This window comes from Euphorbia lathyris, chromosome 4 (genome assembly GCF_963576675.1).
Source record: "Euphorbia lathyris chromosome 4, ddEupLath1.1, whole genome shotgun sequence".
Taxonomy (NCBI): domain Eukaryota; kingdom Viridiplantae; phylum Streptophyta; class Magnoliopsida; order Malpighiales; family Euphorbiaceae; genus Euphorbia; species Euphorbia lathyris.
Window position 1 is genome coordinate 52,838,135 of NC_088913.1, and position 72,089 is coordinate 52,910,223.

General features: G+C 38.0%; 2 protein-coding genes across 3 annotated transcripts; one reads left to right on the top strand and one right to left on the bottom strand.

Annotated features, from left to right (window-relative positions):
* Positions 1–12,637: 12,637 nt before the first annotated feature.
* On the top strand, positions 12,638–22,608 carry LOC136225501 (ribonuclease H2 subunit A). 2 transcript variants are annotated; one of them, XM_066013549.1, is made up of 8 exons: positions 12,638–12,860; positions 12,934–13,005; positions 13,546–13,669; positions 13,751–13,838; positions 14,490–14,627; positions 14,702–14,789; positions 14,875–14,995; positions 15,740–15,854. In XM_066013549.1, the coding sequence occupies exons 1-8, from the start codon at positions 12,770–12,772 to the stop codon at positions 15,765–15,767; spliced, it is 750 nt and encodes a 249-aa protein (XP_065869621.1). In that variant the 5' UTR covers positions 12,638–12,769; the 3' UTR covers positions 15,768–15,854. The 2 variants fall into 2 exon arrangements, with proteins under 2 accessions (XP_065869621.1, XP_065869620.1); XM_066013548.1 differs by lacking the exon at positions 15,740–15,854 and adding an exon at positions 22,186–22,608 and having other exon boundaries at positions 12,641–12,860.
* A 3,876-nt stretch (positions 22,609–26,484) lies between these two features.
* On the bottom strand, positions 26,485–37,648 carry LOC136226276 (DNA-directed RNA polymerase IV subunit 1). Its single transcript, XM_066014660.1, has 19 exons — positions 37,382–37,648; positions 36,865–36,994; positions 35,803–35,923; positions 35,606–35,724; positions 34,573–34,623; positions 34,267–34,488; positions 32,973–33,128; positions 32,725–32,820; positions 30,707–32,620; positions 30,259–30,428; positions 30,050–30,116; positions 29,870–29,973; positions 28,670–28,818; positions 28,123–28,382; positions 27,870–28,043; positions 27,636–27,770; positions 27,178–27,422; positions 26,951–27,062; positions 26,485–26,846 (listed from the first exon to the last, which is right to left on the bottom strand). The coding sequence occupies exons 2-19, from the start codon at positions 36,949–36,951 to the stop codon at positions 26,697–26,699; spliced, it is 4,332 nt and encodes a 1,443-aa protein (XP_065870732.1). The 5' UTR covers positions 36,952–36,994; positions 37,382–37,648; the 3' UTR covers positions 26,485–26,696.
* Positions 37,649–72,089: the final 34,441 nt, after the last annotated feature.

Sequence of the window (72,089 nt, forward strand, 5' to 3'; positions counted from 1 at the left end):
CTAAACATATTACTTGACTTGGGGTGGTTTTAAGTTTGTTAGTTTATTATAAAGTTTCGTCTCACTTCATGCTTGTATGAACACTTTATAATCACTTTAAACAAACTTAAGGATTTCCTTTTATTAGACTTTATTTAGTTCTTAAAAGAGGTTGCCTTTATATAGTTATGAAACCATATCTCATTAAAACAAATGATATAAAGAACACTTCATTTACATTAAGTTTATATCCTAGAACAATTGTCTATAGGACACTAAACCCCAATATACTCCCACTTGGACTAAAGCCAATTGTTTCTACAACTTATCCCAGTAGAACTAAGATGACGATCATGTACTTTCTGGGTTAAGGGTTTTATCAACGGATCTGCAACGTTGTCCTCAGTAGGTACTCTTTCTATTCTCACATCTCCTCTTGCCACAATCTCTCTTACAATGTGGTATCGCTTCAGGTAATGCTTGGATGCATTATGAGACCGTGGTTCCTTTGCTTGTGCAATGTCTCCATTGTTATCACAGTACAGTGTAATGGGATTTACAATGTCAGGCACCACACCAAGTTCAGTAATGAACTTCTTAATCCAAACCGCTTCATTTGCTGCTTCCGCAGCAGCGATGTACTCTAACTCGGTCATAGAGAAAGCTACGCTTCCCTGCTTGGAACTCTTCCAACTGACCGCGCCCCCATTCAAGATAAACAGGTATCCTGATTGGGATCTAAAATCGTTCTCATCTGTGAGATGACTGGCATCTGAAAATCCTTCTATTTTCAGATCCCCTTCTCCGTACACTAGGAACATGTCTTTAGTCCTTCTCAAGTACTTAAGAATGTTCTTGACGGTATTCCAGTGCTCGTCTCCCGGATTACCTTGATAACGACTCGTTATACTTAACTCGAACGCTACGTCAGGTCTAGTGCAAAGCATAACATACATAATCGATCTGATTGAGCTGGCGTACGGGATTACAACCATGCGCTTCTTATCATCTTCAGTTTTAGGATATTGATGATTGCTTAACTTTACTCCATGTACCATGGGTAAGTTACCTCGTTTCGATTCAAGCATGCTAAACCGCTTTAGCACATTTTCAATGTATATAGCCTGTGAAAGACCAAGCAGTCTTCTTGATATATCTCTGTAGATCTTTATACCAAGTATATAAGCTGCTTCACTAAGGTCTTTCACGGAGAAGTTACCTAATAACCATACTTTCACCGACTGTAGTAGAGCTATGTCATTTCCCATTAATAATATATCGTCCACATATAATATTAAAAATGCAACTGAGCTCCCACTTGCTTTCTTGTAAATGCAAGCTTCCTCGCAATTTTGTTCGAAACCAAATTGTTTTATGGTTTCGTCAAAACGCTTGTTCCAGCTTCTCGATGCTTGCTTGAGTCCATAAATGGATCTCTGAAGTTTGCAAACCTTGTTTGCATCCTTTGATATGAAACCTTCAGGTTGCATCATATATACATCCTCAAGCAAGTTTCTGTTTAGGAAAGCTGTTTTCACATGCATTTGCCAAATCTCGTAATTGTAGTGAGCGGCAATAACGAGCATTATTCTGATTGATTTGGACATAGCCACAGGAGAGAAAGTTTCATCATAATCAATTCCTTGTTTCTGACGATATCCTTTCGCTACTTACCTAGCTTTATAGGTGCTAGCCTTTCCATCCATGTCAGTCTTCTTCTTGAAGATCCACCTGCACCCAATGGGTTTTATCCCTTCGGGTGGATCAACCAAAGTCCACACTTGGTTGGTGTACATGGAATCCATCTCAGAATCCATGGCCTCGAGCCATGCTTTAGAATCTGGACTGATAAGAGCCTCTTCGTAGTTTTCGGGTTCATCGTCTAACACGGAAACCTCGTCATCATCTCCCACTAGAAAACCATATCTAACTGGGAGTTCACGAACTCTTTGTGATCTACGAGTAGGTGGCACTTGAGTCTCATCCAATGGGACTGCTTCGGGTTCCTCAACCGCCTCTGTTGTTTCAGTCGGTGTTTCTTCTTCTTGAACTTCATCAAGTTCAATCATGCTTCCCTTTTCTGTTTCTTCGAGAAACTCTTTCTCCAAGAAGGTTGCGTGCTTGGATACTATTACTTTCTGATCATCTGGATGATAGAAGTAATACCCTACAGTTTCCCTAGGATACCCAATGAAGAAACATTTATCAGATTTAGAATCTAGTTTGTCTGACGCTACGTGTTTGACAAATGTTGAACAACCCCATATTCTCATGAATGAGAATGTGGGTTTCCTACCAACGAACAATTCATATGGTGTGGAACTAGCGGATTTAGTTGGTACTCGATTTAGGGTGAAGAGGGCAGTTTCTAAGGCATAGCCCTAGAATGTCTTTGGAAGTAATTCTATGCTCATCTTGGATCGTACCATATCTAGTAAGGTACGATTCCTCCTCTCGGATACACCATTGTGTTGTGGTGTATAGGGAGGTGTCCATTGTGAGCATATCCCACATTCAGTTAGATAATTCAGAAAATCATCTGAAAGATATTCGCCACCTCGATCGGATCGAAGTATCTTTATTTTCTTTCCTAATTGATTTTCTACTTCATTCTTGAAGCATTTGAATTTCTCAAAAGCTTCTGACTTGTGCTTCATCAAGTAGATATAACCATATCGGGTATGGTCGTCTATGAAGCTTATGAAGTATCTGAATCCTCCTCTTGCTTGGACCGACATAGGACCGCATACATCTGAATGTATTAATCCTAGAGTGTCTGACACACACTCACCTTTATTGCTAAATGGTGTCTTTGTCATTTTACCTTTTAAACATGCTTCGCATGTTTCCAATGATTCAGAATCAATTAAATCTATAAGCCCATCTTGATGTAGCTTAAGCATGCGTCTTTTGTTTATATGGCCTAAACGACAATGCCACAAGTAAGTCGAATTATCTAGCTTATGTCTTTTGGTATCAATTGCGAAAACAGAAATTTTGTCATCTAACACATAAATCCCATTTTGTGATATTCCTGAGAAATAGAAAATCCCATCTCTATAAAACTCGCAATGTTTGTCTTTTATTGAAATATGAAAACCGTCGTCAACAAGACGGCTAATAGAAATAATGTTTCTGGACATTTCTGGAACATACAAACAGTTCCCTAATTCTATTACAAGCCCAGAGGGCAAACTTAAAGCATAATCTCCAACAGCGAGGGTGGCAACTCTTGCTCCATTTCCTACTCGCAAGTTCATGCTTCCTTTCTTCAATTCCTTAGTCCGATTTAGTTCCTGCATATTTGTACAAATATAAGATCTGTTGGGGTTTAGTGTCCTATAGACAATTGTTCTAGGATATAAACTTAATGTAAATGAAGTGTTCTTTATATCATTTGTTTTAATGAGATATGGTTTCATAACTATATAAAGGCAACCTCTTTTAAGAACTAAATAAAGTCTAATAAAAGGAAATCCTTAAGTTTGTTTAAAGTGATTATAAAGTGTTCATACAAGCATGAAGTGAGACGAAACTTTATAATAAACTAACAAACTTAAAACCACCCCAAGTCAAGTAATATGTTTAGGATTGACATATCACTGCTGAGACTTGCATGTAACAATGTCTTCTGTCGAGACAGAAAGTTGATCTTACAAGCTTCAGATATGCAGATATTTGGACAGTTACGTGGATCCAATGAAAAGGAGTTCATTAGGATTGGGGACCCGACTTGAGATAACAGGATTGGTAGATTCATCCTTGTCACCTGTTCATCTCATTGGTATTAATAGGTATAAGTAATCCTCAGACTCAAAGGAATGTTAGTTGGTGATTCTGGATTATGGAATGTGATGCTTTGATCCTGTTGTAACACGATCCATAACAGAGATGACTCTGGGGTGTGAACGGCATACGTTGGGTATCACAGGAAGTAATTCCAGGATAATTATACATTGGATTGAGCATTTGTCACTCCCGATAAATGGGAGATACGTCCAAGGATCGCTTGTGGAAGACTTGACTCTAAATCCTTGCAAGGTGATAGCTTAAGACTTGAAATGCAGATTTCACTTAACCTATCTAATTGGAGTTAACTCGGCCTGTACAAGTAAAACGAACGTCTCGCTATATGTGACTTGACATTATCCATAGTCATAAGATTCAGTTCAAGGATGTAGTTGATAAAGGATCGAATTATACTGTAACTAATATGGAAAGGTCAACGACAGAATCAACCTGTCTTCTTATAGCTCTGGGGGAATGTTTCGGATTTGCTAATCACATTTCGTGTACTCATTCCGTTATGCAAAGATTAAATATAATTCTGAGAAAATTAATTTAATAGTTGCATACGGCTAGAAGCAATAAGAACCTAATGGGTCACACATAAGACTTGGAGCCCAAAAGAGAAACAGATGTTAATTAATTGATGGAAGCCCAACTGAGTCCACCAAGGCCCAGTAAATAGAGGGGGCGATTTTTATGTATTAAATGCATAAAGAAATTAATTTGATTTTAAGCAATCCTAATTAGATTATGATTGTGAATTAAATTAATTAAAAGATAAATAAGTTAGGAGGTTTAATGAGATTAAATTGCTCCTATTATTATCCTAAAAGGTTATTATTATTATCTTTATATTTAGATATAATTATAGATAATAAATAAGAATTATATTCCGAATTAAATTCTTATTCAGTAACCTAATTCTATCTAACTAGGGTTTAGATACAAGAGAGTATATATACCCCCTCTATATGTAAATTTCGGCCAACCCTAGTCTGCCGTAGAAAGAGAATTTCGACCCCCATAGTTGAGGACGAGATCATTCATCGCTTCCTCCCGATTCAATTGATTTTCATCTCTTTCTCTTATTCCTTGATCTTGTGTTGATTTATTAGAGGCAATCTATTCTTGATTGCTTTTACATGGTTGATATCTAACTTGATTTTGGATTGTGTTTTTGTCTTGTGCTCGGGAACTCGGAGTAAGAGTTGTGGGCACTTCGATTGCAACGGTAGATAGAACTTCAAAAGGTATTTCCTTCTATCCCTCTTTATATGAAATAACGATTAATAGATCTTGGGTTAATGGAAAACGGTTAAAATTTTTATATTTCTGCTGCCATAAGTTAGCCTATTTTCCATCAAGATCCACATCCGGTATCAAGTACCCAAGATTCAGACTGTGAAATTGTATTTATTTCAATATAAAACATACCAGACGTTGAAGCACCGTCTTTTCCCTTCTTGAGGGAGGCTAGGTACTCCTTGCAGTTCCTTCTCTAATGCCCGTCTTTACCACAGAAGTGGCACTCTCCTTTGGGCTTCTTCACTTCCTTTCCCTTAGCTCTAGTGGGCATGGCCCTCTTGCCTTTCTTGGGATGTTTAGGATTGGGAAAATTCCCCTTCCTCTTCTTTGATCCCTCTATGACAAGAGCTGGTATTGCCTTGTCTTTCTTCATATTGGGCTCAACTGACTTGAGCATATTTGCAAGCTCTTCAAGAGAGGTTTGCAAGTCATTCATCTGGTAGTTCATGATGAACTGTGAATAACTCTCTGGGAGGGATTGAAGAATTAAGTCTATGCTTAGTTCGTTATCCATCGTGAATCCAATACTAGAAAGCTTGGTAATATAGCCAATCATCTTGAGACAATGTGTCATTACGGATGTGCCCTCTTGCATCCTGCAACGATATAGCAATTTTGATATCTCGTAGCGTTCGTCTTAGTTTGTTTCCTAAACAAATCCTTTAGGTGCATGATGATGGAATAGGCATCCATTTCCTTATGTTGCCTTTGCAATTCCGGTGTCATCGATGCAAGTATGATGCATCCCGCATGATTGTCATCAGCTTTGTGCTTCTGGTAAGCATCAATCTCTTCGATGGGAGCATCATCAGCTGGGATAGGGGGTATCGATGTATCAAGTACATACCCTATCTTATCGAACTTCAAACCGATTTTGAGGTTACGAAACCAGTCTGTGAAGTTTGAACCGTTCAACTTGTTATCGGTAAGAATATTTTGCAGATTGGTTTTAGTCATGATTTTAGGAGTGTTTTAATTTAACCTGAGAGTGAGAAAGAGTAAACGTATGTTATTTATTTGCTTTAAAATTTATCAATCTAAAATTATAGGTCTTTTAATTCATTTTAAATTGCTCCCACTATTTTGCCAAATTAATAGCCCTCCATATTAATTCGAAGAATTTCACAAATCCTTTAGTGAGCTAGGATCCTAACTCCTGAGATTTCACCTTGAGTCTGCTCAACAAGCTAGTCTCATTTGTTAGGTAGATTCATGTAATAAATCACATCTTTAATGTGATTCCTAAGTTATTGGGTTACTAACCACATTAGTAACTAATATGTTATTTATATTAATCCCAACCATATTGCCCATTAGTTTATGATAACATGAGTTTGCTCATCCAATTATCATAATCTAATTTAAGTATTACCCCATATTCATGAAAGAACGATTTTCGATAATTCAGGTGTTACCATAAGATCCAGAGCTTAAACTCAACAACCCAAAGGCCCCCAGTACTGCCGGCTGGATTATAATATTAGGGAGGGGCAACCGATTTTAATAACTTGCTTATTTACTAGTGAGTGATTTTTATTTCAAGTCTTATCATCTAACTTAGTCTTGATTTGCTTTAGCATACATCAGACACATACATTGGTGTTATGGACATATTATCTAAATTATTCCGTCGAGCCAGAGACGGAATAAAAGGCCAAACCTAGGAAAATACTAACTATTACATATTTCTCTTTAGGTCCTCCGCCTTCTCCACGTCGCCTCGAAATTACATATTAATTTCTATACTACTAAAGAAAACTTCAATTAACTTGAAGGGAATTAGATGAGAGGAGAAATTACAATAGATAGTAGAAAGGCAGGACTCGCAGGCCCTATTCAAAAATACCAAAAGACTAAAGAGATGGTCCAAATACGTCCATAACTCCAAACATGCATAGACTCAATTAAATAAATTTAATTGGTTGATTACATAAAATACTTATGTAATATTTAGGTTAATCACATTAACTCATCAAATTAACTTTCATCCAATTTTAATTCTAACAGTTTCGTATCTTCTATATTAACCTTTTAGATTAATACAACTATACAAAATTTTATTTATGCATGTCCCAATTATTTTGATTTCAATTCATTTAATACTTTTGATTTACAAATAGGTAAAACAAACTTTTAAATAAATTCATTCATTCGATTATCAAAACAGAAAACTATTAATTTCTGAAACACATATATATATATATATATATATATATATATATATATAAATATAAATATATTTAAAACTATTTTAAAACGATTTTAAAATACGTGGGTTTCGGGACGGGCCCGAGGACGCGGCTGCTACCGTTTGGCAGCAGCCCTTTTGCGCCTGGCCCGCCGCTGTGCGGTTGCTGCCGCGAGGCAGCAACCGCAGGACAGCGGCCGGGTTGCGCCTGTCCATTTATTATTATTATTTTTTTTTTAAATAATTATATATATATATCTGTTTTAGAACGGTTTTAAAACGATTTTCAGAAAATAAGAAAACCTATTATAGATTTTCCGTTTTATCTTTAGAATCAATAAAACTAACTTTTATCAATCTAACTATAAAACTAATAGATTTTGTTATAATGATTATCAACCAAAATAATTAGGAACATACCAATAATCTATTTTAATTAACAATTAATTAAAACTTATTTATCTTTAGAACTAATTAATCAAAACAGTTTTGTTAATTAACTTAACTATAAATATTTATTCAATCTGATTGAAAAACCTTTTAATTTTCATATATGAAATAATGGATTTAACGCACGCTCTGATACCACTGATGGAAAATAGGCTAACGTATGGCAGCGGAAATATAAAAATTTTAACCTTTTTCCATTAACCCAAGATCCGTTAATCGTTATTTCATATAAAAAGAGATAGAAGGAAATACCTTTTGAAGTTCTATCTACCGTTGCAATCGAAGTGCCCACAACTCTTACTCCGAGTTCCCGAGCACAAGACAAAAACACAATCAAAAATAAAGTTAGATATCAACCGTGTAAAAGCAATCAAGAATAGATTGCCTCTAATAAATCAACACAATATCAAGGAATAAGAGAAAGAGATGAAAATAAATTGAATCGGGAGGAAGCGGTGAATGATCTCGCCCTCAACTATGGGGGTCGAAATTCTCTTTCTACGGCAGACTAGGGTTGGCCGAAATTTACATATAGAGGGGGTATATATACTCTCTTGTATCTAAACCCTAGTTAGATAGAATTAGGTTACTGAATAAGAATTTAATACGGAATATAATTCTTATTTATTATCTATAATTATATCTAAATATAAAGATAATAATAATAACCTTTTAAGGATAATAATAGGAGCAATTTAATCTTATTAAACCTCCTAACTTATTTATCTTTTAATTTATTTAATTCACAATCATAATCTAATTAGGATTGCTTAAAATCAAATTAATTTCTTTATGCATTTAATACATAAAAATCGCCCCCTCTATTTACTGGGCCTTGGTGGACTCAGTTGGGCTTCCATCAATTAATTAACATCTGTTTCTCTTTTGGGCTCCAAGTATTATGTGTGACCCATTAGGTTCTTATTGCTTCTAGCCGTATGCAACTATTAAATTAATTTTCTCAGAATTATATTTAATCTTTGCATAACGGAATGAGTACGCGAAATGTGATTAGCAAATCCGAAACATTCCCCCAGGGCTATAAGAAGACAGGTTGATTCTGTCGTTGACCTTTCCGTATTAGTTATAGTATAATTCGATCCTTTATCAACTACATCCTTGAACTGAATCTTATGAATATGGATAATGTCAAGTCACATATAGCGAGACGTTCGTTTTACTTGTACAGGCCGAGTTAACTCCAATTAGATAGGTTAAGTGAAATCTGCATTTCAAGTCTTAAGCTATCACCTTGCAAGGATTTAGAGTCAAGTCTTCCACAAGCGATCCTTGGACGTATCTCCCATTTATCGGGAGTGACAAATGCTCAATCCAATGTATAATTATCCTACAATTACTTCATGTGATACCCAACGTCTGCCGTTTACACCCCAGAGTCATCTCTGTTATGGATCGTGTTACAACAAGATCAAAGCATCACATTCCATAATCCAGAATCACCAATTAACATTCCTTTGAGTCTGAGGATTACTTATACCTATTAATACCAATGAGATGAACAGGTGGCAAGGATGAATCTACCCATCCTGTTATCTCAAGTCGGGTCCCCAATCCTAATGAACTCCCTTTCATTGGATCCACGTAACTGTCCAAATATCTGCATATCTGAAGCTTGTGAGATCAGCTTTCTGTCTCGACAGAAGACATTATTACATGCAAGTCTCAACAGTGATATGTCAATCCTAAACATATTACTTGACTTGGGGTGGTTTTAAGTTTGTTAGTTTATTATAAAGTTTCGTCTCACTTCATGCTTGTATGAACACTTTATAATCACTTTAAACAAACTTAGGGATTTCCTTTTATTAGACTTTATTTAGTTCTTAAAAGAGGTTGCCTTTATATAGTTATGAAACCATATCTCATTAAAACAAATGATGTAAAGAACACTTCATTTAAATTAAGTTTATATCCTAGAACAATTGTCTATAGGACACTAAACCCCAATAAACAAGGTGTTCTACAAGATGGCGGTGCGCCCGATGACTGATGTACATGCCACTCGAATGACCAAAGTGAATTTTCAACCTATATATCCTCATATGTCATGTGACCGTATTCGAAAGATGTTCATGCAGGCTTTGGCTTCGACATAGAAGGTTAACTAGCAGTACAACTTCCTGGACGAGGAGTATGCACGGCTTGAGGTCAGCTAGATAAGGCGCATCATAACCAATGAGCTACTATTCTTTAGGTTGTGAAGTTGGAGGAGGAGGAGCTGGACTAAGCTAGGGTAGGTGTTAATCTTGTAGAAGAGTTACAAAGGGTTGAAGCTCATGTAGCTGAGGTCGAGGCTAGAGTAACCGAGTATAAGGTTCAAGTGAGAGAGACGTATAGAGAGCTGAGGAGAAGGCTCTAAAACAGGAGCAAAAGGCTCTAGACCATGTTGGACGAGTTGTAAATCTGGAGGAAAAGCTGCAGGGAGCAGATAAGTCTGTGGCCTCATTTGAATGATGTGCTCTTACCTCATGACAATTAAGACTTCGTAGATAGAATCAAGGTTTTTCTGTGAGACGTCAGGAGATTGCACTTAAGAGCCTTTGTTGTTGGGGCTTTAGGACTTCGTCTTTTTCACCATTTTCAGAATTGGATCATGATTGACCCGATGAATTCGGCATGCCTCTTCTTTCCATTGGTTTTTAGGTCTTCGTTGTGGGGCGTGCACTAGTGGAAGGAATTTCAATGGAACTGTTCAAACAAGTCATCTCTGTGTTAGTCCACATGTCAACCTGCAACTGCACAAAAGTAAGGTCAAAGGAGGACCGTTGTCCAGCAAACCCGTTTTGATGTCTAAGTAAGTTTATAAAATGACTATAGGATGGACACAATCAGTAAACAAAAAATGTAAGCTTAATAGAATGAATGAATAAGTATACCTTGAGCTGAACTTACTCTATTTATACTGATATCAGACTATGGAAGATGATTATGAGTTGTGGAGCGGAGTGGGGCACATGTTTCTTGCTGATAGGAGGAAGTGTGTCCAAATATCAAGGCCGAATATCCCTTAAGCCCACTAGGCCCACGATTCTTGTGATCCAGCGTGATTATGGTACTGGATCATTGATTGGGTCTAGTGAGACTTTCCGAGCCAAACTTCTCGATACACAGCTTGATTTCGCTGAAGAGATGCAATTGGGTCTCTCATGCGTTATGTGACAGAGTTATATTCACCTAACAGTAAGTAAAGGAATGTGATATTTTTTCTTACAAAAATGCAATGTGCTTAAAGTTAGAAAAAAAGGTCTGGCCCTTCAACTTGTCCAACAACTACAACTGACCTCATGAACTTCAAAATATTATAACTAATCCCCAATTTGCTTATTTAAAACAAATAACCCATCAAATGCTACGTGGCAGCGTGTGATTGGAACTTCAAAATCTTGCAACTATCACGCATTGCCAATCATGCGCTGCTACGTGATATTTGAAGGGTTATTTGTTCTAAATAAGCAAATTGAAGGCGTTAATTACAATGTTTTAAAGTTTAGAGGATCAGTTACGGTTTGTGGACAATTAAAAAAGGCTAGGGATACCTTAAGTAAATTAAATGTGTGTTTTGCAAGAAAAAGTAAACAGGATTCTATTTGTAAATCAATGAAGCCAAGGTTTTTTTTTAACCTTTTCAAACAAAAAAACAAAATACAGAGATTAAGTAAATTAATTATTTATGGGCATGTCCATCACCCTTCCGCAATATTCTTTCTTTTGATTTAAGTGAATAAAGTTTTCGTTTTATTCAAAAAAAAAAAGTAAATTAATTATTTGTCCTAATTTTTTTTATAAATAAGAATATATATATTATATATATATACCAGGCTTTAAGGTATACATTTGTTCATTTTCATCATTTTGCTGTCCACATTTATTAGATAACTTATTAGCTACTTCAATTTTTAAAAAGTGATATAAAGGTGTCTTTTATTTTATTTTGGGATAAAGTATCAAAACATGTTTAAGGTTTTTGGGTAAGTAACAATTTAGGTTCAACGTTCAAAATAGTATTAATATAGACTTAACATTACAATCTAATATCAATTTAGGCTTAACGTTTATAATATAGCATCAATTTAGGCATCACGTACAAAATAGTACCAATATAGGCTTAACGTTTACAAAATAATACGAATTTAAGCTTAACGTTTACAAAATATATCCAATTTAAGCTAAACGTCACAATTAAATTAACCATATTATATTCTTTTCCTATTAACTTTATATGTTATCTTTTTATTTAGTTCTATATTCTTATTTATTACAATACAATTAATTAGTATTCTTGCCCATTAAGATCTTATATTTGTTTTTCATCAATGATTCAATGACTCCTAAATTTCATTGCTCATGTAATATATGCAAACTAAAAGTAATTGAATATCCACAATATTTCGAACACTAGTGTTCGAAATATTGTGGATAGTCAATGACATATATCAATAGTATTTTAACTAGTGTTCGAAATATTCATTTACTTTTAGTTTGCATATATCCATGAAATTTAGGAGTCATGGAATGATTGATGAAAAACAAATATAAGGTTTTAATGAGCAAAAATACTAATTAATTGTATTATAATAAATAAGAAAATAGAACTAAAAAGGTAACATATAAAATTAATAGGAAAAGAATATAATATGGTTAATTTAATTGTGACGTTTAACTTAAATTGGATATATTTTATAAACGTTAAATTTAAATTCGTATTATTTTATAAACCTTAAACCTATATTGGTGTTATTTTATACGTGAGGCCTAAATTGATACTATATTGTAAACGTTAAACCTAAATTGATATTAGATTGTAACCTAAATTAGGTAGGCTATTATAACATTTTCTGAAAATTAAAATGACTAATTGATTGTTATTTGAATTCGGGCAAAGTGATCAAAACGAGAAGAGCTAGTTTAAGCATATACTAACAATGTACAAAACGCAAGGGCTTGAAGTTGAAAAGGCAAGCTGGGTCTCAGTTGGGTGGCACTCATTTCTGGCGGGAACCAAGTAACGAGGTAGAGAGCGACTGAAAGTGGTGAAGAATGGAATCTGAATCCCTACCAATTCTTCCTATATGGGCGTCCAAGCCCTGCATTATGGGAATCGATGAAGCTGGCCGTGGCCCTGTTCTTGGTATAACATCTTTTCGCTTTACATCCCAAATATTTCAATCCATCAAATTTCTCGAATTAATGTTTTGTTTCAGGACCTATGGTGTACGGATGCTTGTACTGTGCACGTTCATATGAGAAAACTCTTTCTACCCTTCACTTTGCAGGTTTTGATTTTTTTCTTCTTCTTTTGAATACTATTTAGGCATGGATGTTGCTATATTTGCAGTAATATCTTGTATTTTTTTAAGTTCATTATTCTGTCGTTTATCTGTTTGAGATTCAATTTGAAAGATTAGAATGGTGAAAGGGTGTGACTACATATGGACAAATTGAATAGCCTTTTAACTAAGATATATTTAAAAAACTTAAGCTAAGCTTAATGGTTTGATTTATCTTAATGTTCTTAGGATTTTGTGGTACCATTATCCATGACATTTGATTTGACAGAAACATGTCTGTATAGTTGCTTGTTTGTATAGTAACTAATTTGGTTTTTTACTGAATGCAAAAGAAGAAAAAAAATCTCAAATTGATAGAATGTGGTATCAATATTCTATTATCCCGAAAAAATGGCTCTAAAGCTTTGACCTTTTACTAGTAATTCTATGAATTTTATTAACACTGATACCTATGATCTACTAGTTGCCTTTGGTATATGTTCTTTTTAAATTTGATGTTACTGCTCTCTGTTTGGTTCACTGCAGATTCAAAGACTCTAAAAGAAGATAAGAGAGAAGAACTATTTGAAATGTTAAAGGCTAATGAATCAATTGGATGGGCTGTTGATGTTATTGATCCAAGAGAGCTCTCTACTAAAATGCTACAAAAGTTAGTAATCTATAAATAAGCAATTATATATTTTCTACGTAACGGTATCTGCGCTTACATGATTTCTCATTTTGTTGAAAGGAATAAGATCAACTTAAATGAGATATCACATGATTCTGCAATGGGCCTTGTCGCTAAGGTGCTAAATTTAGGAGTTCTTTTGACAGAGGTAAGTCCATTTCTGACTGAATGTTCAGAATGGGAATATAACATTTGATTGTGTAGTAATGAAACACAGTAGCTGTTATGTTGTTGATAGGCAAATGCATGGATTTGTAGATGAAACATGATCTAGAAATAGTTACTGGTACTGCTTGTGTTCAAATCTTTTATGCCTTTTTCTTGAGAAATAAAATCTACATCTGGCAAAATAGGAAAGAAAAAATCCTGGCAAGTTAACAAGGTTCATATTTTTGTTTTATTTGTTGTGTTAGTTACATTCTTTCAATTGATGCATCTTTTGAGTTAAGCAATGAAAACAAGAAAGTTTCCTTGTCCATAACTTACTAAATCAATGTAAAGAATCATCAACTTCTTAAATCGTTTCAAATTTTATGGATAACTGTATACAACTTCACTTACTATGAATGTAGTGTTACATGTATGGAAAATGATAGATGCTCATCAAGTCAAGGATTGAACTATTTCCTTAACTTGGAATTTAATGTTGTTCACGTGCATCTTTTCAACATTTTGTTTTTATTTTCCTTGCCTTTTTGCAATAGTTGATCTGTTCTTAGATGTATCCTATGGAGATCCTACATAATTAAATTAGGTAAAGAATTTATATGAAAATATTTTCGACTTGAATATGTTTTAGGTTTATGTGGATACAGTCGGAGATGCAGAGAAATATAGGATAAAACTATCTGAAAAATTTCCTTCCGTCAAGTTTGTTGTTGCAAAGAAGGCTGATAGTCTTTATCCAGTTGTCAGTGGGGCAAGCATAGTTGCAAAGGTATTAAGCTATCCTGTGTTCTTATCATTCCTTTTCTATTCTTGCCCTTTTATGACAATCTTCTGTCAAAGTAGGTTACAAGAGATCGAGCTTTGCAAGAATGGGTACTTGATGAAACAGCTGAATGCATAAATAGGAACTTCGGCTCTGGATACCCTGGAGGTTAGAAGTGCTTAATTCTTTGTAATTCATGATTTTCAGCTGTAAATTTGAGGTGGTTACAGTGTACAATGTAATCTGGTCTTAGATCCTGAAACCAAGGCCTGGTTAGAACAACACAAACATCAAGTATTTGGATTTCCAACATTGGTTCGCTTCAGTTGGGGGACATGCACATCTCATTTCAAAGACGTTGTTGAAGTTTTGTGGTAAGTCCTTACCTCACTTTCAGTGAGAAATCTCCATCACATTTCACAAGAAGTTAACTTGGTTCTTTATGGCCTTCAGTTGTCCATTTTATTATTGGCCTATAAGCAATTTCCATGCAGTTACTTGTCTCTAAAAAGGATCGTCATTGTTTTGGGGGTAATTAATTTATTAGTCCCTATATTTTGACAAAACACACTGTTTAGTCCCTATATTTTCAAAAACACACGGTAAAGTCCCTAACGTTTTTCTCGGTGAATTGTTTAGTCTCTAACATTTTTCTTGATGAATTGTTTAGTCCCAGCCATTAGTCAATTTGGATTTACGTTCTTCTTTTCCTTTATTTTCCTTTCCTTTAAACTCTAATGCATCTGAAATTAACTTTGAATGTTCTTTTTTATTTTCTTCTTAATCGTTCAAATTCGTAAGCATTGGGTCTGTTATTTTTCTTGTTCTCCATACAAATAGCTTCTCTTCTAAATTGGATTTCCTCTTCTGAAGTTTGAAGGTAAATAGTAAAGAGTAATTTAGTCATTTCTGAAGTCATAAACGGTAAAAAAAACTAATAAACAGACGGAAGGACTAAACAGTTCACTGAGAAAAAGGTTAGGGATCTTACCATGTGTTTTTGAAAATACAGCAGTGTGTTTTGTCAAAATATAAGGACTAATAAATTAATTACCCTTGTTTTGGTCCTATATGTTCACACCTTAGCATTCAGTAATTATTTTGTCTTTTATTTCTAGGTCCAAGGTAACCCTGGGAAATAGATGATTAGTATAGGCTTTCAAAGCTTTCACTGATTGCTTGGGATAAGATTGTTATTGTCGATCATACGAACTTGGCACAATCTTTTTGTCCTCAGAGTAATAGGTAGAACTATTTTTTTTATGAAACTAATTTCTAGAAGTTGAAAAGCAATTAAAGTGCATATGATCTTCAATAACTGTTCTGCATATAATTGATACCCCATTACTCTGAAATTTAATACAACTTTCTTGTGCTAATGTCATTCCTTTTTATACTAAAGGTTTGCAACTCTGCTGTAACTTCAGCTTTTTACAAACATTTAGAACTGATATTTTGAAGTAATTGAAGAAATTCTACTTTTGGCTTAGAGTACTCCTTTCAGTACAAGCAAGGAATCGAAAATAAGGTTGCAGATGCCTTTTCCTGGAAGAATGAAGAAGGATCAGGTTCTCACTCTCAAGTTCTAGCCCTTTCCATGAGCATTCATACTCGTTTGGAAGAAGTACGTGCTACCTATGCAGGAGATGAGGCTGCCACTCGACTCATTCAACAGATTTTTGTCCAACCTAATTCAGATCCACGTTATTCTTACAAGAATGGGTTTCTTAGGTTTAAACACCAGATTTACATTGGCACCTCTACTGATCTCAGTCAGAAAATCATCGAGGTTTGCCATTACTCTCCCATTGGAGGTCATTCAGGCATCAAGGGTATTCTCACCCGATTGTAGCAGTGATTCTATTGGCTTAAAATGACCTAAACTGTCACTTGGTGGGTTGCTACTTGTGATACTTGTCAATGCTCAAATCTGACCATGCAACCTACCCTAGCTTACGTCAACCTCTACCTATTCCTACAGGTTCTTGGGAAGACATTGCAATGGACTTCATTGAAACACTTCCCAAGTCAGCTGGCTATGACAATATTTTGGTCGTAGTTGATTGTTTCTCTAAAGGCAGACATTTCATCCCTCTCCCATCCTTTTTCTGCTGCCACAGTTGTCCAAGCCTTCCTAGATAACATCTTTAAACTCCATCGCATGCCTCACGTCTTTGTCAGAGATCGTATCACAGGAATTGTTTGGAAGGAACTTATCAAGCTTTTGGGCACCAAGTTGCTTTACAGCAGTTCTTATCACTCACAAACTGATGGCCAATCTGAAAGGCTTAATCAGTGCCTTGAAAACTGGAGTATGTATTGCCAATCTGAAAGGCTTAATCAGTACCTTGAAAACTGGAGTATGTGTTTTCTGACTCCTAAGAAATGGGCTACTTGGTTGAGTTTACAAGAACACTGGTATAAGCCTCGTCCTTCCTCAGTTCCATTGTCTGCCACCCATCACCATTTACGTGGCAGCTGTAGAGGATATGTTACAGACTAGGCAACATATGAACTTCTTCCTCAAAGAGTGTTTAGCCTCATCCCAGAATAGAATTAAGCAACAAGCTGACAAGAAACATCCAGAATGTGACTTGCAAGTGGGTGACTGGGTTTTTCTCAAACTATAGACTTACAGGTAGAGTTCAATTGCCTTAGGAAAATCTCTCAAACTCTCCACTAAAATACTATGGTCCTTATCAGATATTAGAATAGGTGGGTAAGGTTGCTTATAAATTGCAGTTACCTAAACTCTCTCATGAAATGGAAACCTGATACCGGTGGCGGAACCAACTTTTAGGGCCTGGGCAAATTCTTTTTGTCCTTTCACAGGCCAAAATGACATAATTTAACAAGAAGTTTAAAGTGAGCTACCAATGGAGTAGACGCTGCTTTTGCCTTCCTTGTACCAAACCTCTCAAGGATTTTCTCAATATACATTCATCTGCTAAAGTATAACTTAGTAGCCGCTCTGTCCTTGACAATCACCATATCCAAGATTTGTTTGGTTCCACCCAAGCATTTCATCTCAAATTCACAATTCAACATATTTTTCGGCGTACAAATTTCAGACTTATCTTTGTAAGCTATGAGCATATCATCAACATATAGCAATAGATAGATGAAGAAATCTCCATCCTTCTTTAGATAGATACAATTATCTTAAGATGATATTGAGTAACCATGTGAAAGCATAAACGAATCAAACCTCTTGTACAATTGCCTTGGCGATTGCTTTAACCTATACAAGATTTATTTGACAAGCATACATGATCTTTCTTTCCTTTAAACCTCAAACCCTCTGCTGCATATAAATTTGCTCCTCCAACTCTCCGTCTTGATATGCATATAAACTTGAAATTTAGGGTAAGATTATAATGATAGTAAGATTGGAAAAGAGAAGAAAAGATGAATAATTGAGATATTCTTGTTTTGCTAGATATTTATACTAGAGGTCAAGAGTTTAAACTAGGAAAGCTAATAAAAGGAAATACATTTGCTCTTTTTGTTCCGTAGAAGCTTTTTCAACTCTATATTCGCTGGAAGCAGCGTTTGAAGGAAGAGTGCTGGAACACTTGATTGGAAAAGCCATAAGTGGTTATATCCTTCATTATATGAAATAAGTGGTCTAAATCAACAGGTTGGCCAAGAATTTCATCGGCCAATATTGACTATTGACTATGACCATTGACCATGACCATTGACTATAACCATTGACCACTTCCTAACTTATACTATGCCACCTCATCATTGACTATTGACTATGACCATTGACCATGACCATTGACTATGACCATTGAACACTTCCTAACTTGTACTATGCCACCTCATCATTCTCATCAGTCTTCTTCCTTCTAGAATAAACTTGAGACATCTTAGGCTTTGGATCCGCTGTAGCACTTCTCTATCAATACTCCCTCCTTCAGAAAGTCTTGCCCTCAAGACTTGGGTTAAATGTTAGGTTGCTGTGTGAAATTTTAGCTTCCCAAAAGGCACATTCCAGTTTATTCATCATCCATGGAATCACCCATTGAAAAGAATCTGAAAATTCCAAATGATAAGAGTTCCAATAAACGGTTTCAGCCTCATTGCTCATGAAAACCTTACCGACACTGTAATCATCATCAAACTCAATCATGAGTTTATGAGAAGTCATTTGTACTTCACACTCCATCATTGGCACACTTACATGTTGACCTGAGTCGATGTAGAGAGATTTTGAAAAGATTGACACGTCACATGTGGTCCTCAACACATGCAACATTGTCGTTTGTTGCGATGACAACACGCCTTGATGCAGTTGCGGGAAAATCTTCAACCCATGAATTGATTGCTTGCGTTCTACATTGCAATCTATGAAGCACCGACTCGGGTGCGGACACGACAAACAACATTTTTAGAAAATATGAGACACGGGTGTGGCGGGACACGGCAAATTCTATATAATTAATTATATATATATATATTAGATATAAAATATATAAAAAAAACTTGCTAAATCACAAAACAAATCGAAGAAGGAAGAGAAAGATGCTCTAAGCGTTTATAATCGCGATACACAGGTGAGAATTAGATGTAGTTTAGGTTTTTTTTTTTTGTCAAATTTTGTAATTGAACCATAGATTTTAAAAGATTTAAAAAAAACCCCTAAACTTTTACATATTTTCACCATTAGCCGAGTCCCCGCCGTGTCCCCCTGAGTCCCCACCGTGTCCCGCCGAGTCCCATCCGTGTCCTTGCCGAGTCCCATCCATGTCCCGTCGAGTCCCCAGCGAGTCCGGCGAGTCCAACACGGCCATGGCAACCCCAGGGAAGAGTCCGTGCTTCATAGATTGCAATCGATTTCAATGGGAACAAACATAGGAAGATTATCCTCACGTCGAAGGTGCATGGCAATAATGGGTGATCCCATTCATTATCGCTTCCCCTAGCTCATCTTGCACTTCCGGTTTCCAAGAAACCAATGGAACCAAAAAGTCTAGCTCTTCTTTAAGATTTTCTCTATCCTCCCTAACCTTGACATTTGTATTTTTTTCCATGGTAGTGCTCTCTTCATTGACCATTACATATTCGTGGTTTGAGGATTTGGTTTGAGTGATAATCATTAAATCCTCATCCTGAGTTTCCAAACCATTCCATGAAATCCTCCTCAAATCGAGACCAAATTAAATGAGGATTGAAATCCAAGTGAAAGGCGAACCAATATTCTGCCCTACCTTCCATGCATTTCTTTAATATGGAGAATCTGCTCGTCCAAGATGTTTGATGAAATTTAAAGTACGCTTCAATCTTGCTTAACCATTCTCGTGGACTAACGATAGAAACTTGAAATTTAGGGTAAGATTATAATGATAGTAAGATAGGAAAAGAGAAGAAAAGATGAATTGGATTTACCTTTTCCTTTGCTAATACCCAAACCCCTTTCAGAAGTTCTTTCACGAACTATAAGACCTTCACCTATAGACTCATTATTTTTACTAAACTAGTTATCTATTAAAAGCAGTTCTAACTTCTTCAAAGGTACTCTCATTCCTAAGGGTCCGCTTGGATGAAGGTTTCACAAGGTTCATTAAAGGGAGGTTAATTAAAGGGAGGGGAAGGGAGGGGAAGGGAAGGGAGGGAAAGGGAGGGGAGGTTAGAGAACCTCCAGATCCCACCAATTTGGTGGGACTGAAATTGAAGGTTTTTGAACCTCCATTTAACCTCATTTAACCTTCCTTTAAACTTAAACTCCTTCCCAAGCAAGGTTAAGCAAGGTTAGAAGAATAACCTCCATTTAAACTCCTACCCAAGCAAAGTTAGAAAAATAACTTCCCTTTAATTAACCTCCACTAACCCCAATCCAAGCATCTCATCATCAATTTTTACGTCAACATATTGGAGGTCCATAATAATTGCAAAAATTCGTCAAAATAGGTTTTAGTGGATTTACCTTCCTAATGACGAAGATCTTTTAGTCTTTCTTTTTAAGAAAACCCGATCGATCATCGATTTTGTTCTGTACAAAGATTCTAATTTCAACCAAACTTTAAGGGCTTGCTTCGATAGGGTTAGGGAAGATTAAATAATGGAAGGGGAGATGATGTGAAAATATTTAACCTCCAATTAGCCTTTGAAATCCCATTCCTCCAATTAACCTTCCTCTCCCAAACAAGTTTACTTAATTAATATCCCTTTAATTAACCTCAAAACAAGTAGACCTTAAGTCGAGTTGGTCACCTTGGCAACCTCCCTCACAAGGTTTGGAAGACAAGAGTGCCTTTTACTTCTCTTGCATCATAGAAGCAGATTTTTTTTTCCAACTCTCATCCGTTTTAGGTGAGTATAATGATCATCTTCAGTTACCATAAATCGAAGTTATCAATTTATCAAACTTTTTCATATCAAATTTTGCATATGAAACCATGTCTAACAAACTCGATAAGAAAAGGGGGTTCTGAGAATGATTGGTTTGTTGATGGAGTAAAAGGGGTTCTCCTGCCTGGGGAGAAGGGGGTTCTTCTGTTTGTGATGGTTTGCCATCAGCTTTGGAAATGGCGGAATGAGAAGATCTTTGGAGGTGGAGTGTCTTTTCTGCCTAATGTCCTTGATTTCTTCTCTAAGAGACTTAATTCCATGGTTGATAGTTTTGCTGATGACCCTTTGGCTAGAGCTGTTCAGAGGAAGGAGGTTAGTCTTTTAGGCTGGCGTAGGCCAAGGGAAGGGGTGGTTAAGCTCAACACAGATGGGTCTTGTCTTAGTGATGGGAGAATTGCTGCAGGAGGTATCCTTAGGGATGATGGCGGTAGATGGGTTTCTGGCTTCTCCCAGAACCTGGGCATTGGTTCTTCCTTTTCGGCAGAACTTTGGGGTATTTTTTCAGGTCTTAAGCTTGCCAAGAATCTAGGGGTGAAAAAGATTCTTGTTGAATCGGACAACCAAGAAGCGGTTAAAATGATTTCAGAAGGCAACGCTGTTTGCCGAAATAATCTGAACATCATTAAAAGTATTATAAGGATCAGATCCTCTTTTGAGTTTATTGAGTTTGCTCATATCTTTAGAGAGCAAAACCGCGTTGCGGATCGTCTGGCGCTGGAAGGGCACTCTGTGTTGTTGGGTCTTTCTACCTTTTCTTCCCCTCCGGGCTTCATTTCTTCTTTGATTTTGGAGGATATGGTGGGAGTCAGTTTCCCTAAGCTGATCCCGGGTTGAGGTTTTTTTGTTTTTTGTTTTTCCTTTCCTTTCCTACCAAAAAAAAAAGAAAAAAAAGAAAATTTATGAAATCTCACAAACATAGCTTTTTTTCCTAGAATTTTTTTGTACTTATCTATTGTTTCTTTGTTCTCAATAATGATCATATACATACATACATGTGTTTATATACGCCTCAACCCTTAAAAGATCTGATGACACCGTAATTAGGAAGTCTAAATAAAATAAGAATTAATTTCCTATTTCCCGGTAATTAGCGAGGAAATAGTGACAGGTCAGTCAATTTACATCGAGTTAGTTGTTCCTAGCTAATTAAGGTAGGGTTGGATTGGGTTGGGTTATGTATCTGATGATGTTTTCCCTTTTCGAATAGGGAATCTGATAAAAGTGGTGAAGATGATTGCAGCAGCAGCAGCAATGGCAAACGGCAACTGAAGTTGAGCCATTTTGGTGTGTCGACGCCCAAGAGGAAGAGTGAAGAAATGGAATCAAGTGGCAAAGGACGATGCAAATTTTTCCAAGCTCGTCAACTTGACCAACTTACTCATTTCTAGTGATGCCACAAACAAAATGTAATACGTTTTGAATTTCAGGATACATTCATTTCATTCCCAAGATTAATGTTTCATAATGCACTCAAATATATCTCCAACACGGATGGATCTAAGAAGCATCGGGTTTGGGTTGGGAGTATGAGTGCTCAAACATGGATTAGCTCAATTATAATATTCAGCACATGTAAGAACACTATTTTGATTATTTGATAGTTTGAGTGGGTTATAGTTAGACCTGACAATTATCGTGTCCGTGTCGTGTCATTTCGAGTTCGTATCAAAAAGAGTGAACCCAAACCCAACCTAAAAACTTTCGTGTCAAAGTCGTGTTAATTTGTTCGGGTTAGTGTCGATTTCGTGTCGTGTTTTCGGGTTACATGTAATTTTGTTATGCATATATATTAATAATAACTCTTAAAAATATAAGATATGGCACTGTTTTTAAATATTTTATATCATTTTTAGATTAGTATGTTAACAATAATTATCGAGAAGTTCGATAATATCATGTTAGATGGTCATGTAATGTGTTTATAACAATTTAGGAAATTCAAATCAATATTTGCAATTAATAATTATAATTTTACTATCTTTATTAATAAAGTGACAAAAAACACGAGAGAATATAACAATAATTTTCAATATACGTGTCATTTCGTGTCGTTTTTGGGTTCACATATCAACACTAACCCAACCTAAAAATTAGCGTGTCAGTTTCGTGTTAACCCAAAAATGACCCATTACCTATTATCCTTCAATACTAACATTAAAAATTTGTGTCGTGTAATCGGGTCGTATGTCATTTTGCCACCTCTAGTTATAGTGAGTTGAATAGTGTTAGTACTGTTTTTTTAAAGTGTAGGCTTAATACATCATTTGCATAAAAGGCCCAATTATCCCTCTAAACTATGCGGTATATGTATTGCACGCATTTAAAAAAAGGTAAAATGACAGGTTGGGGTATGCGGCTATTAGGACACATCTATATATATATCCAAAATGTGACGGTGCTTTTTGGATGTTGCGTGCAAAGTTTATTATCTCATGTTTAGTATGTAAGATAAAAATAAAATAATATATTTTATTATTTTATCTTTATCCAAATTAAAATAAAATAAATTTAATTAATTTCATTTCACATCGATATTATAAGGGGCAAATTTCATCTATGGTGTACAACTTTTGTCTCATTTCACACTTTGGTATACAACCTTCAATTTGTCTCACTAATATGTACGACCTTATAGGTGACCTCCCACTATGGTATACAGCCCGTAAAAATGACCGGTCAACGTTCGGTCAATACGCCACCTCAGCATTTTTCATCTTCTCATTTAAAAAGGTGGGACCCACTTTTTAAAAATTACTAAAATACTCTTTTCCCTTTTAAAATGACTAAAATACCCACATCCTCTTCCTTACAACCACTCTCTCTCTCTTTTTCCTTTTTCTCTCTCTAAACCCTCTCTCTCCTCTCTCTAAAAACCCAAATAAATGAATCTTTTTTTTTTTTTGCAATCATGAAACTTGTATAAGACTGAAAAAGGTTGATTTTTTAAAAGCTATTACGTTGATGATGCCCGAGTATGCTTCGGGCGCTGATGGCGAAGAAAGTGATTCAAGTTCTGGAAGGTCCTCGCGCTAAAGCAACCGCTTGACCATGGGGTTGATTGGATTAATATAACAGCAAAATAAAAAAAGGCAGGCAGTTTTGATTTTTCTTTCAATATTTTCAAATCAGAATTTAGAGTTTCATCTTCTTCCCTACTCAAACAATTCATAAATCGTCGATCTTGATATAGATGAAATCGAATCGATAATAGCAGATTTATTATTTCTCTCTATTCAGTTTGCTTCCCCTTCTTCCCCTTGATCCTGATTTTTGATGAAATTGATTGCGATAACGGCAGATTTTTTTCTCTATTCAGTTTGCTTCTCTTTTGTTTCCTGCGTTTTCTTATTCTCCCTTTCACTCTCACTGGATCTCTTTTGCTTCATGTCAGTTCTTTTCTGCCCTTTTCACTTTCACTGTCTTTCGGGAAGATTTTCCTAACCCAATCCATGGATATGCACATAGAACAAAGAAATCCAAAATCCAAGAAATCAAACATTAGATTCATCTTAATTATGTACAAAAGATCTGCATACCTGCATCTATTTGATAATGTAAGAGATAGAAGCTTAAGGCACAGGAAGATAACCAACGTTAACGGTGGGTTTAGGAAGAAAATCCAAATAAGGTTATTTTAGTAATTAGATGTGGTTAGTCAATTTTTGACTTTTTGTTCGGTCAAATGGTTGAGTTGGCGTATTGACCATCCGTTGATTGGTCATTTTTACCGGCTGTATACCATGGTGGGAGGTCACTTATAAGGTCGTACATATTAGTGAGACAAATTGAAGGTTGTACACCAAAGTGTGAAATAGGACAAAGGTTGTACACCATAGATGAAATTTACCCATATTATAAGGGAAAATTATAGAAATGGGTCAAATGAAAGATCCATTTATATATTTAACCCATTTGCTCAACTTACTACATATCTAGACTGTTTTTGTGTAACTTTTCCATAATACCCCTAACCTTCCCACTTCCCCTTACGCGAACGTTCTCTCCCCTCTTCTCCTTGGATGCGCGAAACGGCTGTTGGCTCCTCCATTAATGATTCCAAGATTTTTGATCTTCATATCTTCCTTTAAATTGCACGAAATCTGCACCATTTCTCCAAATCACAATGTATTTCTCTTTTTCCTCTATTCATCTCTTGATTCTGCAACTTCCTAATCCTAGAAAACGAAGTCATGGTTCTTCATCTTTCTGTTCCTGCTCGTTACTTGGTTTCTTTCTTCTTGTTACCATCAAAGAAATTGTTATTCTATGTTATTTCCATTGTTTTTTCCAGTTTATCATATTGTTATTGCCGCTTTTAAGGTGAAAGGCGCGAAAAATGTAAGTATATGCTGTTTTTTCTGCGTTTTTCCATGAATACACTTCGCGTAGTCGATGATTTCGCGAAACTCTGCGAAGAGAAAGAGCCTGAAAAATGACGATCTACTTCGTGAATCGATTAGTTCGCGAAGTCTGTGAGTAGAAAAGTTCATGATTTCACTCGCAGACTTCGCGAAAGCATCGATATGCGACGTAGATCGTCACGTTTCAGACATCGCATACCTCGTGAAAACATCGATTAGCGAAGTAAAATCATCTCTTTCCTTGCACATTTACATTCGCATGTTTCGCTAATCCTCATTTCGCGAAGCCAAAATCGTCATTTTCCCTGCTTAACACGATTAATTTTTCCTGAAGGTGGTTGATTACATAACATCACTTTCTAGAAGGCGGCGTCCTCGGATGCAGGGGAGATGACTTTCCTTCCTGTATAGGGAGAAATTTCCCTCAAGATTGGCACATTCACTTTAAAATGATTGGTTAGGATAGATTGTGCCAATCTTGGTGTGCACCATGGGACACGTCAATCCCAAAAGGTTTAGACATCCATTTCTCATCCCAAAAGGTCTGGACTTCCTGTAGAGAGAAAAATTTCCGTCCAGATTAGTCAGGTTCACTTTGAAGTGATTTGTTAGGAGTTTATTGTGGTAATCTTGTTGTAAATTTTGATAATGTTATGATTTTAATGTTGTTATTGTGACAATCTTGTTGTAAATTTTGATAATGTTATGATTTTAATGTTAAAATTCGTTGTTGTTTGACATTTTTTTGTTATATACCACTTCGCGAATTAGCTTCAAAACACATCAAGGTTTCGCATATGCTAATTAAAATCATCAACTAAATCAAACATTAGCTTCGCAGATTTCGCACATGCTAATTAAATTCATCAAGTAAACCCAAACATTAGCTTCGCAATCGTTGCATAAGATCGAATCTGCGAAGTCGAACGGGAGGGAGACAAACGCGCGTAAATATTGAGGGTATTATGAGAAAGTCATACAAAAACAGTCTGATATGTAGTAGGAAAATGTTTTATAGTTGAATAAGTAAATGATGTATTAAGCCTACATGAGATGATTAGATTTTTCAGCTATCTCTCCATTATTTCACTCTCTATCTCTCAAATAAACATGAGATAATTTAATCGTGAATTAAACTCGAAATCTTTATGTTAATTTTATGTTCATGTAACAAAAATGAATAAAATAAATGCAATTATCAATATGTTGAAAAGTAACACCGAAGATTATTATTTGTTCTTTGTTATATATTACAGCAAAGCTTCCTCTAAAATAGATACACCTCAAAAATTTTACTAAAAGTAAGTGCCGGATAGCACAACCCTACGTCTAAATGGAAAAATAGAAGCATCAGATGTTACCATCCGTTAACTCCTTTTCTCGCTCTTTGAGGGGCTATGATCTCAAGAGCCCTAGTAACACATTTCCGGTATGAAAAATCCTCATCCGTCCCATCCATTCTGACTACTGAAAAGCACAGTGAACCATATTTTGGATGGTTTATTACCTGTAAATCATATTACTATCCACATTCATACATCCTTCACAAATTTAACTCAATTATCTATAAATATGTACTCAACACAAGTTTTTATTATTAATGTTACATACCTTGATATCCTTGGCTCCAGATCCAATTTTTTCATCTCTTCGAGGATGAAAATACAAAGCCTTCATCAACGTACTCTTGTCAGTCTCATTTAGTTCCTGATCTACCGGGTACCTTCATCCACAGCAATTTAAACATTTCAAAGAGTCTTCCATTAATCACACAAATAAAATATCAACATGTCCACCAGTCGTAGAGCATCTACAAACAATTCACTGGAATAACTTACTTTTTCAGGATTTTGCTCACTGATAGGGAGAGTCTTTGAATATCATTGAACGTAATTAATCTCCGTAGACTTTTTAATGTACGAGTAGGGTGGTAATCACCGTCCTTGCACGCAAAATGAAAGTCATATTTGTCGAATTTACAGCTCTGTGCAAAAGGTACTTCAAATTCAGCAGTCTGATTACTGGCACTAACTTGCCTACCCAGGAGGTCATACACATCAATAGGCTTTGAAAGCTCAGTACCCTGGCAGGTGAAGGTGAGTCAAAAAACAGAAAGGTGTAGGTTATTCAATGCACAACAAAAAAATAATACAAAATAAAACAGTAAGTCGAGTTTAAACAAAAAAAAAAATTTAATGAAGTACTTGAAGGCAGAAAAATCTTCGAACTCTTTCAAAACTATATAAAGAATCGTTAATATTAGCCTTTTTATTATGAAGAAATACATTAAATTCACCTTTTGAGAGTATACAATGTCAAAGTGTCCAGTGCCAACAGAAGGAATCTTTCCCCAAGCTAAAGCATCCAAGCTCCCCTGAAGACCATCAGTTACTCCATCTTTAGCAGCTTTGATAAAGCAATTACCAGGTGCCTACAACAAATTTTGAGAAAAAGAAAAATATCAGGAATTAAATTTCAAAATGTATCTGGAAAATATAAAGCTGCTGACAAATATGAAATAAAAACTAACAGAAAAGCATGCTTGCACAAACGGTGACAGAACCGATGCATCTTCTCTCTGTCTTTTCCATCCTTTCGCGTTTAAACCAACAAACTCGCCTGTAACTGACAGACAATTTGCTACAAGAAGCAAATGCTCTGGTAGAACACTCTTGCCAACATCACACGTGGCAGATTCTAAATTCTGCGACAAAAATCATGTTATAAAATTATTTATGCAACAACTAACAGTATTACTGGTCAGTTACAGTTAAGCAACATACCTTCAGAAAGAATTTCCATCCAGAATCTATGCCATAGGCCAAACAGAAATCACGTATATTATCTGGATGACTACGTGTCCAATCAATCATATCCATTATTGGCAGACAGTGATCCACAAGTAAGTTCCACAATCTTGTTTTGTCAGAGGTTGCTGACATTGAGACTCTCAAGTACAGTTCACCGTCAAGACGATTATGAGATTTTTGAATTTTTGACTTATCGCTCCACAAAATATCAACCTTCTTTATCTCCATCAATCCTAACAATCAAATCATAAATTGGGGGACATAGTAGCAAATTACCTATCTGCTAAAATTAAGCAAATGTCTAAAGTAGCTTCCATGGAGATGGAAAAAGAACTAATCCATCTGAATCAAATGTGTTAGAGAAAGCAGAAATAAAACAAATTTAATATTCTAAACGTACTTGAAAAAATGAAACATTGTAAAATCTGGTACAGAACTTCAGTTAAGCTAATAACTCATGCTCATGGTCTTAACAAAGTAACTATTGGTCATATAACAAAATACTTAATGAGCTACTAACCTTTTAAAACTGTTTCAAGAAGGAATGGAATCATAAGGTCTTGAATTGTGACCAATTTTATCTGCGAATTCTTGGACCTTTCAACTATAGTGACAGTTATACATAGTATGTCTTCTTTTTCCTTCTGATTATCATCTGTAGATAAATCCCTGAGTAACCAAGTAAAAAGAAGACTATAAAACTTCATGCACAAATATTACAGAGTTTTTCTTTTCAGTATGTGTTGTGAAGAAATGCACACAAGAAATTTTGATTGACAATAAGATTTTAGGTCTAATATCAGTCTGCCGCCAACTTGCATATCATAGATCAAATAGGATTTAACCAATTTAAGAGAATTGTTAATGGAGGATCCATTATTACAAAACCTTCCCACCATGTATACTTATGTTTGTGATGCCACACTGACAACTTATACAAACTTGTCACAGTCAGACTGATTTAGTCGGTGATCCATGTCGTTGGAAAATTAACAAAATATTCAGAGGCTAAATTGAATCGAGAGATGATTTCTGTTAATGGTTATTAAACCAGCCAAAATGATTTCACATGCATTGATAACTAAAAGGACCTCGTAGAAATGAAAGACGATATGCATCTGCGTTAATCACAGGTTTTGCACAAATGATGGACCATAAAAGGCACTTCTCCTGAATGAAATATTGGGAAGATTGAAGATATGTTCTGGAACTTAATGTGCAACATACAAGGGGAAAAAGATTCAAACATCAAAATCATCCACAGTCCATGTTAACAAAGAGGATGAAGAGCCCAAGGGCCCAAGGTCTTCAGAGTCTATACAAGGAATTAACTAGGGTGAGGTTGTTACCTTTGTCTGTAGTAGAGTGCTCTTATGTTGTTTTGTTATTTTTGGTAATTCCCTGCAGTGTAGTCCATTTTATAACTTCCTAGTGAAGGTTACTCTGTTACTATTTCATTAATATCAAGTTCTCTTTTTAGTCTCTCAACCCATCCTTTGTTATTCTTGCCATTGGTTACTGTGTGTTGGGTGCATTCTTTATCGGTCAATATACAAAATTATAGTCCAAAGCTGTAATTAAGAAGCGTATATAAACCTTGTATATAGAGCCACAACACAGCCATTACCATTCTGATGGCAACTGATTTCAGTGATATACAAGCAGTAAAACTATACGCGAGCATGCAATGCATTTTTGGAAAGCAATAGAAGCAACTTACTCGCATGCTATTAGCACGTCACATGGATTTGTCTTAGAGTTGCACCGCTTGTAAAGGATATCAATAACAGAATGGACACTTAGACTTCTCTTCTTCATGATTTCCTGAAATGACACAACTTTGTACCAGAAGCAGAAGTCATATAATTGTGGGCTACACTAAATGTTCAGATTCTATTACCTTGTATACATGAAACTGGCAAACCCAAGGACTGTAACGTGTCCTGCTCTCAGTCTTCGGGGAGAAACTAATGGCCAAAAACACATTGATTATTGATTATTTTAACAATTTTGAATGTAATACTACACCCAACATGAAATAGGACAAAAAAGATAAATAACAGAAAATAGGAAAATGTAAAAAATTAAAAAAGCAAACAAGAATCTGACATTATCCTTGAAACAGCAACAATATCTGAAAACAGCAATCTCTCCAAATGGTCCTGAACTTCTAAGGCTCCATATTCAAAACCATGTCTTTGCCTTCCAAGTTTCTCAGATAGAAATAGAGACATTGATTTGTGAGCATTACTCTTTTTTGAACCACACTCCATTACATTCTGTACAATTTATGCAATTAACAAAAAATTGTAAGGAAATAGGACAAAATTCAATTAACTATAATGTACTGATATACATTTCCAGTTCAGTTTTGCTATATAATGTCACCAGTTAGTCAGGCCATATAAAACTTCTAAAAAAAAATCAAAGAAAGGTAACATAAGATCACAACTGTAGCTTAAGACCAAGTAATGCATACAGATCATCACTTTGCTTGGATATATATGTGTGTATATATATATATATATATATAGAGAGAGAGAGAGAGAGAGATCACCTTAAGATTTAGAAGAGGTGATTTTTCAAGTAGACTAATCGGTTGATCTAATGCACTATATGCAGCTTCAGAGATAGCAGAAGCAGCTAATGAACCCACAGGTTGGCCACCTATCCCATTATTATTATCATATATCTTGTCAAGGCTACTTTTTGTCACAGATATGCCATCCTCAGTATTATAAGAGAACTGAATAAGCTGATTTCCATATGCATTTCTCACAGTTCCATCATATGCGGTATGTATATCACGCATGAAGAACATTAGTCTTCGTGTTAAGGTACCAGGAAGATCAGCATTGTCACTGAAAGAGCTATCTCGACTTGTTACAGAATGAACAAAGCACTCTAGGGGATTTAGGCCTGTTAAGAAAGAACCTTCAACCAGAGCAGATGGGATGTAACTCTTGGCACATTCAGTATCGTTGTCATCCTTTTGTTTATTCCAACCAGCACAAGAGAGTTCGTGAGGCATTCTGAAGGATAATGGAACAAGAGAATGTTGTACACCTAGACACATGCTATGTTGGACTAGTTTCAACAGATTACCCTTGCTTCCTGACTTAAACATGGCCATCAAAGCATTGTCCTTGCATGCATATTTATAGGCTAAACTTTGAATATCACGAAATACATGCTTGAAAGCATCAACAGAAGCTTGACTGAGTGCAGCAGATCTCTGTTTCTCATAACACAAGTGTTCTACATCGGAAGCCATGGCAAACTTATCATCATCACCATTTCCAGCAAGGAAATCCCGAAAAGAATCCAACATGAACTGTTTCATGTTAGATGTATTCTTCGCCTCTTGCAATCCACAGAAAACATCATCCACCATATTTTTCCACGAGTCCAAGTCAGGGCACAGATATAAATCAGAAAGAGAAACACTCAAGCCCCTCATTGAGAGCCACTCACAGAACACTTCCTGGGCAATATATAAAAACTCAAGGAATTGACTCTGGTCATGTTTAATTAGACTTTGGAATAGGTTACCATCATTGTCACGTAGCCAAAATGAACCTCTAGAAGAAATGAGCTCACCATCATGAATATAAACACCATTCTGGAGAGAATCATGATCAAAACCTCTAGGTAGGAGCATACTGATTAATTGCTTTCCAGTCCAAGCACAACCATTAAGTGAAGGAGCTTTCACAATGGCTGGTGATAAAATATGATGAGGACAAAACATTTGCAGCTGCTGCATTTCAAATAGGTTAATGTAAACTCCATCCTCCAGGACCAAGTGAGCAGCAACTAAACTATCTTGGCTCAAAGAAAGGAGATTCCTGCCATTCTGTGCATTAGTTAACTGTTTATCTAAAGCAATAAGCTCACAAAGCTCAACTCTGGCATCAACTGATTGAGGAACGTAGCCATGTAAACAGTCGCCATCAAAATCTCCCCGAAATGGAGGACAACAGAGTGGGTTGATAGCAAGAGCTGAGGCTAATGGGAGAACCTTAACAGAGAGAGCAATGAGAGAGTGTTGATGTATGGATGGTGGCCTATTGATTAGCAGAACATCTCCATCATTTAGGGGTCTGTAAATGAGGTCTCCCTTACAGAGTTGCTTGATACGATGAATACGAACCAGAGTACCTTCTCTGCGGACATGCATCTCACCCTTCTCAAGAAGGCGCACTTCACAACAAGTGATCAACTTTTCCCGATTCCACTCTGTCAGGTGCTCTGAAATTTGCATCTTCTCTGCAATCTGACAAGGAATTCCAATTTCACTAAGCTTAATATTTGGATCACCAACCACCACCATACGGAATGAGTTATCATTCCGTTTACCAAGTACGACATCTTTAACCCATCTCAAACCAGATGAGTTGGAGGCAGAATCATTTATCTTTCTTTGCAGGGTAATGAGATCATCATTATTCACTGAAGTGTCTGGGTTCAGCTGCAAGTTAGAAAAGCAACGTTTACAATCCAAGATTGAAATAGTCATAATCATATCTTCCTATCCTATGTGAATAGAAGGAGAAAAATACTGTTCCATCTTGCCTTAGACGTTTTCAGACAGTCCAAAACACGAACACTCAGTTCTTTTGCTATCCCTCTGAAATCAACCAGCTTTTTGTAAAATCTAGTCCGTTCATCCTACAAGCATAAAAAAGAAAAAAAAAATCAAGTAACAAAAGCCAAAATGTGAAAGTACAAAAGCTAGTTTAGTTCTATAAACCATCTAAATTAAACCGGGACAAGAAAAAAAAGAAAAAAGAATAAAAAAAATAAAAATAAAGATTACTCACAAATATCAACCGCTGACCATTGGAAAATGCATGTGTTATTTCTGTCACACGGTGGCAATTAGGTGTTACTGGAAAATTGTTAAGGAAAAGTGAATCTGTCTTTAACACAAACATTTTTATGAAACTTGGATCAACATCCTTCAGCAAATGATAAACCTGAAATTATAGTGGCCACCAATTACAGACAAGATTAGCATATGAACAAACTAGCACGAGCATTCAAGATAACTACCAGTAGCCGATTTTAGGGGAGAAAAAGAACAAGAGTTTGAAGCCATGTCAAAATCAAAACACAGGTTACAGTAGAGGATAAACTTAAAAATTGTGTTGCCAAACAATCCATAGAGAGAGAGAGAGCACAAAAGGTGTGGCACTGTATTCAGCTGCTTCTTAATCATACATCGTTAAGCAAGGTGGTAGAGACATGGGTAGAGGGGCTGAATATTTGCATGTTGAATTTATTTAAGTTCCTATTTTTGTTTAGAATCCTTGGCAGTAATTCCTTAATTAGTGACTTGCCAAATGATTACTGTTAATATCTCTAATCATCAAAAGAACATCAACTCTTCTGCAAAAGATACAGATACTATGTAAGATTTTGTCTAAAAGTAATCAATGTATAAGCATAGAGGGAGATTCCATGTATATATCTTCAAAGGCTCGCATATATATGGTCACCGTGATCATTAATAAATCCATCACTTTCAATCAATGCTAGACCAGCAGATCCTGAACATGTAGCTCCAACATTCTATTGGAAGGTGCAAGAGAATCTAATATTAACCATGTTCATACATTAATACTTTTTCCTCCATTCTAACATTTTCAATTATTCGCGACAAATTATTCTTAAGCAACAGCACAAAGTCTATTAGTATTTAGGTCAGATTATACAGGTTGTAGGAGGATCATATCCCATAAAAGAAATGTTAAGAAGCAATAAACAATTGTTAACACTTGAAGAAAATCAGACAACAAGTACAAGTGTTTTCACAAGAGGGTGGGATGAAAATGGCAAAGCTTAGACCTAACTGCTCCTTCGTTTTTCCTAAAAGCATGGTAGGTTCTCTTTCCCTCCTTTTATTTTACCTTGATAACTTCTCATCTCATTTTGAGAACCATCACCGAAAATCATTACTAATTCTCATTCAACTACTAAAAGATTGCAAGATCATCGAATGCATTGATATTAGTATCTGGATATAAAATCACAAAAATAAGAATGCAAATATATATTACACTTGGAAACATTGCAATGATGAGTCAATATAACATGATAAAGCAATTATTCTACCTGTTCATGTGAAAGAACTCTAAGGTTAGGTTTGGTAGCATTTTCTTCTTCTTGTTCATCTTTTGGAATAATATCCCAATAATCAGCTGCCAAAATTTTCTTGTTCTTTTGGGACACTTTCTGTGGCCTTTCTGTAATTTTTGCTATAATGGCAGTTTTTCTGCAGATTTCTTCAGAAGAAACAGAAAACTTCATTGTAGGATACCAGTCTGTTGACTTTCCCTGTTTATAGCACAACAAAATATTACGGCCATGCAAGTAATATAAGAGAACAATAAGATCCGTCAAAGAGCTGGACAGACTTACACAATACTTGCAACTATTAGGTGGAATTCCTCCAGATTTAAGAGCATTTCTCTGATCCATGCACAAGATACAATGGAAAAAATATATATATCGTCAGAACAACAAACTCCAGAGAGAAGTATTAGATATAAAAGTTTAGTAGCCAAGCAAAAATTAATTGCAGTATATCTTAGAGCAACAAACGATACAATTCTTTTGTAAATAAAGTAATCTAGCAAGCGACGAGAATAGGAAAGTCCTCGTGCAAGTTCAATTTTGAAAATATGCAAAAGGATCCAAGGCTTGCGATTGAGTTTAAAGAGTCAGGTTTGATTAACTGCTCACTGGAAGCAAACTAATTGCAAATAAGAAATTAAACCATAATATACGTGCCGCCTCATTTATAAACTACTATCACTGCTAAAAGAAAATGTTATGTTCTACACATAACAAGACTGCTTGAGGTACTGATGTTTTATTCGCCTAACATCTTCAAATATAATAGAAGTTAATGATGAACCCTCATACTTTTGATACTCCATTTGTTAAGAAGCACCACAACACAAAGAAATACCAGTTGATAACTTCTAATAAATAAAGAACTGTTCATTTGGGAACATAAGAATGAAACTTGGAGCATACCATCAGAGTCAAAAATAATAAAATAAAAGGTGAAATCTACATTTATAAAAGGTCAAAAATAATAAATAAAGAACTGTTCATTTGGGAACATAAGAATGAACTTTATAAATGTTTAATCCAGATTTAACACAAGCTGCAGGAAAATGGAGCTTAAATTGACATTAATGCTACATTTAAATTACAATTTAAGGAAGCACAAATAACAAATATGAGAGATTAAATCTTCACATAGAACATTTATGGTTTGACTTTTGAGTATATCTAACAATGATGTAGATAACAAAATTATAACAGAACTTAGGACTATAAATAAACAGATAATATTGCATTTCAGACAGGGATACAGCAAAGGCAATGAAAAAGAAAGAAAATCTTGAAAAGAAAAGATCCGCAGAGATTTATGGCTTCCAACCTTGGATTCTTTTCTGATGGTTTTACATCCTGGGCAAACTTTGTTCAAAATCTTTACAACTTCGGATATATAATAAGGATGCAGTATTGTGAATGGAAAGTTGATAACCCCAAAATGACCTAAAAGAGATAATAGCATATCAGCACAAGTTTCAAACCTATGGCTAATATTATGTTGGACAAAAAGCTCATTCACACCTTCACAGGATTTTGGATCTTTCGCTCCACAACTGAAGCATCGAGACAATGGATTTGGGAAACCTAATCTAGGATCAGTGACCTCACTGACTGCATCAATTGCCAAAACTGAAAGTTTTTCCTGTTACAATATCATAACATCAAAATATTTGTTTTATAACAAATGAGTTGAAACCAAATAAAGCTTACAATATTGAACACTCCAAAATATAAGAATCAGAATGGCATTAGATCCACCTATATTATTATTAAATTTCAAGGTACAAAATAAATAACTTTGGAAGAAGCCGAAATCAAAGAGCAGCTTAAATGACACATATTATCAGACTGATTAAAAATGAAATATAAGCAGAGAGAGCAACAAAATTTATTGATTAAGTGTTTGAACAAATAAATGAGTTGTATAGTGTTATCTTGACAATGCTGATACACAATATTACCAATTTATTATTGCTAAACTTCTACACATTCCATTAGAATATTCAGACTAATAGTAATTCAATTTCCATGCCATTTAAAAAAAAATGTGCCTGTCCAGGCTTTAAAGAATGTAGAATAAGTAATTAAATTGCATAAGATAATGTCAAGCAATTATACTCGTGATCATTAAATTTATCCTAGGTATTCTGATTATCTTAAATCTAAACTATCCTTCCGCATAAAAACATGTTAGAACTTTTATAATGCACAAAGGCAGTGCCCATTCTGCATAAAAACTTCAATTAATGAAGGTTGAAACTCCCAAATTGAAGCATCTTATTTGCTCTGTGCACTCAGGAATTCTACATGGCTTCAACAAATTAATTGTAAAGCAATCAACCCAAAACCCAAGATGCAGCAGACATTCTAGCTTACAGATGACGGAAGCATAATATGAATTAGTATCTTTCTTCCAATGTTACATGGAAACTCTTCTTCATTAGAGTTTCGGCATTTCTATTCATTTCTGTTTCCGGTGTGCAACATAGCTTTCTTCAAAAGTCTTTTTTCATTTTCATAACTGAACGGAGAAAAGATATTTGAAAATGAAAAGGAAAACGAAAAACAAAAAAAAAAACATACTCTTTCTGCCTCAGTTGAAACAGCAAAAGTTATGGCAGTTAATTGAGCAGATGGCACTTGCTGCTCCTTAATTAAATCAACCTCCATCCCAAGGGGTACCTTTTATGATTATTTACACTAGTCAAGCACCCTGCATTATAACATCAGATCAGTATAACTGCAAAGGATAAACAACCAGAAGATTATATATTAATAACTATTGTAAAAGCATCCGAAATGCAAATGCACAAAGCTACTATCGGCGGCCATCAGATTCAAATTTGAGCAATTAAGTTTTCAAGCATAGAATGTAGAAGCATACTAAATGCAGGAAGCAATTTATAACCTAACAGATAGGAGACACGAAAAGGCAAATTAGCTTGGCACTTAGAATAACTTGAACAGCAGCACCTCCAAGCAGTCAAACTTTAGGAAATAACATAAAACAAAAACCCTAAAAACGATATTATAGTTAACATGCAAAAACCCTACAACATAATAATTGAGAGAAGGGAATTTGATCAATCGAGCAACTTACAAAGTATAGAATTAGTTCACCAGAACGGCGATGACACATCCAAGAATCGCAATGTGGTTGGGAAATCCTGAGCTTCAGAGAGGAAGGAGAGAATGCAGTGGAGAGAGAATAGAGAAGAAATCTAAGACACCAGACATGAAGGTGAAGTGAACCTCTTTGGTGTGAGAGGCAGAGAGAGAGAGAGAAGTAACGTCAATTTATGAGAGAGAAACAGCTATGAAAGGGGAATATTGGCGCTAACAATTTTCACCCATTAACCCACGCTATTTATCAACCGGTGCAAGGATTAATTTGTTTGGTGAGACACTTTTAAGTATATCTACCCTCTTTTCAAAAAAATATATATATATATATCTACCCAAATTTAACCCTAATATTTTAAAAGAAATACACTTCTACGTATGAAATTGATTAAATCTAATTAAGATCCATTTATTGTTATGTTATAAAAAAAGTAGAAAAAATTGATTTGATGGGTTCTTTAAACTTTTTAAATATCAATTATAGCTAAAATATTTTATATATGATTAAAAGAAATTTAAAAAATTTAAATTTAAAAAATTAGCTTCCCTAGACTAATTCCTGGATAGTTTGCTGTTATTCGTTTTTCTTTTCATTTTCTACAAAAAAAAAAAAATTTAAAAAATTATTTTAAAATACTAAAAACTAAATCTGCTACGTTTAACTTAATCGTAATTTTTTTTATTAAACTCTCTAAAATATTTAGAGTGTTATTCATATAGTTATAAAAAACCAACAAAAAATTATTAAACTGCTTCAATTTAACATAAAACTTGTTTGAAAGGTCCGATGTGATAGTACAGTCAAACGCATCTTTTTAAAATTTTGATAGTGCATAGTTAAATTGAACTTGCTTGAAAACGTCACGATTAAATTTACACAATTTTATATGTTAGAACTAAATCTACACTTAGCTTAAAACGTCGGACTTCAATTTAGCCCTTATCCCAAAATAATATAAATAACTAGTCCAATACTCACACAAATATTTAACTTCAAACATATTTATAAAAAAATAAATGAAAAATAAAAAATTCACACTAACATGCCAACACAATCAAAGACAAAAGAAAGAAAAAACATGCAAAGACGAGTTAAAATAAATAATAATAACAATAATAATAATTTCAAGAGTTATTATAAGTTAACATTCATGATTTAGTCTTGTATGATTTTCTTACATTTTGTCAGCTCTCTTGAATAAAAGAAGATAGAAGGCAATCTTTGGTTCAACGACGGTAGTTAGTTGTTTGATGTTTGAACTAAGGTCGCATAGACCGTTTAGGTTCTGATTAGGCGCTCAAAATCGATAATCCGGCCTGATTTTTTCCAAGTAGTCCCTCTAGATGTTTTTTTTATCCCTAGGCAATTTTTAATGGACTGGGCTCCGCTTAGACCGCCTCAATACCGTCTAGACACGTAAGCAACGATGAACAAAAACATTTTTTTATTGTGAATTTATTTTTTATTTTATTATAATTCACTTTTGAGTTGTTTCAACAATATTGATGTTAAAATTTTGATGTTTATACATTTTTAAGGATATATGTTACAAAATATACGTGTTTTTCTATATTAAATAATTTTATATTATTATTTTTAGAGAATATAATACATATTTTATTTGAATTTATATAACAATTTGTTGATAACAAATAAAAAACACAAAAATACAAATCCGATTAATTCCCGAATCCCTAATCCCCCGATTAATCCTTGAGGGCTCTCCCACCCGACTAGAGCCACACGTTTTTTACAATATTGGTTATTTATAGTTGTTGTTAGCCGCTGATAAGGGATATGGCCAGGCTCAACCCAAATCAACCTAATTAAAAGCATAGGGCCCACAAAGGGGCTACCCCCTATCTATAAAAGGAGCTCACTAACCACTAAATGAGGTATGCCTACTTTCTCTCTCTTATTTTACTATTTTATTTCTCTATCCTTCCCGAGACTAACTTGAGCGTCGGAGTGTTCACAGAAACCGCTCCCCGCACAGAGAAAACGTCTGATCGCGAAGGCCTACTATTGCCCCACATCTCCATTATTTGGTGTGGTGAGTGTGGAAAGCAAGTGAACCTTAGATCGATCTAAGCATAATGTATATAATGAAAGACCGGGCACAAACGACTCCACTAAAGGAGATGCTGGCAACTAACGTCGGAACTTCCTCGACCCGTGGGAGGGAGGAACCATCGTCGAGCCCTGCCGTGGCGATAATGAATCTAGCCCCCTTGCTCAAGGAGGTGGAGCCGGGAGAAGAAGAAGCTTGCAACACCACCCAACTCGTAAACGTCACCCGCAGCTTCCAAGTACCCAGGCAGTCCAAACAGCAGCCCAAACGAAGATCATCAAACATCGAGCGAGCTTTTAGGAGGAGAATGCGAAAATTTGGCAGTTCCTTAAAAGGGACGTTGGACTGGCGGCAGTCTTCACCCACTCGGGAAGCTTGGCGAGTTAAGATCCCGCGGCAGCACCTTTGCCAGACCATCCGCTCAAAAAATGGAAAGCTTCTTCAATAAAGGGAACGTCCACTTCAGGATCCTCAAAGCCTAGCTCCGGATGATCTTCTTTATGACAGCACAGATCTGCTCACCATAATAATAAGCGCGGAGATCACACGCCTTCTCAAGGTTGATCTTGTCCTGCTCTCGTCCCTTCTTAGCCGCCTCTAAGGCATCCTTCGTCCTATGTAGCTCATCCTTAACCTTCTTGGAATTAGCCTTTTCCTCCGCCACCTTGGCCTCGAGAGTACGAATCTTTCCCTCGAAGGATTTGATTATCACTCGGGCGGCACTATTGCTTGATTTCTCCACGCCCAATTTCGACTCCAGCTTTTGGAAGCGAGCCCCATGGGCTATGCCTTTAATCAGACCCACCTCAACCAATTGCAGATGATTGAAGATCTGAAAAAAGACAAAACGTAAAAGGAAAGAAGGAAAGGTTTGTAGGATACAAACCGCCATGGCCTTCCATTTGGATTGTTTCAGATAGCTTGTGGGCGAATATTTAGTTCGGCTCAAAGCAACGGTTGGAATCTGATGGATCGCCTCATCCACATCCTCAAGCACTCTATCCATCTCCAAGGTTAAGGTTTGACCGTACTTAGCGCACCAATACTCACTATGATTAGGCTTCTCCGGTTACAAACATAGAAAAATATGTTAAAGACAAAAGATCCGACAAAATATTTATGGAGCAAAACCATATAAATACTACCACTTTTGTATGAAGTCGGCTCCAAAATAAACACCCTTGGGCGGGTGGAAACCAAGCCACCCACAAGAGTGGAGCCACTTGTGCCGTTGGACGTGTTTAAAGAAGGAGGAGTAGATGATTGGGGCGCCTTCTCGCCAGTAGTTAAAGCCTTAGATTTGGACTTCTTGGCGAGAGGCACATACTCAATATGGGTCATCGTACGTTTTCCCGCCTTCTTACCAGTGCTGCCTGGGCTTTCTCCTGAGTCATCTAGGCTTTCGTTTGCTTCATGCGCTCTGGAATCAGAGAAACTGCGTTAACCGCCTCCCTGCTAAGGGACGAAAAAAAGAAGCATTAGATACGCGGGAAGAATAGGCAACGTACCTTCATCGAAAGAAGAGAAAGAATGGTAATGAAGGGCATTATCATGGATCTCCACCAAAGGAACACCCGCCTTCTTGAACTCCAGGACTTGGTCGAATGTTCAAAAATTCTACTTAATAGACTTTATCAACTCGGAGGTTCAAATAAAACTTTCTATTCGTCCGGTCCTTAGGATTCCTATTCCAAGATCTAAGAAACCCTAAGGAAACGCCCTCCGTCTCCTTGATGAAGAAATATTTGCTCCCCCAATTATGTATGTTTGACACCTTATCGTGGAAAGGGCAAAAACCCCATAGCCGCTGGAAGGTGAGGTGATCTTCCACCTCGCGATTGGTCAGCGTATGTAGCAATGGAAGACATGAGGACTCAAGGTGATTCCAAGATTCTCCATAAGGTACATATTGCACAAGATGTCCAGCCATCCGTTGGGATGAAGCTGGCAAACAGGTATCTTGAAGAAGTCTAGGATGTTACCTATCACCTCGGGGACCGGATATTCGAATCTCCTCTCTATATGACTCATATATATAATAAAAACACCCCTTTGGGGGCTGGGTAAGATGGTGGTAAGTGTTGGTCCCGTATAACGTGACAATAATAGTTCCAAGGGGGTTAGGAACTATTTTAAAATTTTCTTGTATGGCTGACTTTAAATTTCGAACTTAGACTTTCTCGAAGTCTTTTTGCACTGTGAGACTAAGTAAGTTTTAGATACAGACTTAGTCAACAGGTGACTAAGACTTAATCTATCCTTGAGTCAGGAGATAGCACTTTTAAGTCTATTCCTGAACTCAGCTTATCAGTTCACTCAACTCAGTTTGTGTTCGTTTTAACGTTTAACTAGGCAGTGTTATAGCAAGCAATAATTAAGGGAGATAAAGGTTAGAAGGATATTACTCAGCAGACGTATCCTGGTTCGGCCTTTTCGCCTACGTCCAGTCCCCAAAAATCCTTCCGAGCTTTTTGAATCCTCTACTGAGCTCTTTAAAGGTAGAGCACAAAACCTTTTACAACAGAAGCTGGGTATACAAGAGTACCTTCCTCTATTCCTCTACTCACTCCTATTTCTACCGCTGAGTACTATAACCGAGTACTCAGCTTCTCCTTTCTATTCTTCTAGAAATGATAAGTGTTTTTATCCTAAACAACAATTGCTAAGACACTTTAGATGATTTAGATCACTCTAGACTTTTACACAGAATTGGAATTAGTGTAAGATTTGCTTTGCTTTTCTCACAGAACTTCAAGTAACAATTTGGTCAGCGTTTCGACTTGATTGAAGATCTGCATCGAATGAAGCATTTGAGAGGCCTATTTATAGTGACACTTGAAGCACAGGTTATTTCGAATTTCGAAATAACCGTTGGAGGGAAACGGCTTCCTGTCGCTTTCACTCAGTACGTACTCAGCGTCTTCGGCCAATCAAAATCTTGTATCTTCTGTCTTCGGTAGTGCTCAGCAGCTTTTCGTCAGACAGAACAGAATGTTTCCACATTTATGGTAAAGTCTTCTAGACAGCTTTTTGCGTCTTCTGAACTTTACCTGAAGTATAAATACTTTGTCTCGAAGTTTATCCAGGCCAGCTGCTGACTGGACTGTCTTGTGGCTCAACTCAGCAGCTTCATTTTGAAGCTATTTAGACGAAGGCTTCTCGATCCTTCTTCATGCTGGGCTTGCGTTTTACTTGGTGTGACCTGCGTTTTGATCTTCTTGGGCCGTGAGGCTTTGACATGTTGACTTGGGCTTGACTTTCTCTTGTGGGCTTTTGGGCCATTTATCTTAATATCTTATAAATCAAATAACTCAACATTGAACAAACACATTAGTGTGAATAAATCAAAGCATTTAAATTTAATGTGTTAAAATATTTTTCTATCATTAATATGAATAATTTTGTCAAATCAAAATCATGTGGAAAAGTGTTTCAACAAACTCCCCCATTTTGATGTTGGCAAAAATATTCAATAAAGAACTCAGTGTTGAGCTCCCCCATGATGATTGACCTATTCTTAACTTCTTAAGATTCTCCCCCGTAAGGGTTGAGCCGCTGACTTAGTTTTACTTTAAACATTTTAAGGTTTAATCAAGTAAGTCTAAAGTCAGTTTTCAGAGTTAGGTCAGTTCTTGGACCAGGCTCATTTCACTCAGTTTCGATATTAAGTTAAGCGGAAGATTAAGTTCAAATTTCGGAGTTAGCTGAGTGAGTTAATTGAGGCTGAGTAGTTTTACTTAGTGGCCAAGTACATGATTAATTCAATGTTGTCAAGCTTTAGTTACTTTGTTCAATTCGAATAAGAAGACATATGAGACAAGTCATGAATTTAGATCAACACAGCAGACGATCATAAAGCAATGTGAACAATTAACACAGTTGAGTAATGAGAACAAATAACACAGTTGATTTAATGAAGATACATTAGTATTTAGCACAAAACATAACATAAGCAAGTACACAAGGTTACAAATATCTATCGCCTAATGTTGACAGACACTTGGTTAGACTTGGTCTTGGGTTGTTGCTGGGGTTGAGTGCTGGGAGGGACAGCTGAAGAAGTGGAGCCAAGATGTTGTTTCTTTTGTTGAGTTCCAGCTGGATGTTTATATTTCTCCCCCTTTTTGCCAGCATCAACGGGCTGAGGGACAGCAGCATAAAACTTCCCTTGTTCAACAACACGAGTCAGTAGGGTGAAATACTGTTGGAGTTGCACCGTACTGTGCTTAAGCCCGTCAAAGACCTTGATCCCACCATCTATGTTGGACACCGAAATGTCCATATGAGAACTGATGACGCTGAGGATAAATTGAAGGGACTTGCCCATCCAGCTCATGGTGTCGGTCATCATGGCGTAAGACTGATGGTACATTTTGAGCAAACCAGCGTCGTAATGGTGTCGCTGGTTAGATTGATGTGTGACATGGTCATAGGTGGCCTTGGCAAGTTGAAAAATCTCAGATGACTTTGCCTGGTTAGTTTGCATCTCCTCTTTTGATAAGTTGAGCAAACGGATGGCTTCAGCAATTTGCTCTATTGTGCATTGGGAGGAAGAGGCAACAAAGTCTCTAGTTGTAGTGAGCTCAGTACTAAGTTGAGTGAATGTTTGAGCCACTTGAGCAGACTGAGCAACACCAGAATTTGCGGCAGATAGGTTATTCAGCTTACCTTCAATAGTGTCCATGTGGTGCACCATATGCAAGTGGAGGTTAGCCATCTTTGTAGCGAATTCCTACTTTGGCTGCTGAGCAACAATATCAGTTAGCACACACAACAGCTCCTTAAGACTTTTGAGTTCAGTCAGAAGTTGCGTTATGGTGCTCAGTTGAGCAGGCTCAACAGGATGACACTCAACTTCAGAGGCATGAGTTTGTTGTATGTCGGCAATCAGTTCTTGAGGAGCTTGGAGAATGCGCTTACCCGACGCGGAAGAAGTAAGAAAGTTCAGCGGATTAGCTGATGGAATCTCAGGAACTGAGTTCTGGTTAGCAGCAGGTGATTGCATATGTGGTTGCTCACCAGAAATGGAGGTGCCCTCTTGAGTGGTTGAAGGTTGAGCAATTGGAGTGGCAGACTCAGTGTTGGGTCCAGCAGCAGGAGCTGACTGGTTTGCTGATTGTTCAGTTAGAGGATTGGTTTGGGCAGCAGCAATATCTGCCTGCTCAGTGTCAGTCTGGAGCTGAGTATTGACTTGTGGAGGAGTCAGCTCGAGATTGTCCTGAGCAGGAGTTTTCTCAGGTACTTGTTCATCTTCTTGAACAAGAGGTTCTTCGATCACTTGCTCAGTTAAGGCTCGAGCAGCGGTGTCGGCAGACTTCTGTCCTTGAGGAGCGTCAGCTTCGGCATGTTCCTGACTTTTAGAAACAGAGGCTTGTTTTTCCTTGACTGGCGAGGGCTTGGCAATAGGCTTGGAGAAAAAATTGAAGTCCAAGTCAGTCAAATTGACGATAGGTTCATGGAGAGGGGAGTCATCTAGTATATCAAACACGGGAGGTTTTTGTGACTTCTTTTTTAAATCTCCTCTCACTGCCATCTTTAGATTGTTTTGGAGACGAAGTTTGGTCAGCTTGGATGATGTTAGGGCCATCTTCAGCTAATTCTTCAGCAGCTGAGTTGCTTGAGGCATGTTTCTTTATCTTCTCAGCAGAGACAGACTTTTCTTTATCCGTTTCCTGAGCTCGCAGGAAGAAGGAATCCTCTGGAACAGCAAAACCAAGAGGGATTATGTTTAGTGGTGCATTACCAGGAAGCTTCTTCCTCTTTAGGGGTGGCTCAGTTTCCTCATGCACGTCCTCAGTCTCTTAGACAACAGCTGGTTGTTTCTGGGAAGGCTTGGAATGGTCAGCTTTCTTCTTTGCTGGCTCGGCTTGAGTAGGTTTGGCCATTACCACCTTAAGTCTCTTTGCAGTTTGGAGTGCCGGCATAGTTTTTGCTTCAGCAGACATGACTACCTTTCTCTTTTTCCCTTTACTGGGAAGCACAATCTCCTCTTCTTCTTCAACTACAGGGTCCTTTCCTTTCTTTGATTTGAAGGGAAGGCTGTGTGCTAGTGATGCGTGTCGTCTAGTGTAGTGTTTTCTTACGACGAAATATGTATCACGATAAGTGCGTTATGACTATGGATGTGGTCTTTCTAAGTGCTTTGTATCTACTAGACGTCACTACTTAGGGGCAAGTGTACCCCGTCGTATCAAGTAATAATCTGGTTAAGACCGGGTATCGAATCCACGGGATTTATAACTGCAAGTATTAAACGACTCGGTTTTATACGTTATTTAAGCGGTGAATACTTTGAGGGTGGTGTGAGACACAACTACAAATTACTCCTAACTATTAGTGAGACAAATTTATATAACAAAACTCCACGAAATGATATGGATGCGATAAGTTATAACTATGACAAATAATGACTTCTAATGTTTATATGGTTGATGGTTTGCTCGTGCAAAGACGACTACGTGTAGAGAAACCGACCCGTGAAGTACTTAGACTACGTGGTTCCTAGTCAAGGCGTGTCTAATGTTTGGGACCAGAAATTAGGGCCCGTAAGTTCCGTGGTTTGTCAATTCCTACGGTTTCCGGTTTGTCACTTCCGGTAAGGCAACACCTATGTGAATCCCTAAAAATAACCCGAATGGCGTCGGAAATCGCGTTCTCCTACACAACAATAAATTATAAATATCAAAACAAGTAACAAACATCAACACATATATAGAAAAGAAGATTATGAATCATAAATTATAAATATGGAAAGTGTAAATATGGATTACAATCAAGCCTAGTACATAGGATGAGATCAAGCTAATTAGCAAGTGTAAAGGGAAGAATCCACCCTCGGAACTAGCTAACCGGACTCAAAAGCCGTCTCTAAGGACTTGAATGGTGGAGCTCTCGAGCTTGGTGTGCAGAGATGGAGCGGGACTTTGATGAAATGCCGGGAGCAACGGACAAGCTCTCGAGATGGAAGAGTTTAGTTACACAAAGCCTAAAAACAAATCTAAACTACAACAATCAAAACAAGTATAATTTTTGCTCTCTCTAATGGTATCTCAAATGAGTGCTAGACACTCTTATTTATAGATCAAGCTAGGGGCAAGATTGTAATTCCACAAGGTGCAAGCATGGAGGAACATTATTTTGTGCAGAAATCCCATGATACGCCCCGCGTATGGTGGTGTACGCCCTGTGTGTATGCCCATTCCGTCAGAAATATCCTGCATGTGGACCAATTCGGATCTTGTTGTCTCAAACATGCCCCGCGTTGATTGGGATACGCCTCGTGTGTTTGAGTCTCTGAGATTTTATTGCTTGAATTGAGCCTTTTACGCCGCGCGTAGCTTGAGGCACGCCCTGCGTAAATGAGTCTCTGAACTTTTTGTATTGACGAACTCCCTTACATGCCCCGCGTGTAAGGTGGTACGCCTCGCGTATGGATCGTTGACTCAGGAGACAATGCAGTCTGACTTTCAGGATTAGGCAATTATTTCTGACATATGTTTATACGCCTCGCGTAAGTTGGCGTACGCCTCGCGTATGCTGACTCGATACCACGCAGCGTCTGTAGATAGGGCAATCATTTCTGACTTTATGTTTCACGCCCCGCGTATGGGATGATGCGCCTCACGTATTTGAGTGGATTTTCACTCCTTACTCGTACCTGAAATACAAATCTCGGGGCCGAGTTAGCTTGATGTTTTTATTTCCTAAATATATCAAAAACAAGGGAATTTATCCGAAAATACGGAATTTATTATTATTTCGTTATTTTATTCAAAACACTCTATTTTTGTAATTAAACTTATTTATTTCTTTTAAAATTAACCCGTAAATCACGCTGAAAGATAGGGGTAAAATACCCCTATCAAACCTCCTCGGACTTTAAAGTTTTACTTGTCCTCAAGTAAAAGAAAACGAAAGACAAGGGATTGAGATTATTAAGAAACAAACCGACGGTTGGTTTTACCAAGTGCGTGATTTCAAAGTTAAAGTTTTATGCAAAGTTTTCGGCAAGTACCTACGCAAACAATCGAGCGACCAAAACTTGTTTGAAACCTCCATAATTAAAATTAATAGGCAATAATAACGGGGGTTGATTATCTTTTGAGAACCCGATAGTACCTCACCAAGGGATTTCACTCTTACGCTCAAACTTTGGTGGGTCGGTGTTTTAGCACTCTTCTTTGCACTTACCCGAGATCACTTTTGAGTTTGTATTTTCATCCGGGTTTTTCCTCCTAAGTTATGGTTTAGACAGTATTCAAAATGAACCCGGAGGGGGGTTGTAATGCGGGTGGCTTTTTAGTGGTTAATTTTTGGAAACTCGAGTTTAAATACCATTTTGGGTGATCGCACCGTATTTTTATTTTGGCCTTAGCGAGTTCATAAGATATACTCGAAATTGCTTGGGTGGAGCTTGAGAATGCCTTTTTCTCTTTATTGTATTTTTTTTTCTTTTTTGTTTTGAGAGCGGCACAAAAACGATTTCGAGGGTTTAAGGTGTTTCCTTAGTAAGGCCTTGACTTATTTCGGGTGCACATTGATTTTGTTGGTATTTAAACAAGAGGAAAAAGAGGGTTAATTGTTAAAAGGGTGTTGACAAGAAAAGTCGGTTAGTAGGCTCGATGGGGTTTCCTAGAGGTTGATAAAAACGAGAAAAATAAATTAAGAAAAGAATTAGACTAAGTGGGTTCGTTTTATCATCTATTGCCATTTTAACCAAAATAGGTGTACTTAACCCGGTATTAGATGCAAACTCTATGACTCAAGTGAAGTCAAAGCTCTCGAAGAATTGTGAAAGAAATAGAGTTCTCGTACGAACTCCTTTAGGCTCAAAAATACCTCACAAAAATCCGGGTTTAAATTGTGTACTATCGAATTGTCGCTAAATTTTCAAACATCTCGTCTTTATTGCCTTTTTAGGTTTCATTATGGAGATGACATGTGGGTTAGGACTCAATGCTTTTTGTTTAGTATCACCTAGTCTTTACATAAATTCTACAACTTCAAAATTAAGACTAAAATTTCTTATTAAAACCGATCCTTTGTGGTCCGATAGTAATTACATTTAAGGACAAACAACGGAACATTTAATTAATTCCGAGGAAGGTTATTGTGTCGGGAAAAATTTTAAGAATCAACAAATTAGTTTAATTTTTTTTTTTGTCTTTTTCTATTTTTATTTTTGTTTTTGTTAGTGCAAAACAAACTGAAAGTGCGGGGTTGCACGGCCCTCCTCGTTATTAAAATGACGTCTATTCCAAGGACGTCGCAAAGGAAAACAAAAACAAAAACAAAAACAAAGGGTGAATTAAAAATGAGACACTTGGTGGTCAGATGCTACGCGAGGCGTGCCTAGGGGGCGTCTCGCGCAGACAGTGCGTTTTATGTTGTTTTTGGGCAGAGACTCAAATACGCGGGGCGCATGAGGTGGGGCGCCCTGCGTGTTTGAGTTTCTGAGTATTTTTGCGGAAGAAAAAGGAAATTACGTGGGGCGCGTAAGGAGGTACGCCCTGCGTAAAAGGTGTGATTTAGGCCGTTTTTGGCCAGAGGCTTGGAAGCGCGGGGCGTGACAGTGGGCACGCCCCGCGTGAGGTATTTGGATTTGCTCGGGATTTGGTTTTTGTTGATTTTATTGGAAGAAAATAAGAACAGTGCCCAAAAACAAACGAGTTTGATATATATACAAAGGGCTTGAGGGACGCAAACCGAGGCTACGTTTAGAGTCAGAGTAGCTCGACTTTTTCTGGATGAGTGCATGCTCACGGTGTTTTGAGAAATGTGGTTTCTCCGAGTTGTGGAAGAGTGCCCCCGTAATATATTTTCAGGCGGTGTCCGTTCACCCGGTGGGTTTCGTTGTCGGAACCTTGGATGTCAACCGCTCCCGATGAGTGGGCATGGACAACAGTGTATGGTCCCGACCACCGGCTTTTTAATTTTCCTGGGAACAGGCGGAGGTGAGAATTATATAGGAGGACTTGGTCCCCCTTACTGAATTCCCTGATTTGCACGTGCTTGTCGTGCCATTTATTCGTTCGTTCCTTGTAAAGCTTGGCATTTTCGTAGGAACCAAGACGAAGTTCATCAAGGGTGTTGAGTTGGAGGAGACGTTGGTCTCTTGCGGCTTGCATATCAAAATTTAAAAATTTTAGAGCCCAATAGGCTTTATGTTCCAATTCCACAGGTAAATGACATGATTTCCCGAAAACTAAGCGATATGGAGACATCCCGATAGGCATTTTAAACGTCGTACGGTAAGCCCAAAGAGCGTCATCGAGCTTTAGGCTCCAATCCTTTCTAGAGGAACTAACCGTTTTTTCTAAGATACGTTTTAGCTCGCGGTTAGAAACCTCGACTTGCCCGCTAGTTTGCGGATGGTAGGGTGTTGAGACTCGGTGTGCAACCCCATATTTTTATAAGAGTTGGTCGAATTGACGATTGCAAAAGTGGGAACCCCCGTCACTAATGATAGCTCGAGGGGTTCCAAACCGAGTAAAGATATTTTTCTTTATAAATTTTCCTACCACCTTGGAGTCGTTGGAGGGTAAGGCAACGGCCTCCACCCATTTAGAGACATAGTCAACCGCCACAAGAATGTAGGAGTTGTTATGCGACTTAGGAAAAGGCCCCATAAAGTCTATCCCCCAAACATCAAAAAGTTCGCAAACTAGGATCCCTTGTTGGAGCATTTCATGTTTACGGGAGATGTTCCCGCTTCGTTGACAAGCGTCACAGGATTTGACGAAGTCTTGGGAATCCTTGGACAAGGTAGGCCAATAAAAACCACATTGTAGGACCTTTGCCATAGTCCGACTAGGGCCGAAGTGGCCCCCCGGCTCTTGGGTGTGACACATATGCAACACATGATTTACCTCATCTTCCGGTACACACCTACGATTGTCATTATCAGCACAAGATTTAAACAAGTAGGGCTCTTCCCAAAAATAGTTCTTAGCATCATGAAAGAATTTCCTACGCTGCTCGTAAGTAAGGTGTGGGGGAAGAATATTACCGGCTTTGTAGTTTGCCATATCGGCATACCAAGGTAAAGGTGTTACCGCATAGAGAGTTTCGTCGGGAAAGGTCTCCTTAATCTCCACAACTCCCGGAGATGTAGTTTGCTCGCTTTGTAACCGGGAAAGATGGTCGGCTACAACATTCTCCACTCCTTTTTTATCCCTGATTTCGATATCAAATTCTTGTAGGAGTAGAATCCACCGTATTAATCGTGGCTTGGCGTCCTGCTTAGTCATTAGGTACTTGAGAGCTGCGTGGTCATTGTACACGACAATTTTGGATAATACGAGATATGATCTAAATTTATTGGAAGCAAAGACTACATCAAACATCTCTTTTTCCGTAATAGAATAATTTTGTTGGGCCTCATTGAGCGTTTTGCTCGCATAATAAACGGGGCGGAAAATTTTATCCACCCGCTGGCCCAAACAAGCACCTACAGCCAAGTCACTTGCATCACACATAAGTTCAAAGGGAAGACTCCAATCGGGTTTCACCATAATGGGTGCATTAACTAGCTTTTCCTTTAGCGTATTAAATGCAAGTAAACATTCGGCGGAAAAACTAAATTCCGCATCCTTTGCAAGGAGTTGGGTCAAGGGGGTTGCTATCTTAGAGAAATCTTTGATGAATCTCCTATAGAATCCCGCATGGCCTAAAAAACTCTGGATTCCTTTAACGTTGATTGGAGGGGGTAATTTCTCAATCACCTCAATCTTGGCCGGATCGACCGCGATTCCTTCCCCGGACACATTGTGTCCCAAAACAATACAATCTTGAACCATAAACTGACACTTTTCCCAACTTAGAGCGAGATTAGTGTCCTCGCAACGTTGAAGGACTTTATCAAGATTGTTCAAACAAATTTCAAAGGACGATCCAAAAACAGAAAAATCGTCCATGAAGACTTCCATGAAATCCTCAATCATTTCGGAGAATATAGCCGTCATGCACCTTTAAAAGGTGGCGGGGGCGTTACAAAGCCCAAACGGCATCCGCCTATATGCAAATGTCCCATACGGACAAGTGAATGTCGTCTTTTCTTGATCCGAAGGATCGACGGGAATTTGCATATAACCGGATAAGCCATCGAGGGTGCAAAACAATTTATGACCCGCCATTCTTTCCAACATTTGGTCAATGAACGACAAGGGAAAATGATCTTTTCGGGTGGCTTCGTTAAGTTTCCTATAATCAATGCATACTCGCCACCCGGTTACTTTCCATGTGGGGATTAATTCCCCTTGATCATTTTCCATCACCGTAGTGCCCCCCCTTTTTGGGAACACATTGGACCGGACTAACCCATGGACTATCGGAGATAGGGAAGATTATACCTGCATCGAGGAGTTTGATTACCTCGGTCTTCACTACCTCTTTCATATTGGGGTTAAGTCGTCGTTGCGGCTGCACGGAGGGCTTGACTTTATCCTCCATAAAGATGCGGTGTGTGCAAATGGTGGGGCTGATCCCCTTAATGTCGTGAATAGTCCACCCAAATGCGCCCTTATGTTTTTGCAACACCGCAATTAATGCTTCCTCCATTTCCGCTGTCAAAAGCGAGGAAATAACAACCGGTAAGAAATTGGGAGGTTGTAAAAATACATATTTTAAATTAGGAGGCAAGGGTTTAAGTTCCAAAGTTGAAGGTTCCTCAAGAGAGGTCTTCGGCTTTGCTTTGCTATCCCGGTCTAAACCCTCGAACCGGCTCCTTGCCAACAGACATTGTTCTATTTCGGAGGAGTATTCAAATGGCTTGTTCAATGGCTCCTCATCCAAATGCTCAATACCATCTATTTCCGAAGAGGTTCCCGCAGAAGACCTATCACAAAAATCCTCAACAAAAAGATCAATAGAGTCTACGGAATTTAAAAAGTTGCAATCCTCCATAGTGTTAGATGGGAATTTCATGGAGTTGTACACGTTAAACTCTACCTCTTCGTCTTGCAACCGTAGGATAAGTTTACCTTCGTGGACGTCAATGAGAGTCCTACCTGTTGCAAGAAATGGTCGTCCTAGGAGGATTGGTACCGTGTCGTCTTCCGCCATATCGAGCACTACAAAATCGGCGAGAAAAATGAACGTGTCCACTTTCACTAAGACATCCTCCACAACCCCTTTCGGTCGGGCAATGGATCTATCGGCCAGCTGGAGCGTCATATTGGTAGGCTTTGGTTCTCCCAAGCCGAGCTTCCTAAACACAGATAAAGGCATTAGATTGATACTAGCACCCAAATCACATAAAGCTCTCCTAAACTCAACATTACCAATCATGCAAGGGATAGAAAAACTACCCAAATCCTTGAGTTTAGGTGGGAGTTTGTTTGTTATAATCGCAGAGCATTCCTCTGTGAGCGCTACCGTTTCATTATAGTCCAACTTCCTCTTTTTGGCGAGGATTTCTTTAAGAAACTTCGCATATGTAGGCATTTGTTCCAATGCTTCCGCAAGCGGGATGTTAATGTGAAGTTTCTTAAAAATTTCCAAAAACTTGCCGTATTGGTGGTCCAATTTTTCCTTTTTAAGTCGTTGTGGAAAAGGGAGCTTCGGTACGTAGGCTCCAATTGGATCACACACATTCTTATTCTTATCCGAGGAAGTCATGGGTTTTGGACCCGAACCGGGGTTGCTTACCACTTCCGGTTCATCACTTACCTGTGGAGCGGGTGGAGTCGACTTTGGAACCGGTGGTTCCAAACCCTTACCACTTCGGAGAGTTATTGCTTGCGTGGTCTCCTAACCTTTTGGTCTCAGGTTTTGTTTGGTGTTAATCGGGGGAGACTCATGTTGTCTCCCTTGTTGTTGGCGACTTAATTGGGCCACTTGCTATCCCAAGTCCCTGCAAAATGCTTCATTGTTAGCAAGACGGGAAGATATTTCTTTAAGAAGATCGATTACCATTGCGTCTTGCGCATTGCTAGGAGGTTGCGATTTTTGCCCTCCTTGGGCATGAGGGAATTGGCCCAAACCTTGTTCCACAAATTTACCATGGGGTTCGGATGGGGGCTTCAACACATTTTGCTTGTTATCATAAGATGGAATCGGGTGTGGGTGTTGAGGCCTCCATCCATTATTATTATTGTTATGGTGGTGATAAGCATACGTGTTAGGATAGGAGTTATAATGAGAATTATACCTTTGTTGTCCCCCTACATAACTTACGCTTTCGGTGTCGCCAGCAAAAGGGCTTCCGGCTTGACAATCCTTACGTTGGTGGTCACCACCACAATGAGAGCACACTAAGACTTGTGCTGAATTCTTGAGGCTCATTTGCGCCATTAAGGCGTCCAGCTTCTTATTCATTTCGATCATGAAGATTGTGGGAGCCTCATCTTCTACGGCAAAGGTTTAATGTCGCGAGGGTCCGGCAAGCCGATCTTCTTACCATTGGACGCTTTTCCTAGCTAATTCGTGAATGAGCTCATACGCCTCGCTTACCGATTTGCGAAACAAATCCCCACCTGCGGTAGAATCAATGGTTGCACGATTAGTAGGTGTTAAACCATGATAAAAGGTACTTACTAGATCATGCTTAGGGATATCGTGATGGGGACAGCTTCGGAGCAACTTTCGGAACCTAGCCCAAGCTGAATGGAGGGCCTCGTATCCAAGTTACCGAAAGGAGGTGATATCTTTTCTCAACTTAACCGTTTTAGAGGGCGGGAAGTAGTAAGATAGGAACTCCTTCTCAAGTTCCTCCCAAGATGTGATCGATCCCGCCTCTAACGAGTGCAACCATTCCAATGCTTGCCCTTTCAAAGAGAAAGGAAATAGTTTTAGTTGGATGGCCTCAACCGGAACATCGTTTTGCCACGAGGTTTCGGCACACATAAGAAATTTATCAAGGTGTTCGTTAGGGTTTTCATGGGGTTCCCCTTCGAATTGACCGAGTTGTTGGATTAATTGGATCATGCTAGTCTTTATTTCAAATGTGTCGGTCGGAATGGTGGGGAAAACGATTCCGTGGTGGATTTGAGGGCGATGTGGAGCAAGAATCTCCAACATCGAACGCGTGTCATTGCCTCCACCATTACGGTTGTTATTCACGGGTTGTTCCGACTAGGGGTGCAAACGAGCCTACCTGGTTCGTAAACTGTTCGAGTTCGGCTCGGTCAAAGCTCGGATCGTTTGGGCTCGGTTCGAGTTCGAGATCGGCTCGAGCATTAATGAGCCGAGTCTGAGCTTCATTGGGTTCGGTTCGGAAGCTCGTGAGCAGGCTCGAGAGTTTTTTTATTAATATTATATATATATCATGAAAAAAAATAAAGATACATTATTACGTATCATATGAATATATTTTATATTTAAAGTATATAATTTTTTTTAATTATTATTTTATAGTATCAAAATCAAAATAATATATGATACAACTCACAAATGAATAATAAATTGCTTGACTACCATGAAATTAGAAAGTACCAAAATTATTAAAATATATAATATACGCAATATATAAAAAAAAATTAAAAAACCATTCCTAAAGCAACATATGCAAAATTAGTATAATATAAACTAATTTGGCCCATGCCCACAATATAAGGTGTTTACAAGTTTGGTCCAGCCCAATGCATTTCATAGAAAAGGTGAATGTAGTATGAAAATTTATCCCACATCGAAAGTTTGAAGGAGTAGGAGAGGAGAACTCTACTATAAATTGAAGGAGTAGGAAAGAAAGGAATACCCTGCTGCACTCATTGTGTAATGTAAAGTAAATGGAGTTATTCCAATTTTAATAGTTCAATATTGGTTCATTAGTTTATTCCAGTTTTTATTGGGTTGATATTTTTCACTCTAAATATATATAATTGGATTAGGTATATTAAAAAATTTAAAACGAGCCGCTCGACGAGCTTTAAAATTTCAGGTTTGACGAGCTTCGAGCTTGAGCCGAGCCCGATCTCCACACTTCTCGAGCCGAGCCGAGCCTATCCCTGTTCGGTCTCGGTTCGGCTCGTGTGCACCCCTAGTTCCGGCACCCTTTGGTTGATCTCGGGCTGGTTAGCTTCATTATTGAGATTTGCCATTCTCACTTTTCGAATCCTACAAAGAGTACGTTCAATTTCGAGATCAATAGGAATAAGAGAATCACTCCGAGATCGGGTGTACATAAAATAAGTGAAATAAAATATAATATCAACAAGAAAGAATGATGTTAGTAAAAGTATATATAAACAATTTATACAAAAAGAATGTTTAAACTAACAATAAAACGTTTTTGTCTAATATTGCAAGATGTTATAAATCCCCGGCAACGGCGCCAAAAACTTGGTGCGTGTCGTCTAGTGTAGTGTTTTCTTACGACGAAATGTGTATTACGATAAGTGCGTTATGACTATGGATGTGGTCTTTCTAAGTGCTTTGTATCTACTAGACGTCACTACTTAGGGGCAAGTGTACCCCGTCGTATCAAGTAATAATTCGGTTAAGACCGGGTATCGAATCCACGGGATTTATAACTGCAAGTATTAAACGACTCGATTTTATACGTTATTTAAGCAGTGAATACTTTGAGGTTGGTGTGAGACACAACTACAAACTACTCCTAACTATTAGTGAGACAAATTTATATAACAAAACTCCACAAAATGATATGGATGCGATAAGTTATAACTATGACAAATAATGACTTCTAATGTTTATACGGTTGATGGTTTGCTCATGCAAAGACGACTACGTGTAGAGAAACCGACCCGTGAAGTACTTAGACTACGTGGTTCCTAGTCAAGGCATGTCTAATGCTTGGGACCAGAAATTAGGGCCCATAAGTTCCGTGGTTTGTCAATTCCTACGGTTTCTGGTTTGTCACTTTCGGTAAGGCAACACCTATGTGAATCCCTAAAAATAACCCGAATGGCGTCGGAAATCGCGTTTTCCTACACAACAATCAATTATAAATATCAAAACAAGTAACAAACATCAAGACATATATAGAAAAGAAGATTATGAATCATAAATTATAAATATGGAAAGTGTAAATATGGATTACAAACAAGCCTAGTACATAGGATGAGATCAAGCTAATTAGCAAGTGTAAAGGGAAGAATCCACCCTCGGAACTAGCTAACTGGACTCAAAAGCCGTCTCTAAGGACTTGAATGGTGGAGCTCTCGAGCTTAGTGTGCGGAGATGGAGCAGGACTTTGATGAAATGCCGGGAGCAACGGACAAGCTCTCGAGATGGAAGAGTTTAGTTACACAAAGCCTAAAAACAAATCTAAACTACAACAATCAAAACAAGTATAATTTTTGCTCTCTCTAATGGTATCTCAAATGAGTGTTAGACACTCTTATTTATAGATCAAGCTAGGGGTAAGATTGTAATTCCACAAGGTGCAAGCATGGAGGAACATTATCTTGTGCAGAAATCCCATGATACGCCCCGCGTATGGTGGTGTATGCCCTGCGTGTATGCCCATTCCGTCAGAAATCTCCTGCATGTGGACCAATTCAGACCTTGTTGTCTCAAACACGCCCCGCGTTGATTGGGATACGCCTAGCGTGTTTGAGTCTCTGAGATTTTATTGCTTGAATTGAGCCTTTTACGCCGCGCGTAGCTTGAGGCACGCCCTGCGTAAATGAGTCTCTGAACTTTTTATATTGACGAACTCCCTTACACGCCCCGCGTGTAAGGTGGTACGCCTCGTGTATGGATCGTTGACTCAGGAGACAATGCAGTCTGACTTTCAGGATTAGGCAATTATTTCTGACATATGTTTATATGCCTCGTGTAAGTTGGCGTACGCCTCACGTATGCTGACTCGATACCACGCGGCATCTGTGGATAGCGCAATCATTTCTGACTTTATGTTTCACGCCCCGCGTATGGGATGATGCGCCTCGCGTATTTGAGTGGATTTTCACTCCTTGCTCGTACCTGAAATACAAATCTCGGGGCCGAGTTAGCTTGATGTTTTTATTTCCTAAATATATCAAAAACAAGGGAATTTATCCGAAAATACAGAATTTATTATTATTTCGTTATTTTATTCAAAACACTCTATTTTTGTAATTAAACTTATTTATTTCTTCTAAAATTAACCCGTAAATCACGCTAAAAGATAGGGGTAAAATACCCCTATCAGCTAGGCCAACAAGATTCTCAATGCTGATTTCTGTTCCCAGTATGCTTTCCTCATTCTTAAAGCTGACTTTGTGGTCCTTGAGAATATCAGTGATGAGAGATCCCATTCGAAGTGCTCCAGTACTTCGTTGCACGGCCCCGATCAGGAACACATGCATATTCAAAGGTTTGTAGTTGAGCATGTGCCACAAGAAACATTGCTCGAAGTTGGAAGTAGAGGATGTGGCGTTGGCCTTTGGATATATGTAGTTGGTTAGAAGGTAGTGGGCGTGTCTCTGATGCTGAGTAAGTGAAGTGCATGAGACTTCTCCAACATGCCCTTCAGGCTTACAGAATGTGGAGGTGTACTTGACCTTCTTGTAATCGTTGGTTTTCCTCAGCTCAGCTCCTTCGTCCTTCAAATCTAGAAGGATGGCTAGATATGAACGGTTGATGATGATTTGTTTCTTATTGATGTATGTGACCATAAAATCAACATCGTCCATAGCGACCAGTAGATTCGAGTAGAACTCGGTCACAAGCCTTGGGTAGGTCAGCCCATTCAATGAAAATAGTTTGGTCCATCCATTCTTGGATATCTAGTCACAGTAGGGTTTCTCAGTTTCGACAAAGCTCTTTGAGAACCATCGTGAAGCCACGACATCTAGTCCCAACATCGGAGTATACGGATCGAAAGGTTCTCTCCTCAGGCTCCTTTGATTTCTTACCCTTGTCCTTCTTTTTCTTTGAAGGAGTTGAGTGTTCAGTATGAGGATCAATACCGAGGATGCTGACTTCATCCATGGGTTTGTCATGCTGACCATGACCTGTATGACCCTCATCTTCTGGAGTATCAACATACTCTTGCTCAGGTGGGGAGCCAAGATTGATGTCTGAGCGATTATCTTCATATTGGTCATCAGAGAAATTCTAGGAATCAGATATGGTGTTCTTGAGAATGTTTATGCAGAAACGTCGTATGATTTTACTAATGATGACGCTTACGTCATCCTAGAGGCTACGTAACTATGCGTGCAAACCCTAATTGTGCAAATTGCCTTACTCGGCAACGTAGTTACACAGCAGTTCAAAGTTCTGAGTATATAAAGCAGTTTTAATCCATTGTATGGTGAAAGATACTCATCATGTAAAGCAACTCAGCATGTATAGCAACTCAGCATGTAATAAATCACTCAGCATGAATCATACTTAGATTTTATTGAAGAGGATTAAACATACCGATAGCTTCTCTAAGAATGTTAAATTGCTCACGAGCCAGCGGCTTGGTGAAGATATCTGCAAGCTGCTCATCCGTTGGGACGTAGGTCAGCTTTATCTCTCCCTTGAGTACATGGTCTCTGATGAAGTGATGTCTTATGCTGACGTACTTCATCCTGCTATGCTGGATTGGGTTCTTTGATAGGTCAATGGCACTTTTGTTGTCACATTTGACTTCAATTGTTTTAGTTTGAACACCATAATCTTCTAGTTGTTGCTTAATCTAGAGGACTTGAGTAACACAACTTCCAGCAGCAATGTACTCAGCTTCAGTGGTTGACAGGGCTACTGACGACTGCTTCTTACTGAACCAAGACACAAGATAGCTTCCAAGGAAATGACATCCTCCTGAGGTGCTTTTTCGTTCAAGTTTGTCTCGTCCGTAGTCAGCGTCAGTGTATCTAATGAGTGTGAAATCATAAGTATTGGGATACTATAAACCTGCATTCACTGAGCCTTGCAAATATCTAAGGATTCTTTTTACAGCTATGTAATGAGATTCCTTAGGGTTAGATTGATATCTAGCACAATAACATACTGAGAACTGAATGTCCGGTCTACTAGCAGTTAGGTAGAGTAGTAAGCCAATCATACCTTGGTACAATTTGCTGTCTACTGACTTACCACTTTCGTCAGCGCAGAGGACAGTGTCAGTGCCCATTGGGGTAGATATTGACTTGCAGTTTTCAAGTTCATACTTCTTCAATATCTCCTTAGCATACTTAGTTTGACTGATGAAGATGCCATTTTTCCCTTGTTTGATTTGAAGTCTAAGGAAGAAATTGAGTTCTCCCATCATTGACATTTCAAACTCAGTCTGCATCTGCTTACTAAATTCCTTGCACATGGATTCATTAGTGGCACCAAAAATAATGTCATCAACATATATCTGAGCCAGTAGGGTATCTTTACCCTTCCTCTTAATGAATAAGGTTGTATCAGCTTTACCTCTGACATAATTTCTAGTCAGCAGGAAACTGGTCAGCCTCTCATACCAAGCACGTGGTGCTTGTTTGAGACCATACAGAGCCTTTTTGAGCTTATAAACGTGGTTTGGGAACTTGGGATCCTCAAACCCCGGAGGCTGATTAACATAGACTTCCTCGTTTATAACTCCATTAAGGAATGGACTCTTAACATCCATTTGAAATAACTTAAAGTTCATGTAACTAGCATATGCACATAAAATTCTTATAGCCTCTAGCCTTGCCACTGGTGCGAAGGTCTCACCGTAGTCAATACCTTCTTGCTGACTATAGCCCTGAGCTACAAGTCTTGCTTTATTCCTGACTATGTTCCCTTGTTCATCTAGCTTGTTGCGGAATACCCATCTTGTTCCTATGGTCTTCTGGCTTTTTGGGTTTGGCACTAAGTCCCAAACTTCATTTCTTCTGAACTGATCAAGTTCTTCTTGGATTGCACTCATCCAGAACTCATCGTGCTCAGCTTTATAGAAGTTCTTTGGTTCCAGAACGGAGACGAATGCTACGTTGCTGAGGTATCTCCTGAGTTGATTTCTTGTCATCAGGGTGTTTCCAGCAGCATCAAGAATAACACTCTTTGAGTGTCCTCTTGGTATTCTGATCTCTTTTGGTAGAGTGATGTCTTGAGCTGGTTGTGTTTCAACAATCTCTGCAGGTATAGATTGGTCAGTGAAAATAATTTGAGTTTCGCTTTTACCTTTGGTCAGCCCTTGAGGTAGTGACTCAGCGGCTGTTTCTTGGTCAGCAGGTGCTGAGTATGGATCATCCTTAATCAGCTGATTGTCTTTTCCTGCAGGGTTAGTTTCATCGAACTCAATTTGTACAGACTCTTCTAAGACCTGAGTTCGTTTATTGAAAACTCTATATGCTTTGCTGTTTGTTGAGTAGCCTAAAAAGATAGCTTCATCAGCTTTTGAATCAAACTTAGCAAGGCTTTCTTTAGTATTTAGAATGAAACATTTACAGCCGAAGGCACGAAAGTATCCAATGTTGGGTTTTCGTCCTTTCCAAAGTTCGTAGGGGGTCTTCTTTAATATGGGTCTGACTAGAGCCCTATTAAGTATGTAGCAAGTTGTGTTGACAGCTTCTCCCCAAAAGTACTTTGGAAGCCTATTCTCACTCAGCATTGTCCTGGCTATTTCAACCAAGGTTCTGTTTTTCCTCTCAACTACCCCATTCTGTTGAGGCGTTCTAGGAGCAGAAAAGTTATGGTCAATGTCGCTGGCTTCACAGAATTCAACAAACTGTTGGTTTTTGAATTCTCCACCATTATCACTTCGGATGTGAGCTAGCTTTAGGTCTTTATCATTTTCAAGTTTTCTTACTAATGTTGAAAACGTCTCAAAGGTTTCATCCTTGCTACTCAGCAAGATGATCCAAGTGTACCGAGAAAAGTCATCTACAATGACCAAGGAAAATCTCCTACCACTCAAGCTCAGCGGCTGGACTGGTCCGAAGAGATCCAAGTGTAGCAACTCAAGTGGACGCTTAGTTGAGACAATGTTTTTACTATGAAAAGATTTTTTAGTTTGTTTTCCATACTGACAAGCATTGCATAATTGATCTTTTTCGAACTTAAGTTCTGGCAGTCCCTCAACTAATTGCTTTCTTGCTAATTTGGACAGGAGGTCCATGCTTACATGACCAAGTCTCCTGTGCCATAGCCAGGAATTTTCTTCCTTTGACACTAAGCATATATTTTTTGAAAATTTCTTTTCCAAATTCAGCATAAAGACATTATCAACACGAGGGGCAGTTAAGATTAATTCATTTGTTTTTCCCTCGAGGATTTTACATCCAGTGTTATCAAATATAACTTTTCTGCGGTTGTCACACAGCTGAGCTACACTCAGTAAGTTATATTTAAGTCCACTGACTAGGGAGACTGACTCAATAGTATGATTACCACCAACAGTTCCTGACCCTACTATCTTACCCTTTTTGTTGTCTCCGAAACTTACGCTTCCACCTCGTTTACGCACAAGTGTGATGAACTGAGTTTCATCACCAGTCATATGCCTCGAGCATGCACTGTCAATGTACCACATCTTTGACTTTTCAGCACACCTCAGGCCTACCTGCAATATTACTAGTTATTTTTAGGTACCCAAATCTTTTTGGGTCCTTGTTTGTTAGGCTCAGCAGGTGAAACATCATGTTTAATCTTATGACGACACACTTTGATAGTGTGCCCATTTTTCCCACAGAAGTCACAGCTGACCTTCCGTTGGGGAAATCTCACTGGCTGGTCAGCACCCCAATGCTGAGCAAGCCAGCACACCTTTGTGGTGTGTCCTCTCTTCCCACAGAAGTCACACTGGACATTCCGCTGAGGATTCCATCTCTACTGACTAGTACTTTGGTACTGAGTGTTCAGAGGAATATTTTGTTTATTCGGAACCTTGAATTGGTTCTGAATAGATGTGATGTCCTTTCTCAGTTTCTTAGAATCTGATTGGACCTCAGAGACAAACTTGTGCATAATTTCCATGTTGTCATGCAAAGTTGAGTTGTCTTGGAGAAGATATCGAAGATCACTGAGTTTGACCTCTTCAATCTCATCACATCGCCTGCTGAGTGCTCTAACCTTCTTGTTACACTTTTTGATAAGTGTGTAGAGGTCACTCAGGGCATTAATCAGTTCATTTCTGGGCAGGGGTAGTGACATTACCTCAGTTGAGTGTTCCTCATTGTCAGATGCGATGGAGGGGTCAGCATGCTCAGAAACACAAGGCTCAGCAAGCTCATCAGCCATGAAGCAGATCTTTGCTGACTCGGTGGCATCAGCTTCTGATGATGATGACTCATCACTGTCACTCTAGGTGGCCACCATTGCCTTCTTGCTGTTCTTCTTTTCCTTCCTCAAGGTAGGACAGCTTGATTTGATATGGCCAGTTTGATGACATTCAAAGCATGTGATGGGCTTTGAGCTGTCCTTTTTGTACTTGCTATCGCTGGACTCAGCTTTGTACTTATCAAACTTCTTGTAAGGCTTCTTGGAATATTTATCATTCTTTCTGAACAGCCTTTTCATTTTTCTAGTGAACATGGCCATTTCTTCATTGTCTGTTGAGCTCCCATCAATGGAGTCAGCTTTCATGACAAGAGACTTTTGCTTCTTGTCCTCCGACTGCTCCTTCACCTCAAAGTTTTTCATTGAGATCTCATGGGTCAGCAGAGATCCAATGAGTTCATCATACTTGTAGGTAGTCAAGTCTTGAGCTTCCTCAACAACAGTTTTCTTGGCTTGCCAGCTTTTGGGAAGACTCCTCAGTATCTTCTTGACTTGCTCTTCCTTAGTAAAGATCTTGCCAAGTCTTTTAAGCTCATTGATTATGTTGGTGAATCTTGAGTTCATTTCAGAGATTCCTTCACCATCATTCATTTCAAACAGCTCGTATAACCTCATGTGCTGGTTTACCTTGGACTCCTTAACTTTGCTTGTTCCTTCATAGGTGACCTCCAGTTTCTTCCAGATTTCTTGTGCTGACTCACAACCTGAAATTTTGTTGTACTCTGCAGCATCTAACGCACAGTGAAACATGATTTTGCAGTTTCTTGAGGTCATCCTCTGACCACTTAGCCTCAGCTTTGACGGATGTTTGTTCGTCAACAGTTTCAACAGGAACAAACAGGCCTTGGACTATGGAAAGCCATGCACTCATGTTTGTTGCCTGAATGAAGTTTTTCATTCTGTTCTTCCAAAAGGTATAGTTAGACCCGAAGAACAAAGGAGGCCTAGTAATGGATAGTCCCTCAGGAAGAATCTGAGTTGTCTGATTTCCTGGGACGAAACGAGTGCTGTTCTCAGCCATTGTGGGGATCAGCTCAAGATAGTTATATCTTGTTCAGTGAACTGGTAGGCTCTGATACCACTTGTTGGTCCCGTATAACGTGACAATAATAGTTCCAAGGGGGGGGGGGTTAGGAACTATTTTAAAATTTTCTCGTATGGCTGACTTTTAATTTCGAACTTAGACTTTCTCGAAGTCTTTTTGCACTGTGAGACTGAGTAAGTTTTAGATACAGACTTAGTCAACGGGTGACTAAGACTTAATCTATCCTTGAGTCAGGAGATAGCACTTTTAAGTCTATTCCTGAACTCAGCTTCTCAGTTCACTCAACTCAGCTTGTGTTCGTTTTAACGTTTAACTAGGCAGTGTTATAGCAAGCAATAATTAAGGGAGATAAAGGTTAGAAGGATATTACTCAGCAGATGTATCCTGGTTCAGCCTCTTCGCCTACGTCCAGTCCCCGGAAATCCTTCCGAGCTTTTTGAATCCTCTACTGAGCTCTTTAAAGGTAGAGCACAAAACCTTTTACAACAGAAGCTGAGTATACAAGAGTACCTTCCTCTATTCCTCTACTCACTCATATTTCTACCGCTGAGTACTATAACCGAGTACTCAGCTTCTCCTTTCTATTCTTCTAGAAATGATAAGTGTTTTTATCCTAAACAACAATTGCTAAGACACTTTAGATGATTTAGATCACTCTAGACTTTTACACAGAATTGGAATTGTTGTAAGATTTACTTTGCTTTTCTCACAGAACTTCAAGTAACAATTTGGTCAGCGTTTCGACTTGATTGAAGATCTGCATCGAATGAAGCATTTGAGAGGCCTATTTATAGTGACACTTGAAGCACACGTTATTTAGAATTTCGAAATAACCGTTGGAGGGAAACGGCTTCCTGTCGCTTTCACTCAGTACGTACTCAGCGTCTTCGGCCAATCAAAATCTTGTATCTTCTGTCTTCGGCAGTGCTCAGCAGCTTTTCGTCAGATAGAACAGAATGTTTCCACATTTATGGTAAAGTCTTCTAAATAGCTTTTTGAGTCTTCTGAACTTTACCCGAAGTAGAAATACTTTGTCTCGAAGTTTATCCAGGCCAGCTGCTGACTGGACTGTCTTGTCGCTCAACTCAGCAGCTTCATTTTGAAGCTATTTAGATGAAGGCTTCTCGATCCTTCTTCATGCTGGGCTTGCGTTTTACTTGGTGTGACCTGCGTTTTGATCTTCTTGGGCCGTGAGGCTTTGACATGTTGACTTGGGCTTGACTTTCTCTTGTGGGCTTTTGGGCCATTTATCTTAATGTCTTATAAATCAAATAACTCAACATTGAACAAACACATTAGTGTGAATAAATCAAAGCATTTAAATTTAATGTGTTAGAATATTTTTCTATCATTAATATGAATAATTTTGTCAAATCAAAATCATGTGGAAAGGTGTTTCAACAGTAAGGCCCTGAAACCACACATTCGACATCCAGCAGTCAAGGGTAGAGACTCTTTAGGACGTCAATCACTCCTTGGTTAACTTTTGACCCTCTAGTTTCCATCTTGGGAACATTAACTCCTTTCTTCTTGGGGGCCGAAGAACTGGCTTCTTCCCCCTCCCTAGAAAGGGGATTAAGTGTCTCCGCTGTGACAACTGGAGTTATAGCCGGCAGAGGCACCGAAGGATTCTGAGGTTCCATTTGGTTTCTTCGAGACCTAAAGTCTTCTCAGAATCCTCCACAGATGACTCAACGGAATGACTAATATTCAAGGATGAATTATTGGAAAATTGTCAAAGAAAGGGAACACTTACATGAAAAGTATAATGTCGAAGGGAGGTGAAGTCTAAAGGTAGAGTGAGGAGTTCTAGAAATGAAAATGAAGAAGACGAAGAAGTGGAAATTCTAAAAAGGGAAAATTCCACCCTTATAAAAGAAAGGCCATTGACACCTAGGGGATTGGGACCAATATGCCACATGTCTTTCCCTAAATGGTAAGGAAAATCGTGCCAATATAGCACAATAAAAACGTGACCACACCTTGAAGATGAAAAGACCTAAAGGACTTGAAAGGAATTTTAGGGGGGCTTCTGATAACATCCGCATGCTATCTTTGGGGCAAAATAGTAAAAAAACCATGGGGTAAAAGGACATGTTCATACAAATCAGAGTCATGCGGCAAAAACCACAAGGATAAGGCATACACAAGTTGAGGCGGGATATGCCAGCTGGGGACGAATACGCCAATTAAGGTCGATACGCTATTATAACCGCATTAAAGCGGTTTTCTAGGAACATCAAGAACTAGTGTCATTAATGGTTCATTAATGACACTAACGAACAAACTTGGAGAATGTGCAATAAATACATTAAAGAGCACTAAATCCTAGATTGTTCATATACTACAACATTTATTGAAGGTGGTTACAGAATCTAATATAAATACATCAATCCCAAGGAGTATTAGGTATGCTTTCTTACTTTACTAAAGTGCTTTTGAGGTTATTCTTGATATCGATACTTACTTTGGCATCAGAATGTCCCCCGTCGAATCTAACGACACCTCACAGGGAAGGGCTCCGACTAGAAGTTTATTTGACTGTTATCAAATTAATTCTTAAATTAATTGAAGAAAAAACATCACAACTATATATATATATAATCTGGATAGTGGTTATTAGAATTAAATCTCATTAATAGAATTAATTTTCATTATTAATTATGTAAAATGGTTTAGTGGTTATAGTGGTTTTAGTTACCGTTAATTTTCATTGAAATATTAGCTCAAAATCCACACAATACACAAAATTATTTATCCATATAAGAAAAACCTAAACACAATAAAATGAAAATCATTGCAAAACCCAACTCTTATCAGCCTTAGCGTTACCATTGACATTGTCATATGCATTACTCGATATAACCATATTGGATTGACACAAGTTTTCTTTTAGTAAAAAAGTGCTAATCCAATCCAATGGATCCTATGGAAAAGATGAATATTTTTTTTTGTTAAATCCTAGCTCGAACATGCTCTATAAGTTATTTAATATTAAATAAATAGAAGTAGGTAAGGGAAGATAGGAAGATATTATTAAGGCTTAATATATCATTTGCCCCCTGAACTTGTCCAAAAAGCTTGTTTGGCCCCCTGAACTTTCAAAGTGTTCCGATAGCCCCCTGAACTTGCATAAAATATTTAGTTAGCCCCTGAACTTGCATAAAATGTAATCAATTGATCACTCGGTCATAAAAAAATAAGTTAAACGCGAAAGATGTATCTCACGCATCTTAGAATGTTATTACATAATTAAAAAATAGATTAAAAAAGAAGTTATTGCTTGCTCAGCTATACAAATTGTCTTCTTTAATATTAGAATCGTATACTCCGATTTTTGTTGTTTTACTTTTTTTAAGACTCGTGGAATACATCTTCCTCATTTAACTTAATTTTTTACGGCCGAGTGATCAATTGATTACATTTTACACAAATTCAGGGGGCTAACTGAACATTTTATGCAAGTTCAAGGAGCTATCGGAACACTTTGAAAGTTTATGGGGCCAATCAAGCTTTTTGGACAAGTTCAGGGGGCAAATGATGTATTAAGCCTATTATTAATGCATTAATTAAGATTATATAAAGAGAGACATGCAAGGAGAAGATGAGAAAACATATGTTAATACATTAATTAACATAATTTGAATAAATCATTAATTCGAGAGTGAAAAATAGCATTAAGATAAAAAGTTTTTTTTAATAAATTTTGTATGAAAATAACATGTCATCACTTGGCTCATTTGGCACTCTTATATATATTATTTCTATGTTCTTCAATTAATGGTGAATTTAAAGGTTTTTTAAAATTAGATTATAAAAATTGTCATGAAAAATTTGTTCACTTAATCAAAATATTAAAATTTGATAATGTTAATATCTATATTGTATAAAAAAGACTATGCAATAATGCATGAATGCATCCATCCATGCTAAACATAAAATTTAAAAAATAATTAATTTGTACAATTTAAAATGAATATTTTTTTAATTAAAACTAAAATAAATATGAAGTATTATATATACTGATAGTCTAATTAAACTATAAAATTTATCTAATTTGTATAACTCATGCATCACACGAGCTTTCAACTAGTTTATATAAAAACAGAACTCAAAATCTTTTCTCTAAATATTGCCATGTCAGCAATATCTAAATTAAGGTTTAAAAAACTCACTAAAAGTTGACACACTAGCATTATTAAAAATTCAAGAATTAATTCACTTTTCATTTCATCTTCCATCAATTAATAAATCTACATAGTAGAACTTTAGATGAGGTTCACTTAGATGCTATATCAATTTTGCTGACTTGTCACTCTATTTTTTTTAAGAAGACTTGTCACTCTATTAAAGTTCGTACTTCATGCGATTCTTTTCTTTCAAAAAAAATTCCTACTATATAAATATAACATTAAGATGTCACATCCTATTTTGTTGGCATGTCACTAACTCAAAAAATCTACCTTAGAAGACATTTAAACTCTTAGAATTCATTTTAAATTTTGAATGGTGGTTACTAGATAATTAAATTTCATTAATGGAATTGAATTCATTCTAGGAGGTTGATAACTCATCTCAGTATGTTCAATTTCTACTTCATTGTTTGCTCTATTTTCTATTGCTATATATAAAAGACATGAGATGACCAAATGAAAGCATATGTATTACTATTTTGTACATTGACAGTTTCTACATCTAATTCAGATGTGTAGCCATGCTCTGGTGGAGGTGGTCGACGATTATCATAATTGGTTATATATTATATGAAGATAATGTTAAATGTGATTAAACTAAAAAACTAAATAATGTAGAAAAGTATATGAACGATAAAACTGGAAACTGAAGAATAAAGTTAGAAAACCCGAGACATGTCTTAGCAGTCTCCTTAAGACAGACTTTATCGCTATTGATGATTGTCTCCCAGGATATAATAGATTACGTACGCGAACTCTTATCGTGCGTAAGTTTGTTATTACCGAAACAGAAAACAAGAACAATATAAACATACAGAAAATTTTAGAGAGTAACTTTTTTTCAAGTCTATGAAATTTCACAGCTCCATCCTGTATAAATAGAACTCAAATGAAAATGTCTATACATGAATGAACACACATGTTCACGAATGAACACAACTGTTCACGAACGGACATGACTATTTACGAACTAACACGACTGTTCATGAACAAAGATGAATAATCATGAAGAGAGGTGTCTATTGGAGTTTAAATTGATTTCATTTATATATATATATATATATATTCCAACAATGCCCCATACGTATGAAATTGGAAGCGAAAAGAATTCGATGTGATGATAACTTTTTACAGTCAATATCTGCATATGATAGTGATAACATCGAGATATTATCCAAGGGATCAAAGAGGATATTTGCCAAAACGGCCCCGTATTGGGGCGGTCTGAGAGGCGATGGCGTATCAAGGAAGTCATCCGAATGGCGTATCACCTGGACTCCGCCACGCGAGGTCCGTAGTTAAACCTATGGGAGACCCGCCATCATGCCTCGATCCGCCCGCCGAACGGTTGGGCCGATTCCCAATAAAGGCAGTTAATGGTTCTTTAATGAGCTAACGGCCAAGCTTAAAGGAGATCCGTAACCACCATTAATGAGGAATTAATGGAGACTTTCTAGTTACTCGGAGTTACGACTTCATGACTATAAATGGCTTACATCCCAAGCTATTGAGGTACACACTTTCACTTTCAAACCCTACTTTGTCAATACAGTTTATTCTTTATTCCTATACTGATTTTGGCATCGGAGCTTCCCCCCGTCGAACCCAACGACGCCCCCCGCAGGGAAGGAATCCGATTAGAAGTTCATCGCCAGTTATCAATTGGTGCGGTGAATGTGGAAGTTCTAAACTAAAAAGGACTTAGTTCACGAGTTAAACATGGCGAGTGGGGAGTCCAACCCCTCAACAGGTGCTTTGGTACCACCCATACCTAGGGATGGCAACGGGTAGGGTACCCGCGGGTAGTGCCAATCCCAATCCCAATCCCAATCCCAAACCCTTACCCTTTTATTTTTTAATTACCCGTACCCTTCCCATTACCCTAACGGGTATATGTTTTGCATCCCATACCCTTTCCATTTAATTCACGGGTACCCGCGGGTACCCTTACCCGTTAAGAATCAATAAATAAAATAAAAAATATTACAAATTTAATAAAGTATAAATTTAATAAATCATCGATTTAAAAATTGAACAAATTGAACCTTAATCAATAAAAATAAAACAGTTTAGTGGTACCACTTAATGGTTAAAGAATAAAAGGTTAGTATTTAAATCTCACATCTTACATCTAAAACACAATAATATTTTTTAATATATAAAAAGTTTATGACGGGTAACGGGTAACGGGTACCCTAGGGGTCTTCCTATACCCGTCTCATTACCCTAACGGGTAATGGTTTTGATCCCATACCCGTCCCATACCCTTTTATACAGGGTACGGGTAGTCCCATTAGGGTCGGGTAGTGCCGGGTACCCGCGGGTATAGTACCCGTTGCCATCCCTACCCATACCACCATCAATTAATCCCACCACAGGCGCTGGTCGCATCGATCCGGATGAGCCAATCATTCATGATGAAGGGAACATGTCGCCAGAAACCCTTTTGGATATTTGCGCAAGCACCGTAGGCAGAGAACATGGACCTATTATGGAAGGTCGATTAAGAGCATTCCTGACGAAGCTAGATGTAGGTGGAGCAACGACAGGAACCGCTTTCCCACTTAATCGCTATCCGCCGCCAAGGCCGACCTTATCACAGTGGCCAAGTGCCTATGTGGGACCTAATGCTCGTCGTGACTCGTCATTTTTTCTCTCTCAACCCATAGATTCGACGATTGTCAACCTGGGGCTCGATGGCAACCCACCATTAAATCGAGCGTTATTTCATGATCCACCAGAGGGAAGTTAAAGAAATGACCAATTTTCCCAGAGAAACACAACAAATCCAGGGATCACCATTGGCGAACCTCGAGCTCCACCAGCGGCGAATCAGGGACGGAATAATATGGCAATGGATCAGTCGGAAGGCAGACGTGATGATCATAGGCGTAAGAAACGGACTCGATCACACAGGAAGGGACGATCCAGATCTCGTTCTCATCGCAGACGCAAAACTAAATCCCCTCGGCGCAGAAAGTCACCTCCACCCCCCGAACAAAGAGGAAATGAGCACCGGGCTGGATCACCTCACCAGGTTGTACAACATCCCCTGCCAGATGGAGGTAATCGGGGACGATCTCCACCAAGGGGATGATCTCCACCCAGAGGGCATGGCAGCGATAGGTCACCATCAGACCCTTCGTCAGAATCTAGCTCCCCATCTTCACAGTAAAGCAGGTCCCATAGTAGAGGACGTCCTAGAAGGGGTCGAGGTTCTATGGCAGATCAGATCAGGGATGAGGTACGTAGACAGAACAAAAAGAATGTCAGGTGTAATCCATTCGCCAATCGAGAATCGCCCTTCGCCGCATGGATTGAGGCCGAGGAGACGGATAGGCATTTTAAGATTCCAAATATACCAGCCTATTCTGGCGAGGATAATCCTGAATCCCATGCGAGGAAGTACCGCATGTTGCTCGGGCTTAACCGTGCAAGCGAAGCAGTACAATGTCGAATGTTCATCACCACACTAAAAGGTCCAGCCTACGACTGGTTCCAATCTCTCCGCCCAGGGTCGATAAACAGCTGGGATCAATTGAGTAGAGAATTCTGTTCAAAATTCGCAGGAAGTATCCCTCCAGTGGTTAAATCACGAAAACTCTTTGAGTTAAAGCAAAAAGAAAATGAACCTCTAAGGGAATATGTCGACAAGTTCAATAAGTTGTGTATCCGCATTGTTGATGTGGATCTCTCCATAGCAGTGGAAGCGCTCGTAAAAAACACAACATGTAAGAGCTTGCAGGAGGACCTGATCAGAAACAAACCGCAGGATATGGCGGAGCTGATAGACAGGTGCAAAGACTTCATGGAAGTCGATGATATTCGTAGAGAGTCGGCATCTCCACCCAAGAAAGGAAGGGGCGAATCTTGGAGACGGGATAAGGAAAAAGAAAGGCTCCCTGACTCATCCTCCCGGAACAGACGAAGAGGCTCCAGGAACAAATCGGCATATACGCCATCGTTCACACTGTTGAACGCTTCCAAAAGCGAAGTGCTGATGTGGATAGAGAAAAGTCAGCATAAGCGGATCATTTCATACCCCGAACCAAAAGGGGGGGAGTACAGCAACACGGGGAAAAACCCCAAAAATTATTGCAAATACCACAGGAGGAACGACCATGATACAAATGCATGCTGGGAGTTGGCTAGAGAAATTGAGAGGCTTATCGAGAGAAGAAAGCTGGACAGATTCATCCAGAATGATAGAAAGGGAGATGGCGATAAGCCCAGAGATGAGCCAAAGAA

Bases quoted from the DNA above. Each gene is read 5' to 3' on its own strand.
- LOC136225501 (XM_066013548.1), top strand. From the start codon at position 12,770: ATGGAATCTGAATCCCTACCAATTCTTCCTATATGGGCGTCCAAGCCC. The intron at 13,839-14,489 runs GTAAGTCCATTT...AATATGTTTTAG, and splicing joins TAGGAGTTCTTTTGACAGAG to GTTTATGTGGATACAGTCGG. The intron at 14,628-14,701 runs GTATTAAGCTAT...CTGTCAAAGTAG, and splicing joins GGGCAAGCATAGTTGCAAAG to GTTACAAGAGATCGAGCTTT.
- LOC136226276 (XM_066014660.1), bottom strand. From the start codon at position 36,951: ATGGAGGTTGATTTAATTAAGGAGCAGCAAGTGCCATCTGCTCAATTA. The intron at 34,624-35,605 runs GTTGGAAGCCAT...TGCATGGATCAG, and splicing joins CCATCAGAAAAGAATCCAAG to AGAAATGCTCTTAAATCTGG. The intron at 30,117-30,258 runs GTCAGATTCTTG...TTTGGCCATTAG, and splicing joins GTTGCTGTTTCAAGGATAAT to TTTCTCCCCGAAGACTGAGA.